Source organism: Chanos chanos, chromosome 4 (assembly GCF_902362185.1).
Source record: "Chanos chanos chromosome 4, fChaCha1.1, whole genome shotgun sequence".
Classification (NCBI taxonomy): Eukaryota; Metazoa; Chordata; class Actinopteri; order Gonorynchiformes; family Chanidae; genus Chanos; species Chanos chanos.
Window position 1 is genome coordinate 14,864,066 of NC_044498.1, and position 70,361 is coordinate 14,934,426.

The 70,361-nt window shown below is 38.7% G+C and overlaps 7 protein-coding genes across 7 annotated transcripts; 2 read left to right on the plus strand and 5 right to left on the minus strand.

The window, feature by feature from the left end:
• Positions 1-1,414: 1,414 nt before the first annotated feature.
• dynlt3 (dynein light chain Tctex-type 3) lies at positions 1,415-3,722 on the plus strand. Its single transcript, XM_030771610.1, has 5 exons — positions 1,415-1,521; positions 2,017-2,058; positions 2,350-2,473; positions 2,565-2,642; positions 2,906-3,722. The coding sequence occupies exons 1-5, from the start codon at positions 1,495-1,497 to the stop codon at positions 2,980-2,982; spliced, it is 348 nt and encodes a 115-aa protein (XP_030627470.1). The 5' UTR covers positions 1,415-1,494; the 3' UTR covers positions 2,983-3,722.
• Positions 3,723-4,570: 848 nt separating this feature from the next.
• cybb (cytochrome b-245, beta polypeptide (chronic granulomatous disease)) lies at positions 4,571-10,188 on the minus strand. The gene is made up of 13 exons (XM_030771560.1): positions 10,129-10,188; positions 9,926-10,018; positions 9,163-9,273; positions 8,961-9,045; positions 8,561-8,709; positions 7,841-8,022; positions 7,376-7,508; positions 7,191-7,283; positions 6,652-6,905; positions 5,637-5,799; positions 5,201-5,347; positions 4,803-4,927; positions 4,571-4,688 (listed from the first exon to the last, which is right to left on the minus strand). Exons 1-13 carry the CDS (start codon positions 10,171-10,173, stop codon positions 4,571-4,573), a joined length of 1,698 nt encoding a protein of 565 aa, XP_030627420.1. The 5' UTR covers positions 10,174-10,188.
• A 1,768-nt stretch (positions 10,189-11,956) lies between these two features.
• Positions 11,957-16,336, minus strand: xk (X-linked Kx blood group (McLeod syndrome)). The gene is made up of 3 exons (XM_030772104.1): positions 16,092-16,336; positions 14,482-14,744; positions 11,957-12,783 (listed from the first exon to the last, which is right to left on the minus strand). Exons 1-3 carry the CDS (start codon positions 16,334-16,336, stop codon positions 11,957-11,959), a joined length of 1,335 nt encoding a protein of 444 aa, XP_030627964.1.
• Positions 16,337-24,395: 8,059 nt separating this feature from the next.
• grpr (gastrin-releasing peptide receptor) lies at positions 24,396-28,159 on the plus strand. Its single transcript, XM_030772106.1, has 3 exons — positions 24,396-24,805; positions 26,132-26,483; positions 27,773-28,159. The coding sequence occupies exons 1-3, from the start codon at positions 24,396-24,398 to the stop codon at positions 28,157-28,159; spliced, it is 1,149 nt and encodes a 382-aa protein (XP_030627966.1).
• Positions 28,160-45,438: 17,279 nt separating this feature from the next.
• Positions 45,439-51,911, minus strand: vegfd (vascular endothelial growth factor D). Its single transcript, XM_030772107.1, has 7 exons — positions 51,822-51,911; positions 49,201-49,420; positions 48,560-48,750; positions 48,019-48,146; positions 46,464-46,570; positions 45,730-45,886; positions 45,439-45,448 (listed from the first exon to the last, which is right to left on the minus strand). Exons 1-7 carry the CDS (start codon positions 51,909-51,911, stop codon positions 45,439-45,441), a joined length of 903 nt encoding a protein of 300 aa, XP_030627967.1.
• A 1,086-nt stretch (positions 51,912-52,997) lies between these two features.
• On the minus strand, positions 52,998-63,242 carry pir (pirin). The gene is made up of 9 exons (XM_030771670.1): positions 62,988-63,242; positions 61,759-61,851; positions 58,433-58,513; positions 57,318-57,524; positions 55,918-56,002; positions 55,171-55,215; positions 53,590-53,672; positions 53,431-53,497; positions 52,998-53,340 (listed from the first exon to the last, which is right to left on the minus strand). Exons 1-9 carry the CDS (start codon positions 63,078-63,080, stop codon positions 53,222-53,224), a joined length of 873 nt encoding a protein of 290 aa, XP_030627530.1. The 5' UTR covers positions 63,081-63,242; the 3' UTR covers positions 52,998-53,221.
• Positions 63,243-63,806: 564 nt separating this feature from the next.
• LOC115810180 (uncharacterized) lies at positions 63,807-68,993 on the minus strand. Its single transcript, XM_030772108.1, has 9 exons — positions 68,819-68,993; positions 68,169-68,341; positions 67,646-67,861; positions 66,687-67,002; positions 65,541-65,716; positions 65,028-65,267; positions 64,460-64,621; positions 64,178-64,267; positions 63,807-63,977 (listed from the first exon to the last, which is right to left on the minus strand). Exons 1-9 carry the CDS (start codon positions 68,991-68,993, stop codon positions 63,807-63,809), a joined length of 1,719 nt encoding a protein of 572 aa, XP_030627968.1.
• Positions 68,994-70,361: the final 1,368 nt, after the last annotated feature.

Here is a 70,361-nt window from a genome sequence, read left to right on the forward strand (position 1 = left end):
TTAAAGGTGATTTTAACTATTAGTTTTAAACAGAGACTTGCTCGTTTGAAAAACCCCCCCAAAAAACACGAATAATAAAATATAACTGCACTGTGGATTAAAATGGATTGAAAGATAGATGTATAGATGAATTACATTTAATTTGTACCTTTTGCATGCATCAATGTGTTTAATTTTGTCAGAATAATTTTTGCTTTTCTTTTGTGTAGATTCTCAAGAGAAAGGAAATACCAGTTCCCAAGAAGAGAAATCACAATCGGACGATGGCGTCAGAGATGGAAGATCTAAAAGTCTTTTTGGGACCAATGGCAAGGTAAAATCAAATCATTGAATGATAATGGAAAAAGGTGTACATTTTGAACAGATTTGTACTCAGAGGTGCTTCTTGATAAATATCTTGATACCAATCATTTAAAGTATAATTTTGACTCTATTGGCTGTTTTCAGATATCTCTTTTCAGGAGGAGGTTCTCTACCAAAGACCGGGGGCCTGAGGAAAAGGGTGAAGCCCTCTCAGAAAGCAACAGGGCGGACAGATCATCTGCTGATGGTCCCCCCGCACTCGCAGGAGGAGGAGACACAGAGAAGGGCTCCAGCGGCGAGCCCCACACAACTACTCAAGGCCCAGGGATCAATCGATCTCGCTCTGCAGCCTGCATTCTGCTGTGACTCCCCGGTACTTCTGAATATAAAGAACTACTGGGATTAACTTAACTTGTGCCTTTTGCTGCAAAGGAAACTTTTGTAATGACCACTAACACTTAACTGGATGAGTTATATTTATTAAAACACCATGTTTTGTATCACTACATATACATTTTTTTCTATGAAACTTCTTAACTGTCATTTACCCAGTTATATTTGCGGTCTTGTTGTTGTTTTTGTTTGACGTTTTATGAATGTAATAATCAGATGTCATTACCGTCTGTGTTATTCTGTCACATGTAAAATATGAATTTTATTATTTGAAAAATTATTTATATTGGTTGCAATGTTATCATAGCACACATGCACTTTATGTTGAAAATCTTTTATGTGTTTTGTGAAGCAACAAAGTATATTGTCAAAGGTCTGTGTTGTTTATTTCACTCTTTGTTTTGAATTCCTTGTGTGATTCAAGTAAAACAAGTGAGTTGATGTCTCTGATCAATCAGTTCAATTGCAATTCATAGCAAAGTGATACGACTGAGGATAAACTTAATTTTTCATTAATTATTTGAAGATAATTTTCCATATATAAGCTGTATATTCAGGGACATGTCCTGGTCTTTATGTTGGACACAGTATTATTTCTTCGTGCGCGCGTGTGTCCTTTTACCGCTAGATGGCAATGCCCAAATAATGTGAGGCTCTGTAGCGGGTTGTCTTCCAGTCAAAGTGTCGTCGACTGACAGCAGGCCGCAGGAACCGGAACCACTGCTGTTGTGTTTCATTGTTGTAAATCGAGTTGACTTGGTTCGTAAGCTACATTTTTATTATTTTCATTAGGGAAAGATGGAAGAGTTCCATCCTGGAGACGAGGTAAGTAACATTTAAACTCTCACCGCGATTTGTTTGAATCCGTTTTTACTTACTTGTCTTGGCTCTCAGTACCAGCAGAGATAAAGGGCTTGCTGACTATTAGGTTCTCTCTACGTTCACTAAGCCAGTGAAGAAACGTAGTTTAGTGAACTGCTAGCTGACTTGTCAGCGAGAAGAAGGACTTGCTGAGGAGCAACATCACTGTCACTTAACAACGCAACATTTTTAACATATCTTGGTGTGTTTTTGCGAGAAATGGTTGTACGTTTTGTTTGATGGTTTTCTGGGTGTGGTCAAATAGTGTTCTTTAGCCGGTCAAACTAATCTTTTTCCTTTCTCATTGTTAGACCTGTGAAGACGTCATTAGTTACAGAGCTGTCGCTTTATTTTGAGTAGATTACCAAAATGCGTGTGTGGACTCGGGGATTGTGTAGCAGTCGTTAGAACAATGTGTTTATAATCACCTCTCCTTATCTTTTTATCATTACATCATAGGTTTCCTTCAATCCCGATGAAGCAAGTAATTCCGTGAAAGAGGTAATAATGGTCTATATTGTTGTAAACCACAGAGATTGTTTAGAAATATACAGTTTTGTGCCCGTTGACATCCCTGCCCCCCTAAATGGTAACGTCAGAGCCCAGGTCTCAATGGGCGCTTTCTAAGTTGCTGAGAGGAGAATGGAGCATATTGTGCGGGAGATATCTCATGCCTCACATGTGCCTCTGTTTCTTGCTTTTTTTGTGTGTGTGTGTGTGTGTGTGTGTGTGACGAGACTCTATGCACACAGTATTGATTTTTATGATTGTGTATCATTATCTTTTCCTCAGTGCATTGAGAGTATTATTGGAGGAGAGGACTACAGTCAGAATAAAGTCAACCAGTGGACGGCTAACATTGTAGAACACTCTCTCACTCAGCTGGTTAAACAGGGGAAGCCTTACAAGTACATGGGTATGATGTTTTAAAATCTCTGTTTTAAGTGCCTGTTTGTGGCTCATGCTGCTGAATGATGGCTGACTTGTGTTTGAATTGCCCTGTTTAGTCAATTGTGCTGTCATGCAGAAGAGTGGTGCAGGCCTTCATACAGCAAACTCTTGTTACTGGGACACCGCTACGGACGGTAAGAGACGTTACATTTGACTGATCCCAAGTCAGTACTATTGAAACATCAAATTGACTACAGCCTGAGTGAACTGTAGATTTAAAAACACTGTAATGACCCCATAGCTGTGCCTTCTATGTAGGCCTCTTTGACATTTCATTGATTTATCCATCCATTTCAAATCGATTGAACATTAAGACATGTCCAGAGATTTCATTAACATATGAATGTAGTTGATTCATGTGATCTTTGTCTGATATGTTGGATGTGTTTCTTTTCAGGAAGCTGCACTGTGAGATGGGAGAATCGCACTATGTACTGTGTTGTCAGTGTGTTTGCTGTCGCCATAGCCCTCTAAAGAAGGCAAAATCTGCCTTCACACACCTGAGACCAACACATGCACAGACTCAAAATCTTTCAAAAACTTTCTGTACAAAAATCTAAATGGTGGCGAATATCTCATATAGAGCAACATCATTCCACAGACTTAAGGAACTGTTGCTTAATCCTGAATGGCCATACTGATTTGTGCACTCATTATAAACTTTATATATTATTATTATGATTATTGCTTGTATGTAATACTAGCACATTGTAACTATAGCTGCCATTCCTTTTTGCCTGTGAAGGTGCTTTATGTAGAACGGATAGTAAATAAGTATTATATGTGAGGAATGGATTTGGTTGTTTTTATTAAAGGGTTTTTTTGTGGTATATGAATGACATCATGACAATGAGAACACCCCCATTACATTTATACTTAAAAAAAAAAAAACCCTGTCAGTGTGGTTTTGATGTATTCAGTTGACTGTGATAAACGAGTTTCCAGAATCTAACAATCAACAATTATTTTCCACGGCGTGCAAAAATGGGAAAACTGAATAAAACTTTTCCTTGGTAATATTCCAAATTCTGACATTAGACCAACACTGGTTTAGTGTACACTGTACAAATGTGCAAAGATGGCAGTAAATCCCTATTTCAATACACTTGGTTGCTAATTATGTTTGCTTTTTGAGTGTGTTTTGTGTGAGCCAGCTTGAAATAAAGAAAGAAATCCCATTTCTGACGTATCATAAACCAGTCAGTATAAAAGTGTGAATACATAAAAGGTTCCTGTGTATAGTACCCTCTCAAGTTATTCATCATGAGAAGGAGTGAAAAAGATCATGAATAAACTAAACAAGTACTGAGCTACTTCATATGTAAACATGTTCTCAAAAGTGTATCTCACTGGGTAGAATATTGCAAATATCTTACATTTCTTGCATAAATATCTCTCATCAACATCTTCAGTGTTGCTCATCAAATTGCTTATTTGTAACCTTTGAAAAATGTACTTCTAGTAATGGACAGTTTGTTGCTTGTCAGCAAATCACTACTCCACATGTAACAAAAAGAGAACATGATGAGATCAGAAGTACTGTACTTTTACAATGATTGAATTAGTTTATTACAATGACTTAGTAGCAAAGTTAACACGTGTGGAATGTAAAAGAGGAAGCAGTCTTTTGAAAGCAGTGGGTTTTTTCATGTACAGAATGGGAATTCAAAGAGTTGCCAATGTTGCAATCAACCAGCAAGCTATTTCTTCATGTATTTCTGCAAAAATGAAAATCCCCTTTGAAGATTTCACAATAGGGTTGAAAATCAGAGGAGCCACAATAAGGGCAACAGAGAAGTTATACACAGATAGAGAAGTTGTCCTTAAAGTACACATAGATTGTATCTAGTGTATGCAGGTATGTAGAGATCTTTGACTTTAGATTAGAGGTCCTTGTAAATTGGTTACAGTGGCAGCCAAAAAAAAAAAAACACCCTTGAATATTGAGATTTCATTGGATTAAAGATAAAGAAAGTTAACAGAAATGTAGATAAGCAGATTTATGACTATGCTCAAGTTGCATAGTCACTTTCACATTGTATTTCCCAGTGGGCAGAGCTGTTCAGAAGTTTTCTTTGTTAAATATGAATTTAACTTCGGCCTCAGAGTGACTCAGGCATTGCTTCTCCAATGCTTTAGCCAATGCAGTAGGTCCACACAGGAACACGCCTACTTTAGATCTGAGATTGGTAGAAGAAGAGATAGAAGAGAAGGGAAAAAACCACATATATATGGTCAATGCTCTACTCCTTAATTACCATACTGAATTTGCTGCTGCCAACCTGTTCATGTACCTTGGATGTTTGGTTGCGATGGTGCTAAACTCGTTGTCCCAGTTGGGTTTTCCATACAGAGTCTTCTGCTTCAGGCCAGTAATGGGGTCATTTTCTGCCTCATGGTGAACTCTGAAATGTGCAGCCTGTAATGAAAGATTTCAGTAGTTCTGGCTTATTGAAACTGTTCCCTACTCACATGTCACAAGACATTCTGAATAAATAATATTTTTTTTTTCGATTGCAACAAAAAAGAGAAAATCATGTAATTGTAAAGATATGACGTATCTTATTTGGGATTTTATGTGCTTTGGTCGATCTGTCACTATATAAACCACTTTCTGTAACTATTTTTCCCTGCCCCCATTCATTTCTTCTGTGTTCATACTTGCTAAAGATTGCTACAGACTGTGGCTAACCTCTGCGTCCTTCCAGCGGGTCAGATAGATATTGTAACTGAGGAAGTCACTCATGCCTTTCTCCGTCATCTGTCCCTCCAGGCTCTGCAGCAAGTCAGCAAACCACTCAAATGCCTGTGTCTCTGGACACAGCCAATAGAAGTAGATCTGCAGATATGAGGGGGTAAAATCTTTCAGCAAATTCATAATCCACATATGCAATTTACAGCCATTATAATGTCCTTCACAAATAGATTCAACCATTAATCTTTTAAAAGCAAATGCATGAAATCCGGATTAAAATTCCATTTGAAATATGGAGTTGAGCATATGAAAATACACTTTGGAGTAAACGCAACCCCATAAATGTTGTTTGATGTATCTTTGAATGAAGATTCAAAATACTTTCCTAACCATAAGCTGCCCTAGAACCATGGGGCTGTTGTCTGTGACTCACCTTCTTGGTGAACACATTTTGGTTTTCCTGGACATGCTTATACCAGACAGACTTGAGAATAGATGCAAATGGGGTCACTCCAATGCCTGCACCCACGAGCATAACAACCTCATAGCGAAAGACATCCTCACTGGCCGTACCAAAAGGACCATCCACTGCCATTCTGCAGACAACCAGAACAGAGAAAACTCAGAAAACAAGTAGTGTTTTTATCAACAAGGGAGATGTTTTGAAGGGTGTTGACTAAATATGACCATAAATCTCTATTTCTACATCTACATTTATTATACTGCCACACTGTAGCTCGCTTAAGAATCCATCATGGCAAAAGCATTTTATTATTTCTCGGTTTGAAAATTTCTGTAGAAAAAACTGTGACAGTTTTGAAATTGTGAAAAACTGTGGTAAGATTTATAGTTAACAGCAGTTAAAGTTGGGTTGCGTAAAAATGCAGCTTTGTAACTGATTTGAGTATTTATTTTTACCTAAACACCAGTCCGGTTAAATAGATGTATGAATTTCTTCATTAGTTATGTGTTGTACTTTCGTAGTTTGTGAGGCGTGGTGCAACTTCTTTAAAATATGTGTGTTTTGTACAGTCGTTTTTTTTTTTGTAAAGCAATCTATTTTTTTTTTAAAAAAAAGAAAATTCCTTGACAGTAGTGTTTCTCCTAACTTAACTCAACCTAATGTGACCTAAAGCGTGACATTGCGAAATCTGAAAATTCCACTTTTTTGTTTTTCTTAACCAACATGAAAATCTGCATAAATACTGTATCTCCCTGCGTGCAGTCACTTCCTTCTCACACAATATGACAATGAAAACTGTTGTTCCACATCCCCTTTTCTCATCCATACATCCAATTTCCCTTCTCTTACTGGTGTACAAAAAGGCTCCACAGCGCTGAAAGCACCAAATGTGACAGATAGTCCAGACACGACAAAGAATAAAACCAAACTATTGTTGAGCCTATTTGCTGTTGCTATCATTGTTACTCTGTGTAGTTTCACATACTTGGGCAATTTCCAGGCTTCTTGGACCTCAGTTTTGTCTCCTCCACAGGCTGTATAGAGTCCCTGTGTCCAGTCTCCCACTATACGGATGTGGACACTGAAGTGGTCCTCCTCTGGAGCGGAGGTCAACGTGAAGGGGTGCCATTCCAGTTGAGAGACAGAGGGACACTGTAGGAAGACATACTGTCCCACCTCCATCTTAAATCCCTTTCGCTTCATTTGTAGCTCTAGTGTTTTGGATGGGTGCATCACAACCTGTGAAGGTGCAAAACATAGGCAGTGGCTAAATGAGGACGGGACCGAACCTTTACATTCACAGAAGCAGTTCAGCCAGTTCAGTTGTAATATAATATAAATTGAGTCATTCCTTTATTTCACTAGTTTTAATAGTAAAATATAATTATATAACTGATACCATATTTCATGACACATCTTTCGTGATGTGCTGCAAACAGAAAGGAAGTGAAACAGAAGGTAGAAGATCTTACTTCTGCTCCCATGTATGTGTTGGCTTGTGGTGAAAACATCATTTAAACTCACCTTCGTAATGACCACTTTCTGCTGGGAGCGGTAGAATCGCACCAGCCTCTCGCATAAGTAGAGAAACATAGGTGCCACCACCCAATACCACGTCTAAAAAAAAGCCATTGAAACTTTTAATCCATTCATTGTTTCTGTCATGATTTGACATCGATGTGTTCATGAGAGAAGATCTGAATGGTCACCTTTGGAGGGTTTCCAGCAAATTCTGGTTCAGGACAGTGGGTTCCATTTTGTCCCCATGTCTCAAACTGATCGGCACATTCTGTCACGTTGTGTTTCTTTAGGCTGTCAGGGGTTTGGCCTCGTACGATTCGCCTATCACAACACAAGATCAACTCAAGTACATTTACTGCTGTCATCAGATTGATACAGAAGCCATCAGATTAAGCCAAAATTCTCTACAGTCCCTCCCTCTGGATAGAAATGTCCAGTCGTGCTAAGTGAGTTAAGTTCATTTGTGCTGTGAAGTTACCCTGGAGCCAATTCAGTGATAACTTCAAGATTCAATGAACAGTATATTAACAATATAATAAATCAGCAGCCATAATGTCAATCCCATGACATGAAGACTGTCTTGAGGTACTGAGTATGTATGCTGAGTATATTGCTTTAACATGGCTGAGTTTTGCATTTTGTTTCATACTCACCCAACTCCATGAAGGACCAGACCAATGAAGAAGATGACAAAGAGGTGATGAGTGTACCAGAACACTTCAAAATATGACCTCCTGATGACCTCCATGGATGAGGTAATAATGAGGATCAGAGCCAGCGTAATCGCCACTCCTGTCAGTCCGGCAATGGTTGTAAACATCACATAAGTCTGACTCTGTAATATAATAAGGAATCAAAAGAAAAAAAAATCCATCAGTGATTTTGTCCATAAACCCTTCAAACATAGTATTTCAAATTATTTTAAAAATCAGCCTTCTAGATAGCAGAAAGAATTTTAAAATGGGCTGAACGAAAAAGCACTGGGCTGAACAGATTTTTGATATTTCAGATATGACACATATGTTAGGTCAACTGGCGCTTCTTTTGTGGCTGTTATTTTGGGCTATTTGTACTTAACATAGTTAAAACCACAACATTCCTCATAGACAACAATGAACTGTATAACATACATAATAGTGAGTTGCAATCTAAATAAGCACTCGATTTTTTGTGGCCATGGTGAACTTCCTGTCAAGTGTTATTTTCAGTGAAAAGTCATTAGTATCATCAGTCATCTGCACAGTGACACAACATGGAAAGCTTATGATTCTTCACAGAACAGTGATGAGAGTTCCTGTGCCTCTGCATAATTGTGGGCGGTCACTCCTACACAAATACTGTCGGTAAAGGGCAGAAGTCTTTTTTGCACTCACAGTTTCATTGCTTCTGATAGGGTTCAAAAAGGATTTGTTGTCCCCGTTACCAATCTGGGAGAGCACGTACGGCAGGTAGCTAGTGTTGGCATTGATCTGGGCTTCCATGAACCGCTCAAAGTTGAAGAGGTGAGCGATGATATGAATAGCTGAAATAGATTTCAGAATCAATGATATCATTCTGAATAAGCTCTTCAGTAAATCATATGAACTCTTTGGTAAGTTATAAATTATTCTAAGCTAAATGGCCCTTTAAACCATTTGACATCAAAATAAAATGATAATGTTCAAAATAGATGTACATGGTGTGTTCTTTATTGTGATGGGCTGTAAGGGGATGTAATATACAGTATTAGTATGCTAGGGATGCATTCAGATAATGATATTAAGATATTATTACCTGTGTGAAATGCTATCATGTATGCCACCAGTTTGTGGAAGGTGAGGTTTCTGTCAAGTTGTCGAGCAGCAGTGCGACTACAGTACTGTATGAAGACAAAGTGTATGTGAAACTATACACTTCCCAATCTGAAAAGTGATCACTGATTGGTCTTGATATTGTGTTTTCTTCAAGACTATAAATTTCCCTCTCCTTCTCTCACCTGAATGGAACCACGCAGGAAGGACAGCAGGTTGCGGCACACAGGCAGAAGGATCAACATGCAGTTAAAGTTTAGGCAAGCAGCTGGAGCCCTGGCCCAAGACAGAGCATGCTAGAGACAGGGTAGAGAAAGAGAGAGAGAGAGACAGAGAGAGAGAGAGAGAGAGAGAGAGGTGAGATGAGATGAGATGAGATGAGAGAGGAAGGAAAGGACATACAGGTCACAGACAGAATGTGAAATACTTTCACTTCCAGTCAATTATACTTTCAGCTCTCACAGCTGGGCTGCACTTGGTCGTGACTCATATCTGTTGAAATACAGTTAAAATAAGATAAGATAAGATAAGATAACATAAGATAAGATAAGATAAGATAAGACAAGATAAGAAAGAACTTTATTCATCCCGAAGGAAATTCTTGTGCTTGAGCTTGCTCAAAAAAATTACAACAACATAAGAATAAAAAACAATAGAGTAATAAATCAGTGCCAAATGGTTAATAGTAATTATTGCACATGATATTGAAAAGTAATATTGCCAATGATGTTGAAAGAGTTAAGTTCAATTACAGTTTAAACATAGAATTTCACTTCCTGAGGGTTTTCCATCCCATCAGTTCTTAGTACAAATAAAATGTGAGCCACATTTTGCAGTGCAATATAAAAGTTTTAAAAGCATACATCCAGGACTACAATATTACATTCAGTTTTGTATATAACTGGTTGAAAGACATAGTAAAAGAAGAAGAGCCTGGTTTTTTCTTACCCCAAGTATGACCCTAGTGTAGAAAAACCTTTCTGTGAGGAAAGCCATGTAGAAATGAACAAAGAGAAAAGCATTGATCCCGAGCCACACCAGCTGCCGGGCAAAGAAAAAAAAGAAGAAGGTGGGTTTAGTCACAGAAGTTTGTTTGTTGTAGCATGTTTAAAATTGAGAAATCTAAAACAGTCAGAACTGCAAAAACTCACGATGACAAAGACGGAGAGACCCTCATTGGCTGCAAAGTTGCCCATTGTGAATGCGAATGGGAGACTAACCAAGTGTGTATGTGTACGTGTATTAGTGCGTCTCGAGAGTGGGCTTGGTATATATGACAGAAGGTCAAATCAGGAAATGTCAGTCAAAACTGGCATCCCATCAGCACCTCACAGTCACACAAGGGGACGGACCTATACCAAAGAGGGTGTGTTACATTTGGAGGATGTATGTGTGACTGTGTTTGCATGTGTCCTTGAGTGGCAAGGATGTGCTCAAAGGAACGTGTAAGTTTTAAACAGGAAGAAGAGTGCTTCAGGTTCATTAACAATATGCCGTTAGTGTTATCATTATATACAAATAATATGTTGTCTTTAACAAAAGAGTTTGAAGAGCTGTGAGAGTAGGTCTACAAATGGTTATGTTAAATAAACATAGACACGTTTCCAAAGCTAATATTCAGTCTGGTAACTGACACATGTCTATTCGTTGATCATATGATGTGATTACAAAAGATTTATCGACACACATTTTATGTCTTCATTTTCCTCTATATATAGTAACTTGTATACTTGCATCAGTGCACCGCACAAATATTCATAAGATTTGCTCTGTGCAATTGACCCAAAAATGAGAAGTTCATGGCAACAGTTCTCAGTATAGGAAATGAAACGAACAACGTGGTCACGTTTCATGTTTGAAATGTAATCTTTATTACAGGTTTTGCTTGCGGATGAAAAACGCTGAAAGTAAAATCTGTATTTGCTAGGAATCATTCCAAAGTGGTGAGATGATTCTTATGAGATTTTGACTTTTTTTTTTTTTCTATGCGGGCAACCTTCAGTAAGATGACTGAATTTATGTAACATCTTTAACCACAAGGAGGCAGCAGAATTTAGGTACAGTACAATCATCTGCAGCTCCTCACACATTTACGATTACAACTTTACCCCTCTCTTAACAAAATACATAACAATCATCTTGTGCAAAATGTGGTTCTTTTCTCATCAAAATGCAAGTGCAATAAGTGCAAAATGTGAGTGTAAAAGGGAAGGAGATAAAGTAAATTGTTAAAATATACATTTTGCAAAAAAAAAAAAAAAACCTGACATATGCCAAACATCAAAGATTATAAACATCATAATATCACATGCTGCATGTTTTTACCAAGTAAAGAAACATAGGCAATAAAAGGTGTTGTCAAAGACTGTAACTTCACTTTCACTTCTTATTAAGATCAACCAGTGAGGATCTGGAAGTCATTACTGGCTTTGGCCCACTCAACAGTAAAGAAATCTTTGCTAGGTTACCAGTAAATCATAGTTCATTTTCAGAGGTAACTCAGAAAAACTGAAGAATAAACCTGAGAGGCTTTATGTTATATGGTACACTTCCGGAGAGCAATGCTCTCCGGAGAGTGAAAATGAAATACATTTTCTTAAAACATCTGCAAATACAATCTTTAAATAAAAATTAATATTGAAATAATGCAGCTATTTTAAAGGAGTAAACTGCACAACAATAAACGAACAAACACTGAGACAGAACTTCAACATCACAAGACGGAAGCAGCAATTTCATAATTTCATGTCTTGGGTTAAAGGTTTCACATGCATTCTGGGTAGTTACTTCAATGAACCATGCCACAAGAGTCAGACTGATTGAAACCTCAAAGCCTGACAGAGAGTCAACCTCAAACTCAAGTCAGAGGAAGGTTCCTTGCACATTCCACCACAGTATAACAAGGCAAAGAGCAATGTTTCATTGGCTGTCAAGCTTTTCTGTAAGGGGCACTTGTTCTGATGTGCTTTGCTGTGAAGCTCAGGGATTGCTGGACAAACTCTGGCTGATGTCCCCGTTAGTGTTGCTGGCTGGGTCATCCCCTACCTCTTTGTCTGAGAGGTTGGGCTGTTCTAGAGAGGCTTTGGGTTGGATTGGCTCTGCTTGGGAGTAGGGTCCACAAAGCAGGCAAACTGAGCCACAACACTCCCACAAGCCTTGGGCCACGCTGGAGGAGAACAGCTGCCTGCAGGGGTGGCAAAACTGGTAGAAAAGCAGCATAAAGAAAATGGCAATGGTATAGCCCACCAGCAAGAGCAAGGCCAAAACGGGCACATCCACAAAGCGGTAAAAATCGGTCTGGTAGACATACCAGAGCAGTGTTAGTGTGGTGTTCTCCAGAAAGCGCAGCGTATAGTAGCCAGCAACATGGTACCAGCTGTGTGACTTGTTGATAAGATCCGGATCGTAGAGCTTCAGCTGCACAGCGGACCAGCAGAACATGTTGATGCCGGCGTACAGAAACGTCAGGAGGCAGAGGACAATGGTGGTGCCCACACGCGTTAACGTCTTCTCAATGTTCTCTGGAAAGGGCGAGCAGCTACGCCAGAACAACACCCACGGGTAAAGGAAGAAAATCAAGAAGTTGATGAGAACGACAGGGAGGACCCATATCTGTAGCACAGAGCTAAAGAGAACCAACACCACCACGCGTGTGGCGATCTCAAAGCTTCGCCACAAGAAGATGCACAGGTAAGCTACCGGCCGGACGTCCACCTCATAATCATCGTAGCGGATTTTAATGGCGAGGATGTTGCAGCGCAGTGCACCATACACTATGGACAGCAGAGAAATCACCATGAGGGTGCCTGAGAAGAGGAAAACAAACATAAGCCCCAGTTTGATCGAAGCCCCAAAACTCAGAGGAAAACAATTACATAAATTTATTTTGTAAATCAGACCCAAGACACGTTGGCTCTTTGGATGTATGACATTTCGACACAATTACTGTAGATCTTTTAGCAAAGGAGAGCTGCGCCCCGCAGTCAATTCCAAATTCAATCCCCCCCAAATAATGCTTTTGTCAGATCAGGCTAAATTTGCTGATCCAGAGTCAGCTGCCATTCTCCTTATCTTAATCCTTGGCACTGCAAAGACTGATCCTCCATCTGGCATGCATGTCTTTCCAAGACAGTTCTACAGTTCTGGCAACACCTTCACCTTACACCATGGATTACTGCAAACCAAACAGAGAACGCTCTCTGTTCCACTCAAAGCCTGGTTAGTCAGTAAAGTACTCAAGCAAAGAGTATATCTATGACAGACTATAAAGAGTGTACCATTCGGTAAGTAGTATGGTCATGATTGAGTTCCACAGACTGCAGTATGTTGAGGCTTACCTGCCTCTACTGCATATACTGCCTTTAGGAATTATGATACATTTTTCCTCTGTGTGACAGCACTTGGTTTAAAGTTCAGTAAACCTCTTAGCAAAATGGTGTTTTAGATATCGGTTTAATAGCAAAAGGATTTTCAGCTTCCTGTTCTTCCTGTTTTGCTGCTGAGGACACTTTCTACTTTGAAGCTTTTTTTTACTGTTCTGTCTACAGTTCTCTCTGAATGTTGCTGTTGCCTTGGTGGCATCTATAAAGAGATCGAGAGTCTCTACATTTCCTTCTACACGCACCCACAAACTCACTCATACGCACGCACACACATTTTTCCTACCCAGTTTTGCATACACATACGCTCACCGACACCTGTGTGTAACTGTAAATTATTTTTAGCACTATTATTGTGCGCTTGTATGTTTTCTTTGCTGCTGTTGTCATTCTTATTGACTAAAGTCAGCATACTATTAAAGCCCTCAGATATTCTGTTAGGGTATTATTTACTTTGATTTATAATTAAGGTAATAACACTTTGATTTAATTAATTTCATAAGTGCCAAATGTTTTCAAATTTTACTTCAGTTTCACAGTTTTGAATATTTAAATATAGCTTGGTGGTGGCACTGGAGTGAATGGAGAAAAATCTGTCTCTGTCAGAGTGACAATTGTTCTAGATTTAGCTTTCCATTGGTACATTACTTTCATTCGGGCTCTGGTTTAATGTCGTGTTTGACCTCCACAAGGATGTGCCATAAATATGCAGCAGATAATAGCAACTATAACACCACTCTTTCTCACATTCACTGTTAGGGTGTGTTTATGAGACACTGAACTGAAGTTTCCCTTGTGTGCAGTGTTCTGTGTTATCATACAGCAGATTTCTTTGACTCCTTGTATTTGCTAATAAACTGTCATCAAGTCCCACTCATTTGTTATGGGACTTCTTCTACATGCAAAAACCCACCGTACTAAAGGAACGATAGGCAAAATTTGGTGTTCCTCTCAAACATGCCCTGCTTAATTTGAAATCCGCTTTGAACTATTCAGACAGTATCAGAAGTCTGTATACATGAATAGCCCTTAATACCATAATTGCATTTTTTGCTATCCGAATGTTTTAAGGAGATGCATAGTATGGATTCTAGTACCCTTTACAAAATGTATAGTGCATAATACCTCTCCCAATGGACACTCCCTGTTGCAACACACATATGTAGAGCTGCAGGGTCAGCTGAGGGGCGGAGCCCAAGAAGGCCTGAATGACAGAGGTACGGGCAAAGGCAGCACGGTGTGTAAACAGCTTCCCCTCTGCCTGCCCAACTTCCTGCTCCACCTCCTCCGATAGGCCACCTTTGGGCATCTGCTTCTTCCGGGTGATGGTGACATATGGCTCTTCGATCTTCCCCGCGCTCCCATAAATACAGAAGGCATCTAGGCACCTGTAACCACAGTTCTCCCTGTGTTAGAAAATGCCATTGTGGGTCTACTGCCCTGAATAAGGAGTATCAAATGGAGACCAAGGCTCCTAAGTTGGGCAAAGTGCCGATCCAGCTCATTTAAAATGCTGAGGGCAGTCTGCCTCCGCAGTCTGCATTTTATGCCTTGCCAAGCTTAGATTGCAGTTGCCGTCTGAGAAATTACATGGGGCCATAACACCTCAAAACCACTGTTTTTTGTTTAATGCTAATGTCTGTTTTCAGTTAAATCCCTCTGCATCTGTTGATTCTGCATCTTATATACTGGCCAGCTGTTTTGGCCTACTCTGAGAACTTACCGTGAAATGTTCAATGAAATTAATAAATTATGGATGACACACTAACTGAAACAGAGGCTTGCTTTATGTAATGAGGCCAGCACAGGGTGAGCTACCAAATTTCAAGGCAGAAAGGCAAAATGTATCACTTGAATGCATTGTAAGGGCTCAGTTATGCGCACAGCTTTGCCTGACAGTTGAGAGCAGTTACTGTGACATGTTTACTGACACGAGGGCCATCAATCGCAGGAGTCAAGCACTATTTTTGGTCGTGGGGTGTCGTAGGAGGAAACACGCATGGGAGATGAAGCTTTTAATTTAATCACTCAGCTACCTTTCAGGGCTCAGCTTACTGCCCTAATAACTTCAAGACAAGTGTGTTATGAGTAGCTGGAATGAATGTTAACTGCTTAACATTTTTTGTCGTTGTTGTTGCTATGCTTTTTCTGTGCTGAGTTCGTCAGATCAGAAGGCCACGTGATCAACAGATTCCTAACCAGTTCATATGACAGAAAGGACCTCAGATTCGTAACTGTAGGGATCGCATGGTCGATTCCTTCTTGGCATGTCTGGGACACTAAGTCGTGACACAGACATTTTTGATCACCAAGTAAACAATGCTTTCGAATGACATTCGTCTCTACACATGTTGATTTCCTACACGTTATTCCTGTAGGAAAATGCAGTTTGTCATTGCTTAAAAAAGGACAGATTACAAGTCTTTTAGTGATACATTTAGGTTTATTCATGTTAGCCCATTCATTTGGCAAAACGGCAAATTGCTATTTGCCATCACTGTGATTTGCCATTAAGCTGAGGCTGCTTTATAATCGAACAAATCCCTCTGACAACAAACATGTTTGTTTATTTCCGTTGAAAAGGGCAGGACTGGAATCTTCATCCGGTTGTGAGGACTAATCAAAACATTTACTGAAAATCCCCCCAAACTACAAAAGCTGCTCAGGCCGAAAGCAAACGCTGTTTCATCGGTTTTATCCATAACACATCAGTGAATCAACCATTCGTATCCTACCTGATTATCGGTCCGAGCTGCAGTATGTGGAGAAGGAGCACGAGCGGTCTATCCCTGCTGAGGTCTCGGTGAATAAATATTAGGGTGAGCTGGACCAGGACAGAGGGGACAAGCGTAAAGAGAAGCGTGAAGCCTTGCCAGATTTTGTCCCCTGCAGAGCGGTATGTAGAACTAAGATAGAGAGCAGCCGTAGTCTCGGCCGTAAATAAAGAAACCGACACTAGAACAGAGCTAGGCAATCTCATCCTCACTCAGCCATTTTAGTCTTCTCTTCGCCAGTCTCTTATCTCGATTCTAAGACGGATGGTGGAGACATTGACGGCACGACCGCAGCTCGTCAGCTGATTGTGGGGAGCACCGTGAACATTGTTGTTGTAACTTCCACCAGTAGGTGGCGCGGTGGAATCAATATTAGTTAGACCTTTGTATGGTCGCGCATCGTTCTATTAGAGAGTCGATTTAGGACTGAATTCTGTGTGATCAATACGACTAATACATTGATCAGCCTGTTTTGCACAGTCGACTTTTAGTTGCTGTCGACATTTAAAAACAGCCAGACTACAAATAATAAACAGACAAGAAACAATCAACAAGACGAGAAGATAATGTATGTGTGTTCAATTAATCACTAGATGATGGTAAATATAATGAAATAGGCAATTTCACTACGCCTTGTATCGTCTAAACCTCTCAATAAAACAACTGGAATTGTAGATTGTGTCCGGATAGTTTTTACAAATTAAAGTTATTTCAAAGTGTCAGTGAAGTGTCAGTGAATTATGAAGTGTTATAATTTATTGTGATGTCTCAGGTTTTGTGTTCGAATTTGTCTCAAAGAATTAAGTTTGGATGGTAATTGGTTACTCACATGGTCAAAACAAAATTTAATTAAACAAAAAATTTGCTACAGTCAGCGAATCACTTTACGTCATTCTGTGCCAGAACCTATTTTGATGAAGTGTTCAGTGACACGGTGACAACGCGAGACAAATTATTCTCTTACCGCAGTAGTATTACTGCGTCTGACGCCGTTTACGAACAAACCTGTTTTTCTGGAGTATTTACAGGTTAGGATACATTAGGGTACAGTTTCAGACACCTATGATTCCTCAAAAACTCTGAAGAAACTACTCAAGAAACTCAGTTACACTAATGAAAGCACAAGTAAGCGGACAAACAAACTCAAACGGTGACATATGATGAAACTGAGCCTCTGTAAATCGTCAGTAAGCAGAACCTCAATGCTCTCCCTTAACCAGATGTGATACGCTTTTGATCAGTGTAAAACCATTTGGCTTACCAAGCACTTTTCTGCTTTCTGCAAACGCTGAACCAAGTGTTGTCTCTAAACAAGAGGAAAAAAAGGAAAAAAAAATAAAACAACCAATTTCTTTATACTTGGTTCCCATTTCCACCTGTGAGAGAGGCATTTGTAGTTACTGCAAAATGAGAAGATGGAGACTGGGAGATGAGGTAATGATAGCATGATTAGAGATCCCAAGTGAGATTCACTGTTTAAATTATATCTACACAATGGAAAAGTCTTAAATTTTAAATGCTTCAGGGTAAAATTGCCTCAGTTGCACAATAGCAGCAACAAAGGGCTACAGAGCCTCTTTTGAAAAGGCACTCTGTGTGAAATGTCGATTGGTGTGAAGTCTAATTTGCAGCTGTGTGTTCCAGTCATTACATTAACTCCTTGTCTTTGGTTTTAGCCATTTCATTGTATGCCCTGCTCTGCACTTACTGTGGATCATGAACATGTTGATATGTCATAGAAATGTCATTGTACTTATCTGGTGTATAATGAAATTCATGACATTTATTCTTTGCAGGAGTTGCTATTTGTGCCCAGGTTTAATGTAGTTACTATTCTAATTTTACATGCGGCATAATCAAAGAACTATATGCCATTCATGTTTGAATGCACAATACCTTGCAAATTACATTAGAATTTTGATTCATACACACAGTGCTTACATTTTTTCGAGGCTTTTCATGTTACAAAGCTCTGTGGTGTGGTTATATAAGATTATTAATATATCAAATAATATCAGAGAGTTTGTTTGTTTGAGGAATAGAAAAACTGATGAGTTGAGTATCAAAAGATTGGTTTGTGTCAAGGCATTGCTGTAGCACATCTATACAAAACTACAGCACAGAATGTCCAAAATAGACATTGATTTTAGATATTAAGCCATCATTGGTAGTTCCACCTGAATGTCAGGTTGTTTTGGTCAGGGCAATCTAATCAATTTTCAGATCCCAAGCTTTGGTACATGCACTTTTTTTAAAAAAATTTTTTTAAGATATAGTTTAATTCAGTTTATTATTTTAGTTGTTAAAGAGTGGCCTGAATACTCCCTCTTTGCCATTACAAGGTTATCAACCAGAATTACTATAACAAAACAGTCAAGTCTACAAATCCAATTACCCATTACATGCTAAACAGTGTTTTGAGGCAAATTTACTTTTAAAACCTTACAGTAGTTCAGGCTCAGTGCCCTGATGTTTGCTCAATAAATTAAGCAAACATCATGAGCAGCCTGTGTGTGAACACGGGTTTGTTTTGATGTAATGATCAATGATGAGATGTCAGAATTTTTTAACATACATTTTTTTCATAAGCATCCAGAGAGAGAGAGAGAGAGAGAGAGAGAGAGAGAGAGAGAGAGAGAGAGAGAGGCCTGACAAGGTGTCAGTGGGGGTAAAATCTATTCTGGGGGCTGTAGGGTGTGAGATTGAATGGCTCAATTGCGTCATAAAAGCATAGTTACTGAGAACCCCATAGAGATCAGCTGAAGTCCCCACAGCGTGTCATTCAAAGTCCTAATTTACATGTCTTTGTTACGCCTTCTGACTACACAACTGCTTATGGGACCCAGCGAGTGGAGCGTGTTCTGAGTCAGGAAACATGTTAGAAAAACACAACCTGGACATGCATTTGTGGTATACTGTAGATCTACAGTCTAAAAATAAAATAAATCTTTATACTCATGTAGAATATTACATTTTAATGTCAGCATCTTGGAACAACTCTATCCGCCACAGTAAATAGATTGTTACTGAATTGTTAAAAAGAATATTATTTGTATTCCATTTTGTGAAGTTTCCAACACATGTAGTCAAATTGCTTGGCAATGATGAAAAATTAATATCAATTTTTGTCAGTAACCAATACAAATGTACTTTGTTTTTAATAAAAGATGTAGAGAACTAGTATTTTAGACATTTACAGTAACTTGGATGTTTCATGTCTGTTAATAAGCACTGCATATTGGCTACAACAACAACAGCAGCAAGAAAAGCGCTCATTCTATGTTCTGATTCATCCTATAATGTGATATGGTATTTTCCCAACAGTAGCACATGATGTCAAATCTATTCTCCGGTTCAGCATTTTGTCGATTGCACATGTTTGTTCAACTACTGGAGTCTTTATTTAGAGCCATCTAGAGTCATACATGACATGGTATCCAGGAGACAGCTGATTGGTGCTAAAAGGACAGGTGGTGAAACACACTATAATACTTCCGTGCACTCACAACTGACAGGCAACTTAGAAAAGAGTTTATCAGACACCTCACAGAATATGACTGGCTAGTACGATTCAGAGGGGCTTGAAGACATCTGGGACACTATTCTTGTAATTGGGGAAAAATACTTTTGGTTCTCAGCGTATTTGCACAACTTAATCAGACCTGGCTCAAACCAAATTTTGAGAGATTTCAGTGATCAGTTTTGTACCAGTCTGTTCTTTGTTGCTACTGAAGTTTGTAGCACTTAATGTAGCAGGATCAGTGGAGAAAGATATGACTGTTAAATAGTTTAATCATAATGTTGTCAATTATCCAATCATTTATATTGCCCATTTATACATTACATTCAGTGGGTTTGCTTTCAGTCACCACTGTGAGTTTGCACTGACACAACTGCAAAAAGAGTCTGTTAAGGGTAGCTTTAGTGTGCAGTGCTTTATGGCAAATTAGTAGGACTGATGGAAATCAAATTTGAATGTACAAATCATTCATTAAGAGGGTGGCCTAAATGCTGCATCTTTGCCACTACAAGTCTGCCAACTGGAGTACCAAAACAGTAAAGTCTCGTAAATGAGTCTGTTGCCATTTGAATCTTTACAAAGCAAATAATTTAACTACTAAATTATTTAAACAAGGATTAAAAAAAACCAAAGATTAATTTATCTCAGTAGTTTGTGTTTTAACTACTCCTCTAGGACGTGCTTTTTTATGCTTTTGTCCAATTTCTGAATATTTAAAGTAGACCTATATAGCCAGATTAATATTTAATGTATTGCAGCCAATTGGTAATCCTATCTAACATTAAGTGGTACTAAAATCATAAATCAAAAAATGCTCCACTAATGAACATGAAAATCAATTCTGTTTGAACTTTGTACTCTTCATCAGTTTCTCTTGTTCCTCTGGTTGTTTGTCAGAATCAGCAAGCATAAAAAACACAAATAAATCGACCCCATTCTAGCTTCAAGTAAAATAAAATATTTTTATTCCTCAATAAGATGCAGTTAAACATATTTTCAGATTTCATCTGGTTGCATATAGAGTCAGACAATTTCTGTGTGTCTGCGTGTTGTCCTGCAACCAGTGGAGGATCTTTTGATCTCCATGTGTGAAATTGAGTAGCAGATGTAGATTTGAGCTGTAGAGGTGGTTCACATTTGGTCCTACATGTCCTTTCGTATTTGAACATCACCATTCACAGGGTGTCTCATGCAACCTCTTTACTGAAAAATTGTTTGATTTGGACAAACCGCAGTGCGTGATTCATGGTCGCATGGTCATATCTGTGCGAGTAAAAATCCATCTGGACTACATAAGCTAAAATGGCTTCCCTTCCAATTCACTTTCAAATAATCACAAACCAAATAAAATTGGTATATGGAGGATTAATGAATACAGGATCTGGTTGTCAAGAAAGGCATGTTTTTAAATTTCATTGAAATGCAGCCTTTTCTGATCTTTTGTAGTTTTGATAAGCAGGCAAAAAATTCTTTGATTTTTCAGAACAAACAGTATCATAGCATGCCATATGCAATACTAATGCTAAAGCCTTTCAAAAAGAAGGCTGATCATAGGGAGGCCTGTGTCCTGAGGATGTAGCCTCATTTCAGAAGGAAAACAACCAGCTGAGCTGCTTCCTACTCAGTCTAACCAGCTGGGGGATCTGCTCTGGCATTAGAGGATGATTACTATAATAGATTAAATCAATGGTGATTGAGGAAAATGCTAATACCCCAGTGTGAAGCTTGGGGTTTGTTTCAGTTATGATTACCCAATGTTCCATCAGACTTCTGGTCTTAGTAGTAATGGGAAGAAAATGTCAAAAGGAGAATTTATCAAATGGTCTCATAACGGAAAGGTTATGGCATTCTTATCCAAAACCTGATGACCTTTGACACTGATTTCTTTGTCTCACAATGTATTGGCTTTTCTTCTATGTCTCTTCAAAACTGTAAAAAAAAAAGCTGCATATAAAATTATTTTTTGAGTTTCGTTGCTTATTTCTGAAGCAGTCATTTGCCTCACATCATTTCACTCATTTGGGGCTTTATATAGTATGTTAGGGCTAAAATCTAAGTTATTAAGATAAATACATAATGTCTGGATATATCCTAATATGTTAATCTTTTTGATAAACAGTTTGTGTTCTGAGAGGAGAAATCTAAAGAGTTCAGGAAAGGACATCAAAGTTTGTTTTCTGTTCCTATTCAGCTATGACACTGCTAAGAAAAAAAGGAATATTCTTCCACCTATTTATTTTTCAAGGACACAAACACCAAATCCTAAAGTCATTATTGATTCATGGTTAGTGAATCTGTATTCAAACGCCTGTCTCCATGCTTCTGAAATATAATAAAAAGTGACATTTAATCCTCATACCTAAGTGTTGAGAAAGGTTGCAAAACAAGAGAATAATTGCAGCTAAATTGCTATGTGAAGTATATTTTCAAACACTGTCGTCACAGCTATCTGGATGAAGAAGGGAAAACCTTGCTAATTTTCTGAGACGTGACATTAAGCTGGCATGACATTTAGCAAAACCAATAGTTCTATCACATCAACGTGAATTTTTGAAAGAGCAACAAAACAAAACATTGACAAGCCATGGAATCTGAATGAACCATAGAAATGAACACACAGTGCATATAAAGATCAGGTTGGTTACATACTGTACATTCAGATACAGTTAATATTTACTGTGTAAAGTGTATTGTCTTCAGGTAAAAAAACAAAAAACAAACAAAACCTGCCCCCCCCCCCCCCCCCCCCCCCCCCAAAATCAAACAGTTTAATATAATCAGTATGCAGTGTTTTACAAAAAGCCAAAGACCTGATTATTTCCGTTTTGTAATTTTGTTCCAGTGACAGTCCCAGAAGCTTGAGTCAAGGAGGACTCATCTCTGTGGTTCTATTAAAGGACGAACTAAAAACCTGTTATTCCTGTCTTAAAATCCTAACATTCATCCACCAATAGAATCAGAACTATAATCCTTTTTAATGATAGTGATACAACTGGGCTGCACGCAGAGGTGATTTGAATATAACAGCGGGACTTAATGGTCAGTGTCTTGTTCACATCAGACCTAAAAGAGACACAACTATCCTTTGGGATTCAGGATATCAGATCAAAAAGCATACAAGCCCTCTTTCTGTCAGTGACTCGATAAATACCACATTTCCCTCCACAGGAACAAGACAAGTGTGTAGCTGTGATTGCACTGTAACTATTGAACCTTTAAAATCACGCAACCGTCATTGCGCCCACTGTGCATTGAAAATCAATGTGACATAATAACCTGTGAATGCACAAGTCAACATTTTACTTGATGTGTAAGGTTGTAAATAAAGAAAGTAAATCAAACCACCGGTTGTCAAACATTGTATAGACAGCTGCCTTTTTAACTGCACCGGGAATGAGGTTTTTATAATCCTGCAAAGAGACCATTGGGAGCCTGTGGAAATGGTGACCACGCAATGATTGGTTTTGACTGGGAGATGTGTCTGACACAAGTATGAGTACACGGTGTCAGGAGTCAGTCACCAGGAAGCCGGTGGAAAGAAAAAAGAACTGTTGGAAGGATGAATGTTAGAGAGTCTTTGTAAATGGTTCTCTCTGGTAGTCTTATAAAAGATTATCCCTCTATTCACACCTGGTGAGCAATAATCTGGCCATAATGTCACTGCCATCCCCATCTTTTTTCTTAATGCATTTACAATGACTGTTCTGTTCCCAATGACTGTTTCTGTGGTTTCATGCTGTGTTGCTACCTGTGTTGAAGGCTGTAATAAGAAAGTTATTGTGTGAAACAGATGTTTAGCGTGTTTTCGCCATAGGATGCAGTGTTACTGAAGCGAGTCTGAAATCAACAAGGCTAACATTTAATGCAAGCATTACTTTTAAATACACTAACAATGCATGTATTTGACATTTCTGATTTATTGTATAAGCAAATTTCTTTATGACATCAGAGTCGTGAGGCTATAGTATTGTCAAAGGAAATAATAAGATGACCATGTCAAAAGAAATGTCATATCTTTTTCAGTACTGTATATCTTAAATTTTTAATTTTTTGTTTGTTTCACTAGAGAAAGATGATGTTTTAGCACCTTTTAGACTGTCCAATAAAACGCTCATTTCCGTGAAAATTTTCAGGTTTCAGTGTCCTTCAGATTAGATCGAAAATTAAATGCCAGAGTTACAGAGGTCAGATATATGGACGCAAAAATATAAAACAAACGGGCCCAGGAGGCTAGTAACTAAGTAAAGGGGCCAAGGACAGTGTATTCAAGCGGAATTTTCCTTTATTTGGTATCTGTCATTTTGAACGTAATTACGAGTCATTCCCTTAACATACTCAGTATAATCAACTGGTTTCACCTTTTTGGAGACAAAGCGTATAAACCCCATTTGTTGCAAGTCTCTCATGCCTCCCTGACTGTAGTTTTGCCTTTAGAGCGCAAGCGCAAAAAAGATGTTATGTTCAAACCCCGCATCACTGGAAGTTTCAGTTGAGTCACGGTGCTCTGCGAGACCAAGCTGAAATAGACACCTTGGAGATAAGGTGCTTTGAGGGAAGTTCACGTGATTTTACTATCGCCATTGTCTCACTGATCGATTAAAACGTTCTATATTCTTCAACATTTTTGTAATGAAGAAGCGCAAGATTTGCAGGCTACATTTGCTGTCCATGTGCAATTAAGGAAAAAGTTGGTATTATGATTCTTTTCTCCTCAAAATGATGGGCTAGTATTTTAAACTGTTAGCATGTCTGTTAAGGAAACGTCTGCATCAAATCTTGAAGAGACCAAGTTAATTCCGAACACATCTGGGGAGCAGAGCAATCCTACGACCGTGTCAGAACACTGGCTTTGGCACCCGGGCATTGCCATTGCTGCAGTGTATGCGTTCCTCATTACTGTGGGACTGATCGGCAACATAACGCTTATAAAGATATTTTGCACCGTTAAATCAATGAGAAGTGCGCCAAATATTTTCTTGTCAAGTCTTGCTTTGGGAGATGTCCTACTGCTGGTCACCTGCGCGCCCGTCGATGCCAGTAGATTTCTGGCTGACGACTGGCTCTTTGGTAGAGTGGGTTGTAAACTTATCCCGTTCATTCAGCTAACGTCAGTCGGGGTGACAGTTTTCACTCTGACCGCGTTATCTGCAGACAGGTAAGGATGTTTAAAACAAGGTAACATTCTTGCTTTGATGCTGCTAATGGAGGAGTGTGCGCTCTGCGCGTCCGCTAGGCTACCATGTCTTGTATCCACTCATGGAACTTGATAGGTATTCATAAGAAGATTACGTTTACTATGATGTGAATTTATCGTTCCCTCAGAAGTTAACATCGCAGTAAAGATGTTGTCCAGTGGCAGTATTAATTCTCAGTGTTATTAATCTGGAGCTACCCTTTCACTCCCATTATGACATTGCTCACTAACCCTTACGCGGCCACGTGCATTTTTTTTTTACTAAGGACAGGCCAATTTTAATCCAGTGTTACTGTGTCATCTTTAAAAGTCGCCGTCGAAATCCGTTCGCTATAGGCTATCTAGGATTGTAGGCACCACGAAGTTATACTGAGTACTAAATTCCTTTGGGTCAATTCGTTTGCACTCAGATGTGCATCTATTCATAGGGCCAGCATTTAGAGGTTGTATGGATTTTGAATAAAATTATCATAAGTAATTCCGAACCGCTGTCAGTTTTAAAAATAATCACAGAATCCTCGATAAAATTACTCATATTTTTTAGCACATGGTTTGGATTCTCATTGTTAAAGAATTTTCATAATTGCAATAACTTCCTCATTGTAGACAATCATCTATCAATAAATGTAAAATATTTTATAATTAACTTTATAATATATGAGATCCACTGTCACAAAAGAAACAAGATGTTTCCTTGAAAGCATAGCTAATAATATAAATAGCTATAATGAACATTTAAGGAAGTGGTCAAACCTTGTGTGGTCAAGTTGACAATTGGCAGCTATTGAATGCAAATGTAACAACAACTTTAAAATGATGAATCAATTGTATTTATTAAATGTTCACACTCGTGTGACAAAATCACATTCTTCTCAACATTAATAATTGTCATAGGTTATTTTTAGTACCAGAATTGATCAGAGCTTAATTCTGTAAATTAATCTGGGCCTTTAACCTATTTTATGTTGACAGGCCCTTGTTTGAATGACTTCCTGCCTTTTAAAACCGCCTTTAAATGAGGCACATGTTTCACTTAAATGGAGAGGAGACAGCTTTTCATTAAGGAGTTATTACAACACAGAAGAATGGGAGAATTATAACACATTGTAGCAACACATTGTAAAGTGTATTTTAAATTTTTGCTCTCAAACGTTTATGACTTGTTCTTATTTTCTGTTTTTTAAAGCAGATGATTGTCCATAAATTTAAAAGAGCAAATCCTTACAAAATCCCCATAAAGATGACTGATCCTTTTCTGGAAAGGAATAATCTATCCTACATTCACAGATACAAAGCCATTGTCAAACCCATGGACATACAGACCTCCTATGGCACCATGAGGGTCTGTATCAGAGCTGCAGTGATCTGGATCCTCTCTCTCATCCTGGCCATTCCTGAGGCTATCTTCTCTGATTTACACACTTTCATCATCACTACTACGAACGAGACCCTCGTGACATGCGGCCCATACCCTCACGGTGGTGACCTTCATCCCAAAATCCACTCAATGGCCTCCTTCCTCATATTCTACATCATTCCCCTCTTCATCATCTCAGTCTACTACTTCTTCATTGCCAGAAGCCTGATCCGAAGTGCCTACAACCTGCCTGTGGAGGGCAGTGTGCATATGAGAAGACAGGTGAGTTTTTCTGTACATCAGTTTGCTTTTTTTTTTTCCAGTGAACACAGTGCAGTCAACCTCTGTTGCTTTCCAACAAAACATCTGTGTGAAGTCAGTATTAATACAATGGGAGTGGGATGTTGTTGAGATGTTTTCATTGAGTCCTCACAGTGTGTCACATCTGAGTATTGTGCAACCGGAGGAAAAAAAACCTGAGTTTAAGCATCACCATTGTACCTTTACCAGTTCATTTCAGATGTAATGTTAATGGTCAGAGGACGGTTAAAGAACAGTGTTTTTGGCAATACCGTCCCTTTTCAGAACTGTCTTTTAGTCCATAAGAAGGCGTATTATAAAATTGTAGACGTATAATTTCTTGAGATTAAGTTCAAGATTTTGTTTTTACCTAACAAAATGCTTTTAAATCGCATGATTGAAATGAGTCATCATGTAGGTTGAAAGGATTTCTTTTCTGCCAGATTGCTGGACAGTTTTAGATTTGAGTGCCTTCTGCTCTATCCTCTAAAGAGAAAACTGGAAAAATTGTGTACTTTGAAAACATAACTGGATTGTACAAAGCCAGTATTTGTAGTTATGTGAGTTGGTCTGTTTTATGTTTAAATTTGTACATATCAAACAAAGTGCGCTCACTGCTCAGTTGTTGTGAACATTGTGGGTGGTTCTGGTATCATTGTTGGAGAACACTTTGCAAAACACACAACTTACAATAATTTTTCTCTTGTGTACATTTAAGCTTCACAGTATTTTGGGGACTGATAATTTATTACTCTTTTCAATAATAATTTAATTTTGTGCTGTATAAAACAATTCTTTTGTTTGAAATTTTCTTTGGGATTAGATTAATCAAAATCAACCCACACAAACCTAATCATAACCAGCTTTTAGGTGTAAGAAGTATGTGCACACTTGCAGTTTTTTGGGGGGCTATATACCACAGGATATATAAATGTTTTGCCTCCCCTCCCCCAAACTGTTGCTTTTACCTCTTTGTTGGGGGGGTCCAAGTGTTAATTAGGGTGGACATACCCCCCCCCCCCCCCCCCCCCCCCCCCAATCCCCACCCTAATTCGCACCCTGATCCAATCTATGTATTGATTCTTGGAAAAAAAAATGCTGAGTGGAATGATGGAGTGGTCAAAAACCTGAGCTGTCTACTTTTGCTCACATTAGGTCGTTAATACTACTGTCAAAAACATAAATGCATGTTTTACATTCTTGATGATTATGTAATTACAGTGATTTTCACCTTCTACCTGTGAATTAAGTTTGTGCTCTTTGACCCACAGATAGAGTCCAGGAAGCGGTTAGCTAAGACAGTGCTGGTGTTTGTGGCGCTGTTTGCTGTGTGCTGGCTTCCCAGTCATGTTGTGTACCTCTACCGGTCGTACCACTACTCCAGTGTAGACACTTCCCTGCTTCACTTCATCGCCAGTGTGAGCGCTCGCATACTAGCCTTCACCAATTCCTGTGTCAACCCATTCGCCCTGTACCTGCTGAGCAAGAGTTTCCAGAAACAGTTCAACAAACAGCTCTGCTGCTGCCGCCAGTCGCTTCCTCTGCACTCACAAGGCACGGGACGCAATAACACTCACATGACATCACTCAAAAGCACCAATCATTCGCAGGCTAGCTTCAGTCTTGTCAATGGCAACAACACGTGCCACGAAGGATGAGGATGATTTGATATAACCTGGGAGGAGTTGCTGAGTGAGATAAATTGTAATTTTTTTTTTTTTTGGTCCGTTTCATATCTTAGCTTTTTAAATTTGTGTCTCATCAAAGCAACATACAGTTTTGGGTTCTTTTAAGAGATGATCAGCCTTGTTGTGTTGATTTACTTTGTCACTGCAGGTTATTGTACCACTGAATTGCAGTAGATGCAGAGAATATGCAGGAAGTACAGGAAGCAGAAATTAACGAACTGTGTGAGAGATATGACATGTTTATGCATTCTTCAAACAATATGTTAAAATGAAGGTTACATTGCTCGCATTCTGTTGTGTAACTATTGAATATCTAAACAATGTAGATGATGCATATTGAAGAGTTGCATAATTAGCTTCAATTGATCCTCATATGTGTCAAATACAGTGATGTATTTGTATTTCTTAAGTGTTTTTGATGGTTAGTAACATTATAAGTCTGAACAATCAGTGTTTGATGGTTTGTATGTATGTTTGTACAATATTTGTGGATGAACATGGAAGCTCTCTAACTTAAAGGCAGTGTGAAATTAAAATTTTGATCTGGGGTTGCATGACCTTAATATTTGTAGATTTAATATTGTAGTATTGTGCTGTGAGAAACCAGCTATCCATTTTCATTCATGTCCCTTAATTGTTGGATTTCCCACAGAATCTCTAATATATTTTGCCTGTATGTGTCTGTAATGTACAAAAGAAAAAAAAACATGCATTGCTTGAACTGTTCAGAGTATATATATTATAGAGTGGATTTCAGTTCAGAAATTCAGTTATGAATTGATATTGCCTTTCTTTATGTACCATCAGTCCTGCTATACTTCTAGAATCTTGTATGTGAATCTGTGAATTCAACATAATCAGGAGTAAGCTTGTCAAAATATTTCTGTGAAAATGGTATTAGTTTTGTTGCACTGAAATGTCTTGTATGATCCATCATTGTGTGTGAAATTGTGAATAAAACTGTGAATTTAACATTATTATTTTGATGTCATCCCTTTCCTCGTCTTGTGCTGTAGAATATTTTTATCAGTTAACTGAGGGAGATTCTTAGACTTGTGAATGACTAAAACCTAGGCAACTTAAGTCTATGAAGGGAAGTCTGCTTGCAAAGTGATCAGTTTAATTATTATTTGCTACGTTCTTGAATAGGTCGGAAACAGTACAGATGTTGTAACCTATATTAATTACCTTTCTGTGATGCTGACAGTTAAACCACTCTGTTTATAATTCTTTTTTTTAATGCTTCCCAAGACATCCGCTTTTACAGCTTTCAAGAACAGTGATTAGAATTAGCTCATTAGCTAAAAACGCATCCTGGAAAAGTGCTTACAAAACACATTTACAGCCACTTCTTGAGTTAAATGTTTTTCATCTGTTTTAGGGTTTACTTGTGGTTCATATGTTTAGATAAATTCAGCATTTTCAGTTGTGTTGTGATAAGCAAAGACTGAGTCACCAGGATTAAAGAGCTTTCAGAAGAACTCTTGGACCGCTTTATGGAAAAGCATAGATTATAGCATAGCGTAGATTGGTATAACATTTTGAATGCCCCAGGGAGCACAATCAAAGCAATTATAATAATTATGCAAATAATAACCAGAGGTGAAATCAATGACAACATACAACAATAACATACTTAGACATCTCTCTACTATATGATAGGAACAAAGCAAGGAGCGATTTCTCAAGAAAGCCCATGCTAAACCACTTTAAATGTATAAAATAAACACTCACCATAACCATACATTTTAAACAAAAAAAAATTGTGGTCTCATCCAATGAAAACACATCACTGTGGTTTATATTCAAATCTTCATGTGGGGTGAAGATGTAAGATAGAAAATCTCTTTTTCTCTTTTTCTATATCCAGGGAATAACCTCACAACAATGAAGTTTAGTGCTGACGGCACCATTTTACTTCTGTAATGCTCATTAGCAAGGACTGTTGTGCAGATAGAACTGAACGTGTTCTGAACACTCTGAATATTTTTCTTTTTTCACTTACTCTGTGAGGGCATGACTGTATTTCTGTATTAATAATAGTTTTTTTGTAACCTCTATTTTCTTACAGCTGATTGTTCTGTTGTGTCCATCAATGATGACGAGGTCCATGCTTTATCTTGTCAAAGAGAGATGAAAAGAGCCTGGATATACTCAATAGCTAAAGTACTCTTTAAAATCATCTACTGTCATACTGCCTATTTTCCATTCAGCAGGACTAGAAAATGAGATAGTTACATAAAGCTATTACAGTGATTGCTTATTTTATATTAGAAGGGGATCTGAAAAAGAATCTTTATTTATCTAAATGAGTGGTACATATTTTTTTTACTTCGTGGTCAGTCTCTCAACGCATAAATATTGAAATATCTTTTTGTTGGGCTCGTAGCTGCCCTCACTGTTTATATATTGCAGCATCAGTCATTCTCCAAATATGGTGTATGTGAACAAACGATTCTTCTTACTTGTCACAAATATTATACGTATGATTTAACAAGAGTGTTTATACATATTCTGTATATAGAGCAGATATAGTTTTGACAAATTTCTTCTGCCTTCAAACGTCTTATACACACTTGTCCCAGTATGACTTCTGTGAGTCTATGCCACACCTCTGTTTTTGTTCAAAGGGGAGTTTTTTGTTGTCATCTTCTATCAGTCAAAGTTCTTTGTGTTAAAGGAAAATCCAGTGCACAGCACTAGATGGTAAGGCTTTTAAAGCCTGCCAACACACTTTCACAAAAGGTCAGACACACTTAACAGAACAGTTTTCTTGTCATACTGTAAGCTGTTGACTAAGAATTGTATTGACTGTGTGTACATGGCATCTTTGTTGCTCAGTCTTACAACTGAAGTGTAAAGAGACAGCTTTTCTGTGACCTTCTTCATTCCACATGTTTTAACAACTTTGTAGCAATGTTGTAGGACAACTATAACTGCTAAGTGACTTTATGAACCTAACTTGGGTGGGTTAGGAAGAGCCTAATTGGTTATTTCACACTTGGAATTTTAAGTCGTCTGAGGTCTGACACATTTGAAACGACCTGTTGATCTTAGAAAGGTGTTCATTTATCCACATCAAAGGAAAAAATGAAATCTGTGATGGAGAGAGCGTAGAGGCAACTGACGGGAATGAGAAAGGTCAGTGTGTAATCCAGTTTCTGTTATTATCATCCAGTGCCTCTGGAGGAAGTTTAGAAATTACAGGGGAAAAAATGTGCATAAACATCTGATATCTTGTTCCAGGCATGAAACCACATCTATTCAACGAATGATCTGGATATGCAAGTCTTAATAAAATGATAAAAACCATGCCCTCTTTTGCCAATCTAGCGTATGTTTGCTCTGCAGTCAACAGTGTCTACAAATTCCTCTCCTTTGGGAGTATGCAATGGGCCGTGCTCTTCCTGTAAATACCTTAAAACAAACAACAAAGTATCAGGGGACACAAGGACTCTGATCAAAGCCTTTTGCTAGGGAAGGACTGTGGCTAACATATTGTACACTGCACAACATGTGATATTGTGCCAGTGAACTTTTGAACCTTGGATGTTTACATTCACATGTAGAAAAGATTGATCATTTTCTAAATGTGGAGACAATTTCTGTTGAGAATTCTTTGTTTTTGTTTTAATTTACAGTTGAAACCCTGAATTGGTCACGTTTACCCCAGTGATCTGGTAGAATGAGAGAAAAACTTATGAGTGTTAACCAGACAACAGAAGATGAAAGGACACAGAGTCTAAAACCTTTTTACTGTGTGTAAGAGGGATTGCTATGTGGTACAGGATATAAACTGCCCATGTTTTCCTCATAATACATATTACCATAGGCACATATCAACAGTACGGATAACAATACAGATTAGTACCTGTCTAATCTGTATACATAGGACTCATGAGAAGATATAACACAGATGTTTATGTAGAGTTAGATGTAAACTCCATGGTGAGGAAACATCCTGGTGTATGAAGGTTCAGTCAGGAATAAATTTTGCACTAATATGCCTAGTTTGTTTTACAGTATGTTTTTACATTACATTTGATTCAAGCTGTAGGGATAAAGGCATATATAAAAAGAATAAGATATAAACACTATTTAATTCTTACCTTGTGGTTGGACATAATGACAAATGGTGCTACACAAGAAAAAGAACTGTAAACAGGACATTTTATGCTCTGCTCTCAATGCCTGTACAGACCAAAAAGATTGAAGCCAATTTTATGACCAACCTTGAGGACAGCTCTCTCAAGCTGAGTCTTGTATGAATGCTTGAGGAAAGAATGTGTCCGATGCTTCTTGAAGAGCTTCCCAAGACGTCCATAAAAAGACCATACATTGAGTCTCAAAAGCCTATTCATTTAATGTTATGTTTATTATAGGCTCACCAATATAGAAATACTTATCCAGTCCACAGAGGCTCCTGCCTAATAACCCAGCCATGTATCTGTGTGCGTAAGTCAACACCATTGCAGGTATGTGGAAGAAATGTCAATGTGAAATGTGATATAAGTGACAATTTAATTTAAATTTGCCAGGCCATCTATTAAAACACTACCACCTCCACTGCCACCAACATCATATCTTTTATTATCTCACAAGATAGAAATAAAAGGGAAATCATCAGTGCATCTGTGCTCATGTAGAATAGCAGAGACTGGGATTAAACCAGTTAAGACCTGTTAAATGTTACTGGAGTTTAAGAGACAAAATGTGAATGACTGTCCACTGTTGCACAGATATAGGACCAGTACCAGATTGCTTTGCATTCTTGCATTTTTCCATTTCTGATTCTCTGATTTAACATGTAATGCCTCATTTTCCATTTCTGATTCTCTGAGTTTTCGATGTAACGCCTCATTTTGAATAGCCCTCTATCATTACCCTTGATCACACTGATTTAAAACACACAAGGGTACTTTCCACAGTTATTTCTTTCTCCCCTGTGAGCTTCCTAAGACTTCTCATCTGCTATAGAGGCACAGGGGTGTTTGAGGGTGTTATGGGGTCTCTGCTATAGAGGCACAGGAGTGTTAGAGGGTGTTATGGGGTGTCTGGTATAGAAGCACAGGGGTGTTAGAGGGTGTTATGGGGTGTCTGCTATAGAAGCACAGGAGTGTTTGAGGGTGTTATGGGGTGTCTGCTATAGAGGCACAGGAGTGTTAGAGGGTGTTATGGGGTGTCTGGTATAGAAGCCCAGGGGTGTTTGAGGGTGTTATGGGGTGTCTGCTATAGAGGCACAGGAGTGTTTGAGGGTGTTATGGGGTGTCTGCTATAGAGGCACAGGAGTGTTTGAGGGTGTTATGGGGTGTCTGGTATAGAAACCCAGGGGTGTTTGAGGGTGTTATGGGGTCTCTGCTATAGAGGCACAGGAGTGTTTGAGGGTGTTATGGGGTGTCTGGTATAGAAGCCCAGGGGTGTTTGAGGGTGTTATGGGGTGTCTGCTATAGAGGCACAGGAGTGTTTGAGGGTGTTATGGGGTCTCTGCTATAGAGGCACAGGAGTGTTTGAGGGTGTTATGGGGTGTCTGGTATAGAAGCCCAGGGGTGTTTGAGGGTGTTATGGGGTGTCTGCTATAGAGGCACAGGAGTGTTAGAGGGTGTTATGGGGTGTCTGGTATAGAAGCCCAGGGGTGTTTGAGGGTGTTATGGGGTGTCTGCTATAGAGGCACAGGAGTGTTAGAGGGTGTTATGGGGTGTCTGCTATAGAGGCACAGGAGTGTTTGAGGGTGTTATGGGGTGTCTGGTATAGAAGCCCAGGGGTGTTTGAGGGTGTTATGGGGTGTCTGCTATAGAGGCACAGGAGTGTTAGAGGGTGTTATGGGGTGTCTGCTATAGAAGCACAGGAGTGTTTGAGGGTGTTATGGGGTGTCTGCTATAGAAGCCCAGGGGTGTTTGAGGGTGTTATGCGGTGTCTGCTATAGAGGCACAGGAGTGTTTGAGGGTGTTATGGGGTCTCTGCTATAGAGGCACAGGAGTGTTAGAGGGTGTTTCGGGGTCTCTGCTATAGAGGCACAGGAGTGTTAGGGGGTGCCCAGAGGCATTCTCTTAAACAGACTGACTTTATTAACTGGGGTTTTCAGTTTTAAAATCAAGTTCAAAGTGACATTGTTGCAATTTTTTCGTACATTTAGTTGATCTGAGGCCTAAATGTTTTGTTTATTAACAGGGTGCATGGGAAGCTGAAATCTAAATTTCAATGGAAATTGCACTTTTCAGATGGCTGCCTCTCTTTGGCTGTGTAGTGGGGATCATGAATATTCAGAGTGTAGAGAAGGAACGCAATGTTACAACTGTGGAGACAGCTGTAGTACAGATTTCGGAGAATTTGTAAAAGCACATGGGCAGCTGTGAATGTATATTGCAAATGACAACTTGTTACACTTACATTATATTTACATTTATTCATTTAGCAGATGCTCCAAAGCGACCTCCAAGACAGAATACAAACCAAGCATAAAGCCATTAAGGAGCTGTCGGTTGCTTACATGCCCCTGCTAAGTTTGGTATTAGACCTCCACGCTGAGGAGGCACACTGAATGACTGGAAAGTCAATGAATGAAAAATCCATCAACCTGCTTTGCTCTGCAACATTTGTGACATCAGTTACACATATACTGAGACAATTCTGCCATGAAAGGTGCGCTTTCTTATGTTTATGGTGGATGTGGAGGATGGGTTTAGAAAGGTCCAGAAAATGCTTCTTCATTTTGAACGATGAGGCAGAGAGATAAAATCGAAATGTTGCAGAACACTGTGGCGTGTCTTTTTCAGAGTATCAGGTACAACGACTCCCTGTGACCTCTCTTGCTTTTCAGTGGCGCATGAGGAGTCCGATAGCCAAATGGCCATGAGTTAAAAAAAAAGCATTTGTCTGAGTCAACAGCAGTGCTGGATTTACTAAATGCTCAGGAACCTCAGTTGGATCAATGCTTACAATTTGTATTGCACACTGGCTAGACAGATGAAGAGTGTGCACTGTTAGAGGAGTGAAATGAAGTAGGTAAAGCTTACAGGAATAAAGCAGATTGGCCCAGACATACCATCCAGATGTCACTGTTCACTTCTGGAAAAACAACAAAAAAGAACATACACGAGCCTTTGCGTAATGTGATAAGTTTATAAATCTATTTTGTTCTGAGAAACGTGTGTAAATGTATAGAGAGATGAAGATTACTGTGATGCGTGACATTTTTCAATGGTCGATGACATCTCAATGTTCCTGTGTTTTCTCTCCTAAAAACACTGATGTTTTCCACCCCAAAACGGAGATGAAACTGCTTGTCAGGTTATCCCTCAAATCAGTATGATGAACTTTGTAAAGAATGAATATGATCAGTCAATAAAATGTACAATATGGTCATGCCCTGTTTTTTTTTCTCTGAGCTTATGGCCTTATACTGGGTGCTAGAGAGGATGGAAGGATATGGTTGGCAGATGTACTTATTTGCTTAGACTCCACAGCAGCTGTATCAGCAGTGCAAGACAAACACTCAGCAGCGCATTTGGATGTGTCACGACATGTGCTGTTTTTTTGCTTGTTGTTGCGGAGGAAAAAGACAGGGCACTTAGGACACCAACAAAGTCTCTGAAAGAAGAAAAATCGAGGTAGCAGCTCCATTTGGAATGACTGAGAAGAAAAGCAGGATTTGGGAGGGGGTGAAACGGAAGTGGCAACGCGAACGTGACAAGTGGGTTTCAGGTCAATTTATTGCTTATAAAGTTGAGGTTAGGATTTTGTAGATTTAGGCCAAGCTTAAGAGCAAAAATGTCAAAGAACTGTTGTGTAAGACCTGTGAGATATTTGAAACTGTCAAGCATGAATGTAGAAAATACCACAGCGAGCAGAGAAAACATTACCAGGCCCAGTACAAGGTTAGATGAGTTTGTCTGTGCTCCCTGTTGCTTTGGGGAGTAAGACACAACTATGAAGACTTGTGAGGTCATAAAATATTGAATATCTGAATGTTACATTGTCTTGCTTCATTCTCTGACTGCTGTATGGACACATTAATACTGTCATTGCGAACCACAAGCTATCTGTATGATACAATGATTTCATATAGTATGATATAGTTTACCAGGTTATCATCAGCTAAAGTGCATATTGATATCAAATGTGTATTACGTTAGTAGCCTAATGTAACACTTGTTACTGATATCACTGCAATAAGTATTGAATTACCTCCTGGCAATTAGTTGAAGGGTTGAGACTTCTTTAAAACAAATACTGCAGACGTCATGTGACCACTCATGTTAAAAATACTGCGTCAGTGTAATTGAGCTATTTTTTAGCGCAGTTGTGATATTTGACAAAAACAGGTTCATGTTCTTTTTTTTTTTTTATCATTTTATATACCACCTCCACACTAAATATTCATCTGTGAGTTTGGCAAAGTGTGGAATAAAGATTAGAACAACAATCTTATCTGTACTGTACCACATCCTGTCACTGTGAATGCGATAGTCCCCCTGGAAAATATCCAGTAAGGGCAATTACACCATACACCCCTACTCATTTGCCTGTTTCAGACCCTGATCTTGTTTTCCATTATGCCAGTGACACATGTGTTGAGCTGTTGGCACAGCATGCAGCACCATACACTTCAGCAGTACTCAGCCTGCCAGTACCTTTCAAAAGAGGAAGAAAGTACATAGCAAAAAAAAACAAAAACAGAAACAAAAAAAAAACAACTAGTGAGTTTCTGGGCTATGGTTGCCCAGCAACCAATAATCTCTCCAAAACAAGATATTTTCAGCTGTAGCTAGCTAGCAATGGACAGTCAGAGATGACATACCCCTGTTCTTAGCTTGTTTGTGGGGGAGGAAGAAGAATGTCACATACAAAAGCTTTATTGATTAAAGAGGAACCAGTGAAGAATGACATGATCTCAGAAAAGGGCTTTGGCTGAGGACTGAAAGGTCTACCTCTGTATGGGCAAACAATGCTCTCTGGGCTACTGCCTCAAACAGTGGTACTAACTGTTGTTGAACCATTAAGCAAGATACCAATTAGTGAGAGACAATAAGCCTTGTGGACAGGCTGAGCATTTGAGCCCGATGAATTTCTTCCTTCTAATGATAAAAACAGTAATTGTGTATATCATTAAAGATGTTACTGTAAGGGTCTACATTTTGATTGACCCTGGATGTATGTGATTTAAAATGTACAGGCAGTATAGGCTAGGCAACCTTAAAACTTTTTTTTTTTTTGCATTGATGGTCCTCTGAGCATGGCTGGTTAAAGAGAGCTGCCATGTTTTGGTTCAAGAGACAATCAAATCATAGAAGAGGTAGATCCACGCTCCATTTTGGTAAGAAGTTACAAAGCACTGGTTCCCTTGAAGACAAAGTAAATGGTAACATAGAGTGAGGTCTTACCCTCAGAAAATCAGTCAGTAACACTGAGATTTTCATTTGGCATTACTGTAAAATGACTTGAAGCTTCATAGTTAAAAACCACCTGAAATCTGACCCAAGATGACTAAATTTACTGTTCATGGTACATATTCTTTTAAATGGACTATAGTGGTCTGAAAGTATCTTACAAAGCCAAATTCACATGAAAATATTTAAAAAACCAACCATGTTCTTCAAAAGTATCAATGTTCAGAAGTATCTGTTGCATAGTGCTGCACAGCACCACTTCATGTAAATTCATGTAAATTTGAAATTCAGCAGAGTACACCATTAAAATCAATTCCTTTTTAATGTCTGACTGCATGTGCGACAAAAATATGCTGCTTGTTGAAATCCTTGTTCTTATGACTTCCTTAAAAGCCATACAGCAAAAATACACACCTCACATGTGCAAGTGGACTGCACTTGGTTTTAACTACTTTTTAATTCACATGGTAGGATCTGCCTGGCAAACTCCAAAGCCTTGAGAGCCTCTATTCTTTGTACCAGCATTTCTCTGCCCTTCAAAGTCCATTGCATATTGAATGTTGCAGGTGTCCTCTGATGCTCTATGCCTTGAAAGCTCTGAGTGAACCTCTTTCTGGCTGTGGTTGGGTCTGATGTCTTCTGGAGTGGTTTAAAGTGTTAAAATAGAAATAATGGACATAAATGTAAGGATACATATTTATTCATAGTAGGGTGAATTATGGCACATGTTCCGTGTTTGAAAGTTTTTCAAATGGCTGTTTTAGTGCAGTTTATTAACATTTTTGCAAATTTAAACTGTTAGCATACGCAAAAGCAGTGTTATATGCTCAGTGTTAAACGTATATATATATATACATAATATACATATATATACATAAACTTGGAAGAATTCATTGACAGACCTTTCTGGGGTATTGTGAATTGTCTCATTGAGGATGAGGTCACCTAATGCATGTTATTAAGTTTATTTTTACACCACTGTTTAGAGTGTGAAGTGACATTACACATTACGCCAGAATTAGAATGATTTTGGCTTTACATCAGGAACATCTTATGCATTACGGTCTGTGGATGCAATGTAGTTACATGTATTTACAAAGTTACAGTGAAAGTTGGAGCTGGATAAAACAGACCTTTTTAGGAACATACAGGAACTATAGCAACAAGGACATGAGTGGTTCCAGATCCCATCAAAAACAACAGTGCTGCAGAAGATATGTGATCCACATCAAAGCTATTGGCCCCAGTGGTTCCAAACCAATCAGGGATGAAACCATCTGTCAAAGACAGAGAGGTAGGATTCATCCACTTTATTTTTCTAATGGACATTGAACATTTGGTCATGCTGTGCACCTTACTTTTGATATATTTTCCAATAAAAAACAAGTCCCAATCCTGCCCATATAGGGTTTCTATAATGCTACTCTGTAGTGTTATCGCTTGATATAGTAAATTTTTTTAAAATAAACATCAGCATCACCAAATGAGATCAGTTTAGATTTAGATTCAGATTTCTAAAGGTTCAATTTCTCAGCCATTGCTTTTTGCATGACAGTTGAGAAGTTGTATGGGGATTGTGAAATACTGTATGCGGCTGCAGAGAAAGCTAACATTTTTTCAAGCCAGTGCTATAATTGTTGGGAGGCTGTGTTTTGTTTCCTTTAGAACTCTACCGTAGGGTTCAAAACATTATTTGCAGTTGCAAATGATTTTCTGTTATACTGCCTGATATGATTTATGTAATGCAATGCAAATGAGCGAATACTATGATCCATCCCATATGCCTGTTAATGTGTGAATTTGAACGTATCTTAGCAACTACCCTCTATATATTTGTATGCTCTGTCATATGACAGTTCCCTTAATGGGAACTTTATGCTAAGATATAGCTACCAGAATAGAAAAATTGCATAAACATCATCCTCAAGAGTCCCTATTGTTACCTGCTGTATAATACATTACTTTACAATTCAACCAAAAGTCATAAGAGTAGACTGAAGCAGTTTCATGAGATAAACTGGGAATAGCCTACCTGAAACATCTTAGTTTGTCCACAGCAAATTACTCAAAAGGAAACAAACAAATTAAACAAAAACAACCAACCAAAGAAACAAGCCTGCCAAAAAGGGCCAGTTGATCCAGTTTAATCCAGATAGTCAAAAATGGACAAAGAGTTAAAGATGTCTATAGGCACATACCTGTCCTAATGCCCTTTCTGATTTATCAGAATAAGTTTCAAAAGGACTGCAGGATATTTTCAGAGACTGACTGATTAATTACAGCCATTCAGTCATGGTCAGTTTATGGGTTGACTTCATATTCAACTACATCCACATTTTTAAACCTAATGACTTAAAGGAACAATTCAGTTATATTACTTTTGTAATTTTTTTTTAAATAAAAAAAAGGCCTCAAAAGAGATTTTCATGCTTTCAGTTCCAAAACCAACCATCACAGGGTGGACATTTGTTTCCTGAGCTTGTCACTTTACATTACGGAAGGTTATGCCTCAAGCCAGGAGAACAGTGTCTATAGTAGTCGAAAGGAAAAGTCATCCTTTTTTCTGGCCCCTTCCACCTGATTCAGTTCAGTGTCTATATTCAGTCAAATAATTCTACAATATCTTAACAGTTGTTTTATATCAGGAAATATTATTTCGGAATGTGCAGGATTTGTGGAATTAATGGACTTACACAGTACAGTGTAATACTACCGACCTAACCGCTATATCGATAATGACAGTGGTTTCTGGAGGAATCAGACTTTGAGAATTGACCCTGACGTTTTGTTAAACACAGCAGTGTGACCTTTTCTCTTCCAGTTTGACATTTGCAGGTGAGGAACACCAAGAAAATATCAGCAAGCACTGTGGTTGTCAACACACACACCTCCACGTGTGGTATTCATGCCCTCTCTATAAACATCAAAGTTAACTTGCACACACAGAGTGAAAGAATAAACAGATGACGGGAGAATCAGAAAGTGACCAAATGAGTCTTACTAAGAGGGCAAAAGAAAGAGAGAGAGAATGAGTCGAGTAAAACACTCACGCGGGAAAAGCATATTGGATACTCTGGATCTGGATCTCTGGAGTATCACCCATTAACTGTGGTTGCAAGCTTCCATGCAGTTATCAAGGGAGTGTCTCAAGAGCTGTGTCTTGATGAGATATGACACAGAGAAGTCACTATAGCCCTGGGAGTTCACTATGGCATGGCAGTTGAGGTGTAAAACATCACAGCTTCCCCGTCCTTTGCCTGTCTTTGCAGTGACCTGAAGAGGATCTTAGTTACAGAGAGACTGCAGGGGGCTGCCTGTTTTGTCACAGTTCCACAGAAAATGAATCACAGACTAGGTCAAAAGGGTCTGTCAGGGAAAGGTCAGTCCTTGCAAACATTCTATGCTCTAATAAGTAGAGTTGAGAGAGTATGATTACATGCTGGTAAAAAGAGACATACCAATATTCAGTCCTGGGGGACCATGCTCCAAACCTGCTACTTTTTGTTGTCAATAACTTGAATATAGTTTTTGATTGACTGAAAAACACACACTCCCATTTTCCAGCTAAAAATCAGTATCTATTTATGAGGTGAAAAGAAAAAGCAGCAGGTCTTTGACCGTTCAGGTCTAGATTTGATCACTGCTGGGTCAGAATAGTATTTTTAGTCATGAGACCTGTCTGTGTGCACATTTGTGTGTGTGTCCTGTACCTAGTAAATGTCAAAAACGTACACACACATCAAAATAACACTCAATCAGTCTTTTCTTTATATCAAAAAAAGAGAAAAAGACATTGATTGTTTCAAGTCCATGAGAATTCTGTCAATGCTTAAATTTTCTTGATTGCTCCTCCACAAGTGCCCATTAATTGCATTATGTAACCCACCAACCTACCATCAGTATGCTATGAACGATAATTTTGTATGGTTATAAGGCATTGTGGTCATCTAAAATGGAGATGTCTGCTGCTCGCGTAGACACAGAACACTTGCACACTCATTCACTAGAAAAATATTAACCTGGCTCCTTCAGAAAAAGTGGACCCTCCCCACCCATTTGTATATGAGTAACTGCATAAACGGGTGCATACAACAACAACTCCATTTCCACACTTGCTTTACTTGTGAACCAATTTTTGGGAAGGACCTTAAAGTGTGACCTAACAGACTTTGAAAAAGGCATGATTATGGGCACCAGGGGGGTGTGTTGTATAACGGACTAGAACACAAGACACCTCATTAAAAAATTTTTTCCGTGTGGGAGACAGCTCTTTGTGGATGAATGAGAGAGATGCAGGTGGCTTGGGCAATAACATAAATTTACCAGTCCACTGTATGACAGTTAACATCACAATACAATTGTGGGATAGCACAAGCAATTTCAGAACAGATAATGCATCACATGCTCACCTGTACAGTATGTGGTATAAGAGCAGACAACCACCCTGGGTACATGGCATCACGGTAAACTACCAAAGGCATTTTGTGTGGGCTAAGAAACAGCTACATTGGAATGTTAATGACTGGAAAAAGGCTGTCTGGTCTGCCATAGCTTAGTTCCAACTACACCACCATGATTGTAGGCTGAGATTGTGGTATAAAGAACATGAAGTGATAGATCCCTCTTGCATGATTCCAATTGTACAGGCCAGTGGGAGAGTTGTAATTGCTTGGTGGGCATGCAGACGGTATATGCTGGTTTCATAAATACCTGCAGATCAAGAGCATACCATGTACCTCTAAGGGGACGAATACTTTCAATGACATAATGCTCCCTATCATAGTGCAAGATTCATCCAGGAACAGTTCAATGAACATTCAGGTGAAATGACATTAATGACCTAGCCACCACTATACTTTGATGTCAATCTGTCTGAACACCTTTGGGATGAACTCAAATGCAGAATTTGTGGAAGGGAGTGACCATCCATCACCTCTGGGCAGTTGTGTGAAGCACTGCTGTCTGCATGGCCAGCTTTAACACTAGGACGTTAGAGAAGTCTCATTGAGTCACTGCCAAGATGTGTGGCAGATATTAACAGAGTGTAGTGGTCCAGTGTGGTACTGAATGGGGGTCTCTATCTTTCTGCCCTATATGTGTGCATATGTACATTTCTTACAAGCACACCTGATACAGTTTAATGACCCTTTCTTAAAATAATAATAGTAATAATAATAATAATAATAATAATGATGATGATGATGATGATGATGATAATAATAATAATAATATACGTTTATTTAGAGCCCAATATCACTATTTATAGTCTCAAAAGGCTTTACAAATCTATAACAAAGTCAAATCAAAATTATATTATCCATACGTTCGAGAAAATAGATAAGTCTTTAGTGTGGTTTTAAAGGTATGGAGAGAGTTTGTCTCCCTTACTTCTGTAGGCAAACCATTCCAGAGGAAGGGAGAGTGGTAGGAAAAGGCTCGGTTGCCAGCAGACTTCTTTTTAACTATTGGAACGACCAGGATTTCAAAGAGAAATAAACGGTTTGCACACAGATTTCAAATTCAGTTTGACTGAAAGTAGGGATATTTAGTTCTCAGGACATGGGTGAACAGTCAGGCTGAATCAGTGAAGTTGATGTCATATTTATGTAACATGTATGTAGATGTCTTCATCATGTGTTCGAAGGAGAAGACAAGCAACTTGTTGCAGGACATGTAGACAAGGCACTTGAACCAAACAGAATATGAAATGGCTCCATCTTCAGGTACTCTTTGCCTTAGTAATTCATAAAATGGGTTAGTGGCCTCCTCATGTCTTTTCAGGCCTATAATGAACTAAAAAATATGGCTCAAATAGCCCTTTCTAAAACATGAAATACTTAATTCTCATAATGGAAGACAGCTGTCAAACAAATTTCAAATGTGCCTCCTATCAGTGTGTCTACTCTAAATAACACAAATAAGAGCCACTGGATGGAGATTCCAGGGGAGCCATGGTGTTGTCAGTGGACAGAGGGCAGTGCTACCTACAAGGTACCAAGATCATGTCCTCAAAACCTGGGCTTCACTACTCTGCCTGGTCAATCAGAACAAACTGTATGTGAACAGATGGGTGAGACCTAACCCGTACTAAATAGTCCATTCTTACATATATATACATATGTGCACAAGTTAAATATAGAGAGACTGGTCAAGGAGCAGGGTCACCCAGTTTACCAAGGGTTGAACTGATGAGGGTTGAATTAAGCATGGAACAATTGGAAAAAGGAGAGAGTTGCCAGGCCTTTCTTTATTTAATCTGGATGTTTTGAATTGTGTCTCAAGGTCTTTAAGTTTTATTAATAGAGCAATAAACTCTATTTGTTCTCTGGCACAGGAGTATCTGTGTCTGTCTTACCTTTCACCTAGTCAATGATAAATGCCATTCCCCAAGTGTTGTCATATATTTATGCTTTAAGACAAATACACGTAAACATGTATTTGCCTTAAGGCGCAGTGCACAGTATTCAAAATAGACTGCTTGTAGGGCGACCATTAAACCAAACCTGTCTCTAATGTGTGTGTGTGTGTTAGCGTTCAAACATTGCTTATATTGCCTAAAAAATGAGTACGATCCGAAGTAACTTGGAATAATAAGCTGCGTCTTTTTTTTTTTTTTCAGAGGATAACAAACAAAATCTCGATTATCCTAACAATTGTTCCTGTTTGTCTTGGAGAATAGATATGGAAATATTTGCAGTTTAGGTATCCATGGTATGCATGCCAGTGTGTGCATAAAGAGCTTTTGTCTCCTCCAAAGTGTATCCACTCACTGTAAAGTCTCTCTCTATCGGGATTTCAGGTTCATATGAGGACACTTTCCCATTGAGTCTAAATAAATGGACTGATACATACTCTGCCACACATGCCATAACCATAGCTTTACTGTTGCTGTGTCACACATCATCAATCTCAGACTCTCATGAAATGTCTCATTTACATTTTGAGCCTGTAACTATTTCACATAGCTTTTTATCAAACTGTAGCGGCTGACTTGAGGACACCTAATGATTGTCAACTAACACATGTGGTGGTATCAATAGGTAATTACCAGTTATCAAACAAGCCCATTTACGGACCAAGAGTACTTTGTTTGTAGTGGGCTTGACAGATCATGAGAAGCTTTAAATGCAATATTTAAATAAATACTTAATATTTATTTATTTAAAAAAAACCAAACATATGTTTTTCCTATCACTTCTCTTATGATATTTTGTCATAAAACCAATGCAAGATCATGGTAATGATAATTGTAGTAATAGGCATGATATGGTAAGATCTGGCATAAGTCTGACAGCACTTTAAACATGCTCTTTTCAAAAGAACTATAGGATTACTGTCATAAAGGTTTATGACATGTCAATATTTGGAGATGATGTGTGTAGGCTCATCTATAGGCTCTCTGCATATATCACTATCACTATATATGGTGTTGTTTATAAGCTTATATAATATGGCACAACATTTAATAACAACGTAGCATACTTTTGAAAGTACCACAGAGTACCATAAATACTGTAAGTGACATGCTTAAATGAGTTGATGTACAGTTGATGTCAAAAGTTAAAATCTTTCTATTTATATTAATTACCTATGTGTCACAAAAATATTACTCTTTAAAATGAACTATACATTTTATATTCAGTGCACAAAGGACCACAGGCATTAAATTTACATACTGTGAGTAAACAGGTCAAGCAACAGTAGCATTTGCTAAATGTAAAATGTTTGGTGTAAAAGGTTAAATAGAGCAGAGGTGTACATGAAATGAGTGATATAAATAAAGATAGAAATAAATTAGGAGGCTGGTCTCTGCTTCCATCAAAAGCAGATTGTCACTGTTTATATTCTGTGGTGCCCTCTGTTTTACTTGCAGCTGTGTGAACAGAAAGAGAATAAATATGTTATTTTCAGTATATGCCTAAGATAGTTGAAAGGCAGTTTAGTACTTCATACCTGTTAAAATGGATCCCATAAACTGCATTGTAACTTAAACGTTTAAATGCTGCATGAATGATCCATAGTCAAACGCTATTCTAGCGTAGAGAGAATAACATTGAAACTGTGTAGGGAATGGTTTTGGGAATACCAAGGGGTGCTGAGGCAGAATGACAAAAACTGTGAGGGGTGTGAAATATGTAAGCTGTAATGTCTAACCTGCAAGACACCTGGTCAAACTGTTGGCTTTTTGCAGTACAGACAGTTTGGTTTAAATAGCATTGTTTTTGCCATCTTTTCTCATCTTTGGAGATACATTCACATCGATCCACGTCAATTTCACAATCGGGGGTCATGGTGCTGGGATAAAATTGTGCTGCAGAACAGGAATAACAGGCTCAACAATAATTCCAAACATAAACACATATTGTGAATACTGTGACAAAATCTATCAGCATATTTTTGCTAAAATGCCCACCAGTGGCAGTAATGGGCTATCGAAAATACATTGTACATGACCAGTCTTAAGAATATATTAGTAAAGTGTTAAGTACTTCACAGTTATATTTGTTATTTTTTAACAGGGGGGATAACCCAATGGGCAACAGGGGAGAAGGCCCAGTGTTCACTGATACTACTCCATAGAGTACATGGGGAGATGACAGGCTAACAACGGGGATGCATTTTGGTCATTTTGCTAACAAGGGGGATGATATCCTCCCTCATCCCCCTACAAATCGCCTACTGGTACTTGAGGGTTTTCTTTCCTCTCCTGCATTCTCAATTTATCTATCATTTCCACGTTTCTGTCGCTCTTTTTTATGTACGTACAAATGCATAAACTCATAAATACTAGGTACTTTGGAATAGCAGTGCACATCCTATGCAAAAGGATTTGCCATTTAAGAGAAATGCTGTCTTCTGAGGGTTCTTGAACTGGCAGTAGTACTGACCTTGTTTGTTTGAGGGGTATGGAACACATTGATCTGCCATACAATCCCAGATCAGACCACTGTCGCAGCGTCTTCTGGAATCCTCTGACTGGTGGATAGGTGAACACCTACAGTGTAAACACAAACATCTCAGTCAAGCCATTAAATAATGACAAGAGAGAGAGAGAGAGACAGAAAGCTAAACAAGCTCATCTGGTCCAGGGTATCCCATGAAGACTAAAATGAATAAAGAGCAAACAGATAAGATGAGAAAGGCTGTAAGTCCACGTAGGCTGGATGGAAACACTTAGATTGGGTCTTTAAGTCTTAAAGATTTTAAGTAGTGATTCCCATACAGTATATACAGACTGAATGGGCAGCTTCTGATTGTTGCATCCCTCCTTTGTTGACATGCAGGAAGAAGTCTTCATTTTTTGTTTGATTGCCTTCAAGTATCAATAAACAATAATTAGAATGTGCAATCTGTTTTGGAGCCAACTCTTTTGTCAATAAGTAAGTAAGTAAGTAAGAAAGAAAGAAAGAAAGAAAGAAAGAAAGAACCTGTCATGTATTTTTCTACACAGCCCTTTTCATTTCATTGAGCACCCTGAATAGGGAACTATTCTATCCTGTTCATGCTGGTTTCACAGTTTTATATGTAAACCACAGGACTTTATTGTTTAATTAAGATGTCAGCTTTTACTTATTCTAGATAGAAATATTTCTTTCATATTTCATTTCACCCATGAAACTGTTTTGTGTGGAAACATGTGTTCATAAATTACTGTTATTGTTTGGTGTTTAAGAGTAGTATGGTAAAAAAAAAAGAAAGAAAAAAAAAAGAAAAAAAAAAGGGCAAGTGAGAACACAAGAATTTGACTCATTCACTCTGATTTAACAGAGCTGTTAGTCTGGCCATGCAATTTTTTGCAGCACTTAACTGGATGGTATAATTTAAAATGTCATTCTAATTCAAATGAGCAGAGAAACCGGTTTACAATAGAAAACGTAATTGTTGTGTTAGGATTTGATATTTATTCAATTTAAAATATTTGCATATTTTAATTACCTGTTGTGGAAATAGGATAAACATAATCAAGAGGGAAGGCAAATGACATCACTGAACAGAATAAATGACACTGATAGTCCCATCATAATCTAAATTGTAAATTTAAATAAATATATAAAATTAATTTATTCAAATAATTCGTGATTCAGTTTCTAAGAGCATTTTGAATTTGGATAATGGTGCTTCCGTATTCTCAAATTAGAACTGAGCACAGTATTTCAGATGAATATAACACACTGCAATTTCTGCTTACAAATAATGACTTATATGTTTTACGTATGTTCCATTATTTTGATGATCATACAGATGAACAATGTGGAATTTTGGGCAATCCAGTTTGATCTCCTATGACAGTCATTCACTGAAGAAAAGTACATATTGTCAAAGGGAGCTACATGGACATTTAGTGCAGAACAAATGCACTCCTCCTACTTTTGTTGAACATAAAAACCTATGAAGTCTATATTTGAAATGACTGGTACTGCCAGGTAGAAAATTGGTACTGACCCATGTTTCCTGTGGGGCCGAGCATGCCTGCGTGTTAATGCCGGCTCCATGCACTTACACTCCGTGTGATTGGCTACTTTTATCAGCACTGGCTCTGGTCCATACTTGAATGGGATCACACTTAAGAGCTGTGGGAATGACAAGCACTTGTTCAGTCAAACTAAAAGGTGATAAAATGAACAAAACTGAAGGTACTGCTCATAATTCAGTCAGAATGTACTAGAATGCATTTTTCAAAAATTATTATAAAATGGTAATACCATTTGATTTTCCATTTGATTTTCAATTTAAATTGTTTTCCAAACATTTTCAGACCGTTGTAAATTTGAATAATTGGATGGGTGAAGATGAAACCTTACTGTGTTCATAGCAGACATTTACAACAACATAATAAGCTGTTTTTGTAGAGTTAAGGCAATTTAGCCACAAGCTCTGTGCATTGTTTTAACAAGAGTGCATAGTTCTAATGGTGGATAAAGCAATTGACCATAGAACATGGAACATGACAGAAAATGATGGAATATGACAGACAATATCTTACAGTTTTATTGACGTAGGTTGTGCTTGTGTTTCTACAGGTTACTCCCTCTTTGTTGCAGCAGCCATTACATCTATACACAGACACGCAAGGAGGCTTGAAAAACATGGCTGTTGTGGTCCCCAGTTCTTTAGCTACATCTACACATGTCTCTCTGGGCATACACTGTGTCTTCTGCCACTCGTCGTCAATAGCTGTAGAGTAATGAATATGTAGGATCTTACATACAATAAAATTTGTAGTATAGCCATAATATATTATACAGTTGACTAAAAATCTAAACAAATTATCATACATTCAGCTGAACATCTAAAAAAATAAACAAAATTTAAATGAAGAGGAACCCTGACTAATGCTCTCTTTGGACAGAAGGTAAATAAAATTAAAAAAAAAAAAAAAAGAAATTTTTGTGAAATAATGTGAAAATCTAATTTTGGAGTTTAAACGTCTTTACATGCACTGATCTTATTAAAACTCTTTCTGTCCACCGATCAATGCTTACTGAAGTTCTGTGTGTTTGAGAGAGAGAGAGAGAGCGAGAGAAAGAGAGAGAGCTAGAGAAAGAGAGAGAGAGAGAGAGAGAGAGAGAGAGCGTTTGTATCTATGTGCCTGCATGCATGTTGAACTTGAGTGTTTATAGGTACCTTTCAGAATCTCAAGGCTATAGGAGGCAGCTGCAAATCGTGTTGCTCTGTGGGAGCCTGCAGAGGGTGAGCGGTGTTCTGGGTGAGAGGAGGGATCTAAAAGCTTCAGCTTTAGACGACATTTCCAGAGTTTCCAGTCAGGAAAATCTGTCAGCCGCAGCAACTCATCCAGACTGGAGGCTGACCTCACATCCCTCTCCCATTTCTCCTGGTTCACTTCCTGAGAAAACGAGGAGACCAAAGGAACAGCACAGAAACACTTAATGACATGAACATCATCTTTCAATCTCTTCTAAAAAACACACTTTCTCCACAAGAGGGCAGTGCAACCACACATAAATCTAAAAGTAAAACATTTCGCACATGAAATTTATAACATATATTAAGAGAAGAGAAGAAAAGAATATGAAATTTGGCAGAAATTTAAGCTAGGGATTAATCACCCCTTTCTAGTAACGTACAAGGGAATTCTTGTAGCGACATCCAGTCCAGCAATGAACCATCTTGAACAAGGCAAAAGCCATGTTGTAGTAACATGGCACTTGTGTGTATGGTCTGATATTGAAGCGGGAGAGTGAAGAATGCGACCTGAGTCCATTAGAAGCCACATGCATTGAGCGTCATCACTAAGCAGTAAATTATTAGCATACTTGTGATGACTTGCAGCTGTTTCCTGAAAAGCCCAGACATCAGAAAGTCACGATACACGACTCACTGGAAGTGAAGAAACCATGTTAGATGGTTGCAACACTCTTCCTGACTGTAATGACCGCTGGTGTGCCAGTAACTGTGACCGAGCCCAGATCAGTTTAAGAGCTGCGGCCGAACTTGAGTGAGTTATGGACTTGTAAGCTCGCATTGTCAAGTGGGACGGCCTCTGGCGTCGGCCCATTTGGAACAGCTGGGATTGAGGATGGACTGTGTAACACATGGACCACCTGTTCAAAACCTCTGACCAGACAAGTACATCAAATCTAATATGGGAAACCTGCCACTGACTGAACGGAGTATTTCCATTGTTCAACAGCTCAGTGATTTTACCATTTTTCACAGCTTCGTGACAGCTGCACATCGACCCTTAAAGAGCCACTGCAGCCTCACTCACACCCAAACAATGTAAACAGAATGTGGGAAGTTGATGTATACAACGGTGTAATTGGAACTTTTAGCGTGAATGCACAGCTTCCCCAGAACCCCAGGGTAAGTTTTGTTGTGCCATAGGCGCAGACACAAATCCAGAGAGCTCCTTATTATAACCTGGTAATCCACACCTCATTGTGTTTTGTCAAATTAAATCGATACCACATGCTTTAATTAAAATGTCATAATATTTAGCTCATCCACTGAAAAGTGTACACTGAAAAGTGTAAACAATCATGGCTAAGTCATGAATGTTTACCACATGAAAGCTGCGGTGAGAAAGGAGAAATCGGGACAGTGAGACTTCCAGTAATGCATTTTTGGGACGGGAAAGCCACAGGATGGATGGAGTTAAATGGCTGAGGCCACGGCAGAAAGTCTGTCATGCAATACGAAGCTCGTCAGCAGACTGAGCCTGTTTGGAGTGTTTCCCCATGTCTGTGTAGTGACATGAGCCCTCTGATCCATTCAGTATGTTAGGGTGGAGTTGCCTGCTTCCACTTAAGTCAAAGACAATACAACAACAAAAACATGCAGAGAGAGAAATGAGAGGGGAATGAAAAGAAAAGCAGATTTTTCAAAGTGCAGTTAAAGGGGTGTGGTGAAGGAGGTAATGGAAGCCACAAAATTGAGAGGAGGAAAGGAGAGAGCAAAGGACAGAGAGGGAGAGAAGGAGAAAACAGAGAAAAATGATGAGAGAACGTTAATGAGGATCATTAACATCTATTTATACCTAAGGTTTTCTCACTCCCACGTGTGTGTGTGTGTGTGCACGCACGCACGCGTGTGCGCACACACACACACAAACATTTCCTCTTTATGTTGGATATCGGTAATAAATAACCAGGTGTTACAGTTTGACATCATGTCTGTGCGTCAATGTGCACCTCTTACATGAAAAGAACACTAAGGAGCTCTGTGGTACAATGTTATATTAGCAGCATGCATCTGGAGTTCTCCTTGCACTCCCAAGGGCTTCCACATACCTTTAATATGGGTTTTTTGGTCCCCTTTATATAATATTAACATAAACCTCCAGTACCTTCCAACCCTTAATACTCTCCTGAATCCTAAACCAAAAGCTTTTCATTATTAAAATCATTAATTACATTTTTATAATCTCCTCAGACTACGAGATCAGACATGAACTCTGTTCCTCTGATATGACGTCTGGTAACTGGCTTTACTAGAACACACAAGTACACTCACAAAACATCATTTATTCACTCTAAGTGAATCATGGAGTCCAAAATTTACCTTGTTCTTAAAACGCCTACTCAAACAAAGAATGATGAGAATCTTGCTTGAGTCAGAAACTGTCAAGAGAGGAACTGATGTGTTATAAGTATTTAAGTAGCATAAAAATCCGTAGCACTAATTTTGGCTTTTGAACTAAAGAAAAAAAGGACAGAAAGAGAGACAGACGGAAAGTATTGTATATGCTGGAAGCTAACCAGATGAGAAAAGAAGGGAATCCTTACCCTATGAGAGCTGTGACTCTCTATCGCGAACATCAGCTTCACAAACCAGAGTACCAGCAGATGCAGCGTGATACTGATAAGTGCCCTCATCCTGTTCTTCTGTCTCTAGGGCACAGTCAGCAGTTCAGTCACACACTCAAAGCAATCCAAAAAACCTCAGGGAACCACGCCAAGTTATCCTAGACCACACACATCCACTTCCAGCCCTGCACGCCGGTGGGGGCAGGACCTGTCACAATCGGGGAGACACCTCAGCGACCAAATGGAGTTTCCTCCTTAAAATAAAAACATCAATTACCGTGTCTGGCATACGGCTTTTGAGCCTGGAGCGGGAGCAGTCTGGGCAGGCCTCTCTCTCTCTCCCTTTCCGTGTCTTTCTTTCCCTCTTTTTCTGGTGTGGTCACTTCTGACTGGAATAAAACTTGGCTCTGTTAGCTGTCATAGACTTCGTAACCTTGGCCCAGCCCTCCTTTGATCCCAGTGTATGGCACAATGTGTGTGTGTGTGTGCGTGTGCGTGCGTGTGTGTGTGTACGAGGCCTGGGTGTGAGACCTGCCGCAGGGCTAGTTCCCCTCCTCTCCAGCTGGGAGCGTCGTCTGGGAGGCGTGCATGTCTGTCCTGCACCGCTGCTCTCACAATGTCACTGGATCTTCAGCCTCCAGCTGCACAGCTCATATGAACTCACTAAGGACCATGTGGTTTTAAATGTGATCCAGACCTCTGCAACTGGCTAGAGGAGGAGGAGGAAGAGGAGTGGTGGGGGAGGAGGTGGAGGCTGGAAGAAGTTTGGCTCCAGCCCATAATCCACCCAAACGCAATGGCTGACTTGTATTGAGAAACGTCACTCTGACGATGACTGAAACGAGCTTGAAATATGAGTCGTATATGAGATTAGATTTTGCAGTGTAATGGTTTGTAAGTGCTGCTAGCCACTTCCAGGCTTTTACTGCAGCTTTAATTGCTCATTGTAAAACCTCCCAGTGAAGTTTATTTTGCTCATACCAAGTACTAGGCAGAAAGAGATACTTTGTAAATTGTCAGTTTAATGTCACTTTGATTACACCGTCTTGCTGGTGAAGAGTGATAAAAAAAGAAAACGAACTACTTAAATTTGCTTAATTATTCATATTAAATTTAAATCTAAGATAAATAAATGGCAGTTATATACAAAGACATCTGCTTACTGATGAAGAGTGAGACATTTGCTTGCTGATAAGGAGTGAAGAGAATAAATTACATTTAATTCTTTAATGACTTATAATTACTTATATTAAATCTAAATCTAAGATAAATTAAATGAAATAATACACATAGGAAGAAAAGAATTCAATGTAAAAACAGTTCAGTTTCTTAATATACATTCACAAAACACCAGTTTCATTTGAAAAACAGTAAACAGTTTAGACATAGCCACCAATTTTAGATTGCCAGACTTTTGCTCTCTCAAATCCATTGGTTCCTGTTCTGTAGTCTCTGATTGCTTCGTCGATTTCCTCGTGTGTGCTCATGACAAATGGACCTAAAGTGAAATCAAGACAAATTGCAAATTCTAAGCTTGGCAGTTACGTGTATATTCAAATACACAGATATCACGGAAGTAAAAACTTACCATGCTGTACCACAGGTTCTTTTATGGGCTCTCCAGCAATCAACACAAAGTGGGCCTCTTCACCACCCTAAAAACATGGGTCAAACTTGACGCATGTCAAAAACGAACAGCTAAAACAAGTTTGTGTCTGAGGTAAATGGATTCTTTTCCCCCTTTTACCTTGTTCTCCACTCTGATACAATCGCCATCTTCAAAAACCACTGTGTGGTGTGGTTCTATTTTTTTCTGATTGTCATCTGGCCCTTGAATGGAAAGAAAGCATATTTGTCACTTCTGAATACCGTATTTCTAAACAGTTATGTTTTACGAAAAACTTGTAGTAGTCGACAAAAACAATGCAATACATTTTTTTCTAGACATGATCATTGCCAATTCAGCATGCCTGAGGAGTAAAACATGCGTCCTTCTCTTTAATACTGACTCTGATGCTCTCCTTTGCGTGCTATTGCATTAGTGGATTCATGTATCAAATGCAATGGTTTTTATTGTGTTTTGGGTTATATGGTAATGTAGTGGTTACTTGAAACAATACCACTTTAATCTTGATGTGGATGTAATTTTCCATGTTCAAAGTCATCTGACAACAATCAAGCACAATATCCATTAAGAACACAGAGACATCATACGAAAGGCATTATTACACGGAGTAAAAAAGTTTACAGCAAACAAGCCTAGCTCTCTGGTAATGCTATTACACAAACAAATTTTTTTTCTTGGAATTGTGAATCTCTTCATGAACTTGTAATACCAGAAGCGTAAGTGATGAAATCCTGTGGTAATTTGCGGAAAGATAAGACTGGTTCTCATGCAAGACTTGACATGTAGGACATGTAACTATAGACAACACTTATGAGATGATGGTGCCCAGTGAACCTGTGACAGTAAAGAGTGGTGTGGCTGCTAACTGACAGATGGAGAGAATGGAAACACACAGGCTTTTTGTTTTTTGTCCAAGCAAAGCAGCCACTCCTTGCTGTGAATGAGGAACTTAAAATATCATTAACAGACAATCTAAATCATGTTCAACCACAAAAAAATCTGACAAATATCCAAATAACAAAAGAATCATTCTGTTTACTTTCAATTATTTTAGGTTTTTATTATTTGATAATCCTTTTCAAGTAAAACACTGATTTTAAACACACACATACACACACACACACACACACACACGTGTATATATATGTGTGTGTGTGTGTGTGTGTTTTACACACACACACACACACGCGCGCGCGCGCACACGTACATATACATATATACTTGTTTATTTTCCAGGCCCCATTCATTTCATTCACTGTATTGTATCCACCTGGAAATTTTCATCAGGTAATGACTGAATATAAATCCCTCTTAACCTGGGAATGATCAAATCATCTCCATTGAAAACATCAAACATTGCTTTTGTATTCACATTCCTGAGGCAGGAGTTGAGAGTTGCCATTGGCCTGAGATCACACAAAATTCTCGGCCTCTCTGTCCCACAGCCAAGAGGAGGAGGGGAAAATAATCAAATAAACACACCTGCTAATTCCTCTCAGAGGAAAAAAAAAAATAATGTAAGGTCTGGAGCCAGGAGAAATTAGGACCACGCAAAATGAATTTGGCTACAAACTACATATGAAAATGGGCTGTTTTTTGTCTAATTCTACTACATTTTCTTTGTGTTTATCAGTGTGCATTAAATAAAATGTATTTACGTGGAATATTTGGCATGAACATATAGTGACATATGGTTCTTACCAGCGTGCAGAAATCCTGAAAGAGTGTAAATGAACGCATTCCACCCTGAAAATAGAGAAGGCGGTAAAAAAAAAAGAGATACGCACTCCCAAAACATTCCTGACACCCCATGACAGATACATGACCTTCCTCATAAGTTCGCGTACTCTTACTTAAAAAGAGAGCTCTTTTGATCATTTCATGTTCCAAGAAGTTGCACAAAAGTCTTCCAAGGTCATTCGCTGACATTTTTCCACAGTGTGATGTAACTTCCCCAATCAATTATGCCAATTTTATGCTTCAGTTAAATGACATGCCTTATGATGGTAACTATGGTGAACCACAGTGACATGGCATAATTCCTGACTCCAAACTGAGGCTGTGTGTGACATTCACTGACATCAAACTAAGCATGAAGAGAGACTTACCGTTATTTCCTATTCATCATTCAGTAGGACAGCTGTCATGATTGGATATTATAAACAGTTTCAGACTTGAGGAAATGCTGATTTGTTGAGGGAGAATACAATACTGGGAGCTCCAATTTATAATATCAAGGACGACAAAATATTAATTTCTACAAAGTCAGTATAGAGTGGCCTCACCTAATGAGTTTTTGTGTTGACTGGATATCGAAAAACCAAGATTTAGTCTTCAGTCATTAGCTTAGGGGTATATCCTTTCATAAAATAGCAAAAATAGTCTTAATAAATATGAGCTAAAAGACCAATGTGAATTTAATAGAAAATGTTTGAATCCTCACTTTACCTTGTGGTACTGGCTGCATGTGCTTTGCACCTTGTTTGAGCTTGAAATCTAGGTAAACGGTAGGTGTTCTGGTATAGATCTTTGACTACAAAAAGAGAAGGAAAAACACACATATCGTCAAACAGTAATGTCAGTAGATACAATTTGCTAAACACCCCCCCCCCCCCCCCCCCGCAAATAACAGTATTTCTGTAAATAATATCAAGTTTATTTTGACTATGATTTTGTATTTGTAGTCCTTCAAAAGCCTTTTGAAGAAGACAGTCCCATCATTTGATGGGATACGTCTCAAAAATTATTCTTGCATTCATATATTCATGGTCAGTGACTGTTACGAGAACTGTTACGAGTGGATAATAAAAGACTGCTTTTTGTTAACTTTGATGAGCTGGCTGACCTACATTAAACCCTTTGCAGAACATTTACTCTACCCAATCCAAAAGTCGCATTTGCATTCTAAACATTAAAAACCACTTCCACCAAAATCTGTTTTCAATTTCCTGCCTTTGTCTGTTAGGAAAAGCAAGTGATGCCCTCTTAGCTGTAATTTGTGTGTCTGATTCAAACGTTAGATTGTAAATCAGATGTTATGGTTGGCTGTGGCATTTAAAAAGCATGCTTGAAACTGAAACATCAAACACTAATTACTGCGTGTTAAACACATCTCTGGCTCTTGGCAGCAAACTCTGACACAGTAAACCTGCAGCACCTCTTTGGCGTGACTTCCTGTCAGGAGCAGGATTATCAGATACAGAGAACAATGTGCTACAGAGTTTTGTGTAGAAGCAAGTTGGGAGCCTGTGTTGCAAGAATATAGCAATACTGTATCTTATCAACGACACAATACCTGAGAAAAGGATACCAGAGTTTAACCATTACTATACCATGTCAGGATCTTACTATGACTAAACTGGTAAGACAATTTATAATACACATCATAGTATATATACTATAATTAAACTTTGATAATGATTATATATGATACATAATATATGTTATTTCACTCCACTGGCCCTTGATAAATAACATTATATTAAACTAAAACACATTTTTTGAATTTGCAGTTTTTGAGTAAATTGATTTACTTTTCAATGAAAGACTGCTGATTACGTCCCAACCATTGAGGGATAATAATGTTGCTATCAAAGGTTCAGTAAGACATGACCTCACAGAGCATGCTCCACTATTATCTGATCCTCAGTTCCATTTTAAAGCACCAAGCACTTAGATAAAAACTGTACCTCAGCACCTTTGTCACCAGATTACACAGACAGTTGGAAGGATCACTGTTTGTTTTTTGGGATGTTTGCTGATGCATAACTGAGACCCTTTTATGTTTACTTGCTGTAGAAACATAACTGTACTGTAACTGTAGTAAACGTATATAAAGCTGCATACACCTTTACTCCGAAGGCTTCCCCTGAGATGACAGCCACAGTGACTCCATCTTTGCTGGGTTTAGGTATGTCTCGGCTCTTTAGCTCTTGGTATTGCGGTTCCACCATCTTATCTGCTCTCTTAAGGTTCACCCAGAGCTGCAGGCCATGAATAGGTTCCTCAGAGACTGGCATCTCGGCATGGACCACACCACGACCTGCTGTCATCCACTACCGGTGAAGCAAAGAAAAACAGCTATCATGACTTAGCCTTTTCATCAAGAGCTAATGGACTAAGAATCTGAAATGCAGCGATGCATATTACCGGATCATCCAGCTGGCCAAATTCCCAGTAAAGGCAAGGCTACATGGTCCAAGGTCTTTACAAAGTAACCAACAACAGTAAATAGTGATCTTAGCTTTAACAATGTTCAGATTTTAATGGGCTAAAGTCGCTTCGATGTAAAACAAAACACTCGAGTTTTATAGCCACAACTTAATGTGCTTGAGGGTCTCTTTTCAGTAGCTTAGTGGAAATTTCCACCGCTGCTCCCAAAGGTTGAGCACTTTTGGGGAAAATTCAGTGCAGTAGCTGGCATGAGAAATAGGAAGCAACATTAAGGCCTTGTCAGCAGCTTTTAATTCTCCTCTCCAGTGGGCTTTTGAGGTAGACAGGCTTTGCCTGAGTGTTGCTCTGCTGAGAGAGAACCCGCCAACCCCAGGTTAGCTATATACCAATCATGTGAGGACTATATACATACCTAAGCCCATTAAAATGGTTCTCTTCCTGACCCAGGACAAGAAAAAAAAAACAGCTTTATGACAGAAAAATATCAAAGGAAATACCCATGGGCATGATCTCTCATTAAATGAGAGAGAGTCTGTGTGTATCTGTAAGAGTGTATGTGCATAATGTCCTGTGTGGAGGTATGCGAGTGTGTCTTTATATGGTATGAGACAGTGTGGAAACAATTTTTAGAGACCATATATTATTTTGGCTAGATATTAAACTGTGATTATTTTGCCTATTGAAACTGTTGTATTTGAAGCATTACGATAGATTTGGGAAGACATTTGAATGCTTCACATGGTTTTTATAGCAAAGCCAAAGATTCTGAGATTTTGAGTGTTTGGTCTACCTGAAGATCCCCTGGCTCCAGTTTTCCACAATGCCCACAAAAGTCCTCATGAGCTGATACACCTTGTAACAGATAGGTTACCTGTTCAGAAAATGAACACATATGATGTAACCTTAACACTGACTGCATCCAGGTGGAAAAAAAAAAAACTTTTGTGTTGTTTTACTGAAGAAAAACAAATCGATGGTAAAATCATTTATGCATTAAGGAAGCGGGTAATAAAATGTATAGTAGTGGTAAAGGCATCAAACTGTTTATTTATTGAGGGGGGCAGATATATTGCTAGGATTTAAAGAGGAAAGGTGAAAATGTATTTCAAGGCTTGACTCTTTTTTTTAGAGAAGAAATAAAGCTTTTAGTAGTCATAAATTTCAATACATGCTAAGCCCAAGCATAAATGATGCTTCATGCAATACGTAATGATGAAATTTCTCTACTGGCCTGTAGTGTTTATATAATCATTTGTTAATACAGGCTGTCAATGAACATAAAGTAACACTCCAGTAACACTGTTTCATTAAGGTTCTCACATTCTCTGTGCAACACGTCATTTAAGAAGAACATCCAGTAACACTTAAAAAAAAGTATTACAACAAGAACATTTTTAATAAGTACACAGTAAATACAATAAAGAGTTACGTATTAAACCCATAGTTGAGTCCAAAAGTTAACTTATAATGAATGACTCAGAAAAAGAGGATTCCTTCATTCTGGCATACCAAGTGAAGCACACTAGAAATGTACGATTAGTGAATGTCCTTGAGAATTCTGTGACTTAGCTGCTTATTCTCTCTGATACCGAGATAGTGCTTGACAGGATGAGGGAGGCTTGAGGCTGAAGGTCAACATCTGTGTCTCTGAGGCTTCCTGCCCTCCCAGCTGGGAGCAGCCTGTGACCTCAGGGCACAGCTGTGATCCCCAAGCCATGTGACCACGAGCAAACACACCTGTGACACTGCTGCGTCATGGGAGTCTAGCACTAGTTGCATGCTCCAATTTGAATTAAAAAAGGAACCACAGATTAATGAGGTTTTTTTTTACTTCAAACTTGACATGGTGAAAGGAGAGCTTACCAACCAGAGGGTGAGCTTCAGGTTACAGGGTGAGTAATTCAAGAACGATTAGTCTTCAGATGGGAATTGAGAATTGTACAGTGAATTAAAACTGACCGCAGTTTTTAGCTGTTGATTCTTAGGTTACTGTGGTTATCATAGCCACGACTTACTAAACTGAGAAGAATTATGTTTACCTTTCAACAATGGAATTGGGGTAGGAAAACCACAGCTATGTGAAAAATAAACATAACCTTTTTTCCCCCACAATGAATAAATCCTGTGACTCCATATCAATGCATTTTGCAGATTTTGTTGTGCCATTAATTCTAAATTCAATGAACAAATATTCATGTGGGTTGGAAAAAAAAATAGCCCAAGCATTAAGATCTGACATATAAATGTCATCCAACTTGCTAATGCCATCATGTTTTGTACAACTGGGCCCTCTACTGCTAGATTAGGGAAACTGCAGTGGTCATGTCCCACTTAAAGATTAAAATGAGCACCCAGCTGCCTGTACACAACAGGTAAGTAATGTACAGGAGCAGAAAAGAATCAGAGAAACGTCAAACAATATGAGAAGATTTCTTAACTGTAAGTTGTTAAGCTACCCTTTGCCTCTAGCTTAAGGGTAACTTCAGCTCTTCTTGGATAACTGTCATATAATTTTTAAATATTCTAATATTTCTTAGAATATTGATACTGGACCATTTTTCAAGACAGAAAGCCTCAGGTTTTTGGAAGATGCAGGAGGTGCATGCTGGGCACTATGTCCCAGAACTACTTGTTCCATAACATATCCACTGTCATGTTTAACTGCTGTGAACAAGCAGTGTAGAATGAAGGATTCCTTTGGCTTTCTCCAAACATAAATCCCAGATGTGGGGAAAACAACAAAAGACATGTATAAGTCCATACTTTTTTCAACTGGTCTGAAGTTCAGTTACCTCATTTATTTTAGCTACATAAAATCACTAAATCAGAGTATGAGTTTTTTTCCCACCTAGGTTACATTGACAGAATTTGATTTGAGTGTGAAAACATATCAAAATCAAAATTTAACATTTGCAGCTTTTGGAAATGAGGTCTCAGGATTTATTGTCAGAGTTCTTTTCTTTCTGTGTTTCCATTATGGTCCTCTTGATCTTGTGAAAGGCTTAAACTCAAAGTCAAAACTTGAGAGTTTAAACCTTTGATATTGAGCAGGCACAAACAATTGTAAGTAGTTTTCTGATCAGACAGCAGTTGCCTAGATTTGTGGAAATACACTTGCGCTTTTACTGTCTTTTGAGATTTTTGCGGGCAGCCTAGACTGTCAAGTGATGTCAAGTGCGTAATATCCTTTTATTTCGGAGGCGCGATCTTACATAAGGGCCAGCAGTGTGCACATTGATGCTGTAGGTGTAGTTATAAAGAATTAATGTACCCGTGAGTGAAATGTCTAGATGGATCATAGAAGATAGCAGAAAGGTGTGCGGTATACTGTCAGTCATGTGGTAAACACATCATTAAGCTTGCAATTACATGCATAATTTAGCCAAAGTAGACAACTAAATAGAATACTAACAGTGACTATGTGGTTTTAAGTCAACCTGCCAATCACCATCAAATCTGTAAAAAAAAAAAAAAAAAGACAACAAAGAATGTGAGAAGAGACTGACCTCTCTGGTAATGCTTTATTTTACAGTCAGCTAATTACCAGGTATTAACTAGGAAATGTGATAGCAGTAAAATACAGTTATTAGGATAGGAAGTACTAAATAATTTCCTGGTAAGTACATAGAAACCTACTTGGAAACTAGTTGGCAACAACCCTAATCCTAACCCTAACCCAAACCATCCAGTTTCCTAATAGGTTTCCATTTCTAATAGGTACATTCCAAATAACTATATTTTGTTGCCATCTATTTTCTTGTAGGTTACCAGGAATTTATTTAGTACTTCCTATCCATTTTTTTGGCACTTTCCTTATAACTGTATTTTATCACCATCTCAATTCCTAGTTGATACCTGGTAATTAGTGGACTGTAAAATAAAGTGTTACCACGTTTTTTTTTCAGAATTGGTGCTTGGAAAAAGGAAACTCTTTTGGTCACATTTGGCACTTTTTGTCACTTTCAGGCTAACACTCACCTTTGCTCTGAATCACTGCCTGTCAGTTCTTGTCTTGTTTTTGCACCTTACTTTCATTGGGATTCTTTCCTTTTTTGTACAGAATAATGGGTAATGAGACATTAACATCATTTTGTAAATAACACTTTGAATACTCACAGTTTCAAATCCTCTGTGTGGGTGGTCAGGGAAACCAGCAGGCTTGCCCACACGAAACTCGTCCAGCATAAGAAAAGGGTCTAAATTCTTCAGCTGTCAGTAAGTGAATAAAATTATGACAGGATAAACATGGTCAATGAAGGCTTATTTACTTTGTCAGAATGAACAGTAAGTAGTTGCAACAACTACTACAAAAAAAGACTAGCTACCCTCATACCTTCTCAGAACAGATTTAATGGTAGGCCTACTATACAGTGATTTACAATATAAAGAGACAATTAAACACTTAACCCTCAGTGGCTTGTAAAACATTGAGCCATTTGTTCAACAATAGGTTGAAAATTATATTTACAAATGTATCAAACTTTTCATTACTACAGTCTAACAGAATAGCTAAATCTCTGTTGTTTAACTTCACCAAATTAAAGACTGACGTACTTCTTTCAACACTCCATCATCAAAGCTTTTTCAATGGTTCATCTATAATTCCGCTATGTGACATTGCTAACCATGCAAAATTTAAGAGGCTCCCACTTAAAATGCTGAGATATTTCAGTGCTTAAAAAAAGCCTCTGTATGTACTGACGACAACAGTCATCGATGTTTTGACTGTAAAGCCATTGTCCCTCGTTGAGGTAATGTAAATATTCCTGGTTGTTGATGCTGGAAGGACTGGAGGCCTATCTATTTTCATTTTTTTAATTGGTGCTAGTAATTACTGAGGCGAGTACTTTTACGCTAAAAGACTAGAGTGTGACGCCATCGCCATGCGCTTCACTGTCAAGGCCTGTAGTTGTCTCTACAGTTATCGGCTACCTTATTAGAGACACCTGCTTTGTAAGTATGACTAGTACGTGCACAGTTAGGGACTATGAGATAGAATATGACTATTTGTTATCATGCAAAATTTGCCTTAGCTATCGTCTAGTTCTTCATCAGTGTTCAATTTCTGACCAGAAGATTACTGTTGGACGGTGAGCGTATGCTTAACAGGCAGAATCGGACATTGAAGGCAGAGGAGTTGCTTTCAGTTTAGTTGGAGAGTGCGCTAGTTAAGAGCTAGTTAAGTTAAGAGCTATGCCGAAGATGACTTTGTAGTCTGTGATAATATAAGGGAAGTAACCTGTGTATATTTAAATGCCCCCTTTTGATGTTTATTATTTAATAAGTGGTTTTAGTGTTAACAAGAAAACTTCCGTATGATGCTTAAATTGGTTGAAGATACTTACTTCTTGTCTTCCGATGCTCCTGCGTACTCGCGCCCCAACGCCCTCCGACTGCTCCACACTCAAAACAATGTTCCTAATGCTTCGTATTTTCATTTTAAGTGTCACAGCAGAAGCATGTGTATTGCTGACAACCCAATTGTGCTACGTTGACTCACGTTATAGGTCTCACAACAAGTTTAAAATTAGGGTATAAAGTGATTTGGTCGGTGAAATTTCACGCCTCGCGAATAGCTAACCGTAATGCACAGGTAATACAGGATGTCTGCAGCCGTTTGTTGTCAGTAAATGCTGCGCAGTTATGTTGCTAAGTTTGGAGTGCAGGCGGCAAGTCACAATGACTCAGGAATATTCAGCACTGGCATTGTTGACTGTCTCTGCTCTGACAAAGCATCCTTATCCATGGCATATCTCTATCGTTTCATTATTTGAGATGCAAAATTACGAACACTTATGAATCATGTGCAGACTTGAAAAGCTCGAAAAAAACCCCCCGAAAAACAATGCCCAAACGGATTTATTAAGAGACACAACCAATTACATTTATCAGTGTTTCGGTATTGCTTGTTTGGTTCTATGAAAGAGTCCCGTCAATTTTGCATATTAATCCTTTTAAAAATTAAAAAAAAAAAAAAAATCAAAATGGTTTAACGCCAGTGTTATACTTATACAAAGTCACAAATCAATCATTTTGAATGTATACTGATGTTCTGTGATACACTCTCTTAATGTGATCTCAGATATATCTGTGCGCAACATGTTAGTTGGGCCGGGTTACAGATACGTCATGTGGACTGAGGGTTTTCTGGAGTCATCTTTGTGTCATAACCACATAAGACCGTGCATCTGTGAAATGTACTCCTCTGTCCGGGACTTCTCCGCTTTTCCTAGCTGTGTTATCTTGTTGCTGCTGCTGTGTTGGCTAATAATATCTTTAGCAATTCTCCAGCTCGCTGCTTGTCCTCCAGCAAGGTTTACTGCATGAGGGCCGACCTGTAAACGTCATAATATGACTTAACTTTGACCCAAGTACTTTAGCATGCTAGTCTGCACTGAATGATACATAACGTGATCATTCCATAAAGCCTTGAAAGATTTAAGTATCTCTCGGGGTAGAAACAAACAAACAAAAAAACCAAAGTTGAAACATCAGTAACTATGACAGGGCTGCACTCCTGATTATGACTGATTACCTGGAGTGCTGCATATTGTCCCATCAGGTAAAGGGGACATCCTGGAGCCCATTGTAATGTCTCGGATATGCATGGCCAACCTTCTATGACCTTTAAAGAATAACAAAGATATCACCCATCAGAATGGATCTGACTACATACTTATAAGAACAAACACTGATACAAAATGCTTATATTTCAGGCAGTATCTCCATATATCTACACCTATAAACCTGTTTATTTTTTTAATTCTCATCATACCCATGGCACAGCTCTTCAAAGTTATACAGCACACCAGCTCACCTGAACAGGGAATTCCTTGATGACATCAGAGAGCATGGGGTCTTGGTTCACGTCCAGTTTGCAGCCTGTTGCCAGCCAGATTCTTTCCCCTGCCCACTGTTGACCACAACTCAGTGATAGTTGCCATCTCTGATTTTGGTAGCACCATTTAGCCTCTGTGACCTTAATGTGGAAATGATGCACATGGGTTATCAGGTTATATCATTCACTATCTTGAAAAACATTTGTCTGTTCAAGTTTGACAGCAGCACAAGAAAAAAAATGAAAGTTGAAGTGCAGAATACTGAATTAATTTGAAATGTCAACAAGGACCACAGTTACTTATTCAAATATTTCTTAAGAATTAAAAAAAAAACAAAAATAAAAAAACAACCTAATGCATTTTGTTAAGTTCAAACTCACTTGTGTTCAGTCATGCTTGATATTTTACAAGTCTTATAAATCAGTTGATCTGAAGTGGAGACTATTTAAGGCTTTCCTGAATGTAAGTAAAAGGTTTGCTGCAACCACTGTTGGCTTTGTATGAGTGTAACACATTATAGGCTTGATGTGAGTGACTGGGACACACCTGACAGTAGGCTCTAATATGCAGCTGGCCACTCAGAATGAAAGGCTGGAGTTGAGCGTAGGCCTCAGGTGTGACTGCTCCTCCCTTCCTGGCCTGTTTGATCATGGCCAACCTCTTGCGAGGGCTTCTCTCGTTGTAGAACTGCCGGAGGTAGGCAAGGCCATCCATCTTGATCCCATGCTCAACATGAGAATATCGTCCAATCAGACTCTCCACATCCCCAACATCAAACTGCTTCAGCTAAGAGAACAGTTTGGCAAGAAACTTTGACTGCATGTGGTGTGACTGTCACATAACTTCCATTTATTGTTAATCCACTTTTATTGCCATATAAGTAAATCTTAATGGAATTCTTGTTGATTTTTTAGCTGGAACTTTGGAAGCATGAACGTGAACACTCCTTTTTCATCTGAATTATGATTATTCACTCACGTTTGATTAGGAACTGTTTTCTGAAAAGTATTTTTCTTTCTGTTTCACTCTAGGCAATAATAAATTCTGAACCATGTGCACCTGTAAGTGTTTGCGTAGAACCCAGGTCACATGGCTTGCTCCTTGCTGGAGGGCAGTTGAGATGATATGGGCACTGGTCAGGCCTCCACCAATCACCATCACTCTCTGGCCTGCCTGACACACTAATGGGGGACCTGCATACACACATGGATTCAGCAACAAAGCTAAGTCAGAGACTGAACATCCTCAGGTACATTAAAATATACTTCTTTTCATGTGTGAATGAGAGACATTTTTTTACGTGTTTATTACTCAAACTGAATTCCTCTGTCTCCTGCTCTTACTCTTCAACTTGAAGGTTATCAGTAAATTTTAAAGGAATGGATTTTGAAGCACTTAATGAGGGGTGCCGCTTAAGCACTGAAGTATTTCTACATTACATTACATTTACATTACATTTATTTGGCTGACGCTTTTATCCAAAGGGACTTACAAGTGGGAAACAATTAAAGCTCCAGGTTAGTGAAAGACCTGAGAGTAGGTGCTAAGTGTGATTAATAAGTAATAAGTGCGAGTTTCATTCAAGATAGAGGGAGGAGAGTAGGTATAGAAGAGCACCTTAGGTGTGAGTAAGGCGTGTTAGGGGGTTAGAGGTCTTAGTTGTTAGGAGAGCTGGTGCTCTCGGAACAGGTGGGTCTTCAAGAGGTTCTTGAAGATAGAGAGGAATGTCCCTGCTCAGATGGTAGTGTGTAGCTTGTTCCACCATCGGGGAACTACAAACGAGAACAGTCTGGACTGAGATTGCCTTGTATGTAGGGATGGCAATGCCAGACGATGTTCCTTGGAGGAACGCAGTGGATGAGAAGGAGCATAAGCCTGTGTTAGTGACTTTGGAAGCGAGCGTCAGTGACTTGAATTTGTTTCGGGTGGCTATGGGTAGCCAGAGGAGGTTGATAAGTAGTGGTGTGACATGTGCCCTCTTGCATTGATTGAAAACCAGACGTGCCGCCACATTCTGGACCATCTGTTTGGGTCTCACTGTGCATGCTGGGAGACCCGCTAGACGAGCATTGCAGTAGTCGAGCGGAGAAATAACCATGACTTGTACCAGGAGTTGGGTGGCATACTGAGTCATTAGCATACTGAGTCACTCAGTAATTACTAGAATTAAGTGTCACTGTTTTCATCTTTGATGGTCTGACCCACCTGTCCTCTGAGTGCTGATTCCCACTGGCTTTTCCATCACTTCCTGTTCTTGTAAGAGAGGGAGGTAGTGCATGAGTTGTACAGTGTGTTGCAGACTCTCCTCTGGGTAGCTTTCCGTAATGACTGATACCCAATCTGGAATATTAGCCATTTGGGCCCGTGTCGGACCCGTTGCCATAACAACTCTTTTGGCTTCAATCACATCGCCATTTTGTAGAGCTACTCTGAAGAACAGCACCTCTTTGTTTGACACAACAGGAATGATCTTCTCCACTGTTCCTTTGACCAGGACACTGTCTAGGTCATACTTGCGCACCTGTTTGTGATAGTGCTAGTTCAACATTGTGCAGTAATGGACAATATTACTGTTATTTTTTAATGCACTCCCATTATGTAGAAAATCATGAGATTTATTTTATGTAACATGTAGTAAGTTATAAAATGATATAAACAACAACAACAACATTCCCTCTCAGAAATTTGAACAAATCTTGGCACGCATCATTAGTATTGTTTAAATACACAATTTATGCAGGCATTAGTTTGACAAATATACACACTTTCACAAATTTAAATCAAACGGGCCCTTATACAGATTTGTTAGCACTGTGCATTGCTGATGAGCAAACCAATAATGGAGCATTGGCACTAAAGCGGCATTCATGTGTAAATATGGCTAATTTTAGAATGGCAAATATGAGGTTTACAGACCACGGCCACCAATGACACTCAGTTTACAATAAACTAAACACAAGTTAAGATGACCAAAGGAAAAAGCTGTTATCCCTTAAAATGCCTCTTGTTTTATGTTATTTTCTGCAGCATTTGTCACATGATTTACTGCTAATCCTGCTGTCAAGCCTTGTGCAGCCACAGTCCAGATATAAGAGCACAAGTTGGATTAGTGTTGTTCTGCAGAGCAGGTCACTCCTTGTTAACACAAGACATGCGGTATCAACCTGCTCCCTGAAGAAGTCAATACTAAGTCTGGTGCTTGGCAGGCTAAAGTAGAGGTTCTTTTGCAAGCCGACACTGGAACTCAGCAGTTTCTTGTCCTTTTTACCCAGCCGGTTATCATTGAAAAAAGCGTTTTCATCCTGGATGTAAATGTGCTCTGGGAGACTGTGTAACTCTGCCATGCGATTTTGCCCCGTGACAAACTCCTGCAGCGCCCCCTGGAATGGCACACAGATGCACACTTCACTTACTAAAAGGCACACTTAGGCCTTTTAGTAAGTGAATATCAGACCAGTGCTTATTCGTAATTATTGGTAATCCTGTTTGTTTTGAAGTGCAAAAAAATACTACTTCATAGCTGGGAATGACATGTTCAGCATTACTTCACGGCTGTGTTGTGTGTTTTAGTGTTTTAGTCTTCTGTCTTCTAGTCTTATGTATTTATGTATTATATATGCGTAAGCTGATGGCTGTATAGATAGGTTTGATATCTCGTGATGCCAGCGGATGTCAATTTTAGGTTACCTTATTAAGTGGGTCAGTGTGCACCAGCATGTGAGAGCGGAGGTGGGGGATATTTAGGGCAGTAAACTGGCTCTCCCACAGAGAGGCCCATTCCCCATATGAGTCCACCACCTGAAAGTGCAGAGCATCGCACAGCAGTTGCTTTTGATCTTCATGGTCCTCTAGCGCTGGCTCTGTAGACAAATGACGTAAAGGGACTTTTTACATTTGTGGAACGTACCAGTTGCCCTATTTAAAAGAACACACAGAGGAAACAAGGACACGTGCTCATTGTTTTTTTCATACTTGTACTGAGCCTGATGTGCACATTGATGAACAGGTGCAGCAAATACAGGTAACTGTCAAAATAATGGAAACACTGACATAACTTGTTTTCTTTGGGAGTGGAGCTCTAAACATGATGAGATGTTACTGCTTAATGAACTTAAAAACCTCATACCAGGCTGGGAGCACCTACTTTAAATATACTTTATATATTTCACCTATTGAAGTGTTCAATTAGTTTGACAATGACCTCTATCTTCTTTGAATCGAATCTGTTCGCGGTTTATATGTATGACATTTACAGGAAAATGTATGAGGTTTAACAAGGAAAGACTGTATTGCAGATTTAAAATGATTGACAGTGCTCTGGCCCATTGAGAACACACTGTTATGTGATTTCCTTTTGTTTTTGTTGCGGCCTGTCTTTGACTTGCTGGTGCTTAGCTGGATGCCCTGGAGGATGTCTGTGCTGGAGGATGTGACAGGCTGGTTAGGACAGGACAACAGAGTGGCCAGAGTGAGAGCATGGGGGCCACCACCTACTATCAGCACATCCAACATCTCCACATACACAAACAAAAAGACAGTGATTTTACCGAAGCATATAGATGGTCATTTTCTCAAACTTGATACATTTTTTGTTCTATTACGACACTGAGCCTCATCTATTTGGTGTTGCTTATGCTTTGCTATGAAAATGATTCAAAAGAATTTTTTCAGACACATGTAGCCACATAAGTTACCTTTTATGTCATTCATAAACAAGTTCACATCTATTGATTATCAGGATATGGGAAAGTGCTTTTTCCTTTCATAAAAAAAAACAGACCATTGTATTTAGATGGTCATATTTGCCCCCTACTTCATTTTAGTTGTTGAATTACACTTGGAGATATCCAAGTATATATGTTTAAGTAGTAAGTATATTTGTTAAAATATTATTTTTTCAATCATAGGTGTTTCAACAGTTAGTATACTGTGGCATATAGGCAGTTTGGAAACAGTGTGGTCTCTTGTTAGGTTTCTTTGCTGCACTTCGTTTAACTTAGTCCATGCTAGACACCTAATACAGTGTGTAGCACCATGACTTGGTCTTGTATTTTACATAAAACTGTGAGAGGAAACTTACATTTGCATACTAAACTTGTTCATGCCAAATATCAGTTCATGCCCACTGAAACATAAAAGTTAAAAAGCGCTCTCTACCTGGTTCGCAGACGACAGAAACAACCGAAGGACCAAGCAATGTAGTGCGTGAAATGAGTTTTGAAACTCCTCTGAAACCCTATCTGTTAGGAATCTGTAGATACAGTGGGTTCCTATTGGCTGCGTAGAGACAGTGAGTACTCTGAAAATAACTGTGTCATGGAGCAGAGTGGTGTAAATTTAGCTTCACTCTCACAACGCACCAACGTTATCACATCAGACCAGCAGACTACGCACAGTCGGTCACTGCATCCCAGTGCTTCTAAATCCACTGTACTTGCCAAAGGAAAGCATTTTTTTATCCAAGTGAGCAAACAAACAGACCAGAAATAAGGGATATTTGATTTATACCCCTTAATGTACTACATTGTTAGTTCTGAAAAAGATTTGATTTGATCTGAGGTTTTGAAGGTCTTCACGAATGTCACCAGAATAGCTTCTTTGCTACAGTTAGATACAGTTAGTGGTTTGTGTACACTTTTACTAGTGCCATGTCCAAAACAGTAATTTAGGTATACAGTTAGCCTTTTCTGAATCTGGAGCCCTTTTGCAATTAGGTATACTCTGAAAATGAGAGTTAGTTTAAAGCCTACAGGAAATGTTTTCTCCTTACAGTTAGTTGTTTAAAGGAATTCTGAATGTGGAGTTAAATAGACGGTATAATATAGTAGTGAATTTTGTATAGTAATAAAAAGTTTGGTTTGTGGTTTGTGTTACATTTAT

Excerpts from the sequence above, each read along its gene's own strand:
- vegfd (XM_030772107.1), bottom strand. The coding sequence starts at position 51,911 with ATGAGGGCACTTATCAGTATCACGCTGCATCTGCTGGTACTCTGGTTT. Across the intron at positions 49,421-51,821 it reads AGAGTCACAGCTCTCATAGG|GAAGTGAACCAGGAGAAATG; the intron begins GTAAGGATTCCC and ends TCGTTTTCTCAG. Across the intron at positions 45,887-46,463 it reads ATACCCCTCAAACAAACAAG|CACAATTTTATCCCAGCACC; the intron begins GTCAGTACTACT and ends CCTGTTCTGCAG.
- xk (XM_030772104.1), bottom strand. The coding sequence starts at position 16,336 with ATGAGATTGCCTAGCTCTGTTCTAGTGTCGGTTTCTTTATTTACGGCC. Across the intron at positions 14,745-16,091 it reads CAGCTCGGACCGATAATCAG|GTGCCTAGATGCCTTCTGTA; the intron begins GTAGGATACGAA and ends CTGTGGTTACAG. Across the intron at positions 12,784-14,481 it reads GGGAGTGTCCATTGGGAGAG|GCACCCTCATGGTGATTTCT; the intron begins GTATTATGCACT and ends TCCTCTTCTCAG.
- dynlt3 (XM_030771610.1), top strand. The coding sequence starts at position 1,495 with ATGGAAGAGTTCCATCCTGGAGACGAG. Across the intron at positions 2,059-2,349 it reads CAAGTAATTCCGTGAAAGAG|TGCATTGAGAGTATTATTGG; the intron begins GTAATAATGGTC and ends TCTTTTCCTCAG. Across the intron at positions 2,643-2,905 it reads CTGGGACACCGCTACGGACG|GAAGCTGCACTGTGAGATGG; the intron begins GTAAGAGACGTT and ends GTTTCTTTTCAG.
- pir (XM_030771670.1), bottom strand. The coding sequence starts at position 63,080 with ATGAAAATACGAAGCATTAGGAACATTGTTTTGAGTGTGGAGCAGTCG. Across the intron at positions 53,498-53,589 it reads GTATCAGAGTGGAGAACAAG|GGTGGTGAAGAGGCCCACTT; the intron begins GTAAAAGGGGGA and ends CCATGTTTTTAG. Across the intron at positions 53,341-53,430 it reads AGAACCTGTGGTACAGCATG|GTCCATTTGTCATGAGCACA; the intron begins GTAAGTTTTTAC and ends ATTTCACTTTAG.
- cybb (XM_030771560.1), bottom strand. The coding sequence starts at position 10,173 with ATGGGCAACTTTGCAGCCAATGAGGGTCTCTCCGTCTTTGTCATC. Across the intron at positions 7,509-7,840 it reads CTGGTCCTTCATGGAGTTGG|GCGAATCGTACGAGGCCAAA; the intron begins GTGAGTATGAAA and ends GTGTTGTGATAG. Across the intron at positions 4,689-4,802 it reads ATCGCAACCAAACATCCAAG|ATCTAAAGTAGGCGTGTTCC; the intron begins GTACATGAACAG and ends TACCAATCTCAG.
- grpr (XM_030772106.1), top strand. The coding sequence starts at position 24,396 with ATGTCTGTTAAGGAAACGTCTGCATCAAATCTTGAAGAGACCAAGTTA. Across the intron at positions 24,806-26,131 it reads ACCGCGTTATCTGCAGACAG|ATACAAAGCCATTGTCAAAC; the intron begins GTAAGGATGTTT and ends CTACATTCACAG. Across the intron at positions 26,484-27,772 it reads GTGTGCATATGAGAAGACAG|ATAGAGTCCAGGAAGCGGTT; the intron begins GTGAGTTTTTCT and ends TTTGACCCACAG.
- LOC115810180 (XM_030772108.1), bottom strand. The coding sequence starts at position 68,993 with ATGTTGGATGTGCTGATAGTAGGTGGTGGCCCCCATGCTCTCACTCTG. Across the intron at positions 67,003-67,645 it reads TTGACTTCTTCAGGGAGCAG|GTGCGCAAGTATGACCTAGA; the intron begins GTTGATACCGCA and ends TATCACAAACAG. Across the intron at positions 65,717-66,686 it reads AATCAGCACTCAGAGGACAG|TCTCTGACTTAGCTTTGTTG; the intron begins GTGGGTCAGACC and ends GAGGATGTTCAG.